At 35.5% G+C, this 72089-nt stretch overlaps 1 pseudogene; it reads right to left on the reverse strand.

Annotated features, from left to right (window-relative positions):
- Positions 1-17778: 17778 nt before the first annotated feature.
- Positions 17779-48335, reverse strand: LOC102998737 (phospholipid scramblase 1-like; annotated as a pseudogene).
- Positions 48336-72089: the final 23754 nt, after the last annotated feature.

A 72089-nucleotide genomic window follows, 5' to 3' on the forward strand; every position in this document is an offset into this window, starting at 1 on the left:
CTTCAATGCTCTGAGACCTTTTGGGAGCCTGGCATACCTTGACCCATAGGCCTAATTATCATAATTTTAAGCAACTGTTAAACTAAGAGAATTACCACTACCACTACCACCCCATTGACACATATATCTCCTTATTTAAGAAGGATTAACTATATTTGAAGCGTTTCCGTTTAAAATATCAGACACACATTTTTTGCCCACAGTCGTCCTCTACTAAGATTAAAATTAACTAAGGAAATGATATGAGAATAACAAACAGTGTTTATCCCTATGAAATTCAGAATGATGTTAATGCTGTCCCTATAGGGGTGCAGTGTTGTATAGCTGATAACGTAGACTTTATGTTGAGATGGTGCTGGGTTCAGATTTCCACTCCATCACTGCAACATTGGGAAAGTTACATAACATTTCTGCATCTCAATTCTTACATCTGTAAGTGAGGATATAGTTTCTCATTGTTTAATAGTTCAGATGAGTTGGTGAATATGGTCAGGAGGCAGCACTGGGCTTGGGGAGTTTTTATACAGTATTTCTCTGGCAGCAGTCTGATGCCTAATCTGAACTTAGAGTTCCTGTGAGTAGTCTCTGGGAGAAATATTTACATGAATCATTTTTAATTGAATTTTATTGAGATAATTGTAGACTTACATGCAGTTGTTTGAAAATAATACAGAGAAATCCCTTAAACACTTTACCTGGTTCCCCCCTAGTTACATTTTGTAAACCTAGTATAGTATCACATCCAGGGTATTGACATTGATATAATTGAATTTACTTAGGTTTTTCCAGCTTTACATATGCATGTGTGTGTATACACATATGTGTGTGGGGGGAATTTAGCTGTATGTAATTTTATCACAATTGTAGGTTTGTGTATCCAGCACCACAGTTATGATACTGAAAATTCTGTGTCACAAGGACCCATAATGCTGCCCTTGCAGAACCATGCCCACCTTCCTCCAGTTGCTCCGTACATCTTCTCCCACAGGGCTAACTCTGGAAACCAGGAATCTGACCTCCATTTCTGAAATTTGAAAAACGTTGGATAAATGGAATCATACAGTATATGACCTTTGGGGACTGGCTTTTTTCACTTGGTATAATTCTCTGGAGATCCACACAAGGTACATGTATCAATAGTTTGTTCTTTTTATTGCTAAGTAGTGCTACGTATTATGAATGTACCACAGTTAAACTATTCAGCAATTAAAGGACAGCTAGGAGCTAGGCTCTTTTCAGTTTTTGGCTGTTATGAATAAAGCTGCTATGACTTTTGTGTGAAAATACATTTCTATTTCTTTGGGATAAATGCCTGAGCTGGAAATTTCTGGGTTCTATGATAGCTGCATGTTTTGTTTTATAAGAAATTGCCAAACTTTTCCAAAGGGTCTAGTACATCATTTTACATTCCCACTAGCAGCATATGAGTGATGTGTTTTCTCTGGATTCTTGCCAACATTTTGTGTGGTAACCATTTTTATTTTAGCCATTGTGATGGATAGATAGTGATATCTCATGGTGGTTTCAATTTACATTTCCCTAATGGCTAATGATGCTGAACATCTTTTCATAAGCTTATTTGCTGTCTGTATATCTTCTGTGAAATATCTGTTCATGTCTTTTACCATTTTCTAATTGTATTTTTTTTTTACTGTTGAGTTTTGAGAGTTCTTTATCTATTCTATGGTTCTTTGTTGGATATGTAGTTTGTAAATATTTTCTCCCTGTCGGTAGCTTGTTTTTTCATACCCTTCCTTCTGCATTGGGCTTATTTTGCCTCTCTTTATCTGATTTCTTGAGGCAGAAATTTATATTATTGACTTGAGATCTTTCCTCTTTTGTAATGTACAAATGTAATGCTATAAAATTTCCCCTCAGCACTGCTTTAGCTGCATGCCACATTTTGATATATTGCATTTTTATTTTCATTCAGTTCTATGTATCCTTTTTATGTATTCTTACCCATGGATTATTTAGAAGTGTGTTATTTATTTTCTAAGTGTCTAGAGGTTTTTCTCTTGTTTTTCTATTTCTGATTTCTAGTTTGTTTCCATTATAATCGGAAACACATTCTGCAAGATTTCAACTCTTTTTAATTTGTTGAGATTTACTTATGATCAAGGATATGGTCTATCTTGGTGAAAGAACGTGTATTTTGCTGTTGATTGCTAGCGTATTCTTTATATGTCAATTACTGCCTTTTGGTTGTGTTCTTCAGGTCATCTACATCCTTGCAGATTTTCTGCATAGTAATTCTCTCAGTTGCTGAATGAAGTGTGTGCAACTCTGAGTCCTATTTAAATATTTAATGTTTAGCAGATACCATGTTTAGATTTAGCAAGCTGATCCTGGTCTATTTTGTTTGGACTGTAGTTTTAATGTCACTTTTGTGGTAGGCCAGCAGGCTAGAGGCCCAGGGAAGGGCTGATGGAATGGCACAGGCCCTGGGGCTAAAGACATATTGTTTGTTCCATTTCTCTGATTTTCACTTTGTGTTAATTATATTAAGATGAAGAACAGTTTAAGATTCATTCTGAAGACTCACAACACATTGAATATATCTCTGTTAAATGTTTCTGTGTCAATTGGTGGGGTAATTTCCTCTCCATTGCCACAATAACCATTCAAAGATAAGGTTCCTTTCCATTTAACTTCAAGGGGGCTTCAACAAAATATGAATGTTCTTGGACATAGAAAAAATATGAGAAATTTTATTGCATCTACCACAAAATTAGACTGAGTTTCTCAGCCATGACCTGACAGTATCTGATACATGGTATTTGTATTCCTTTTGAATGTTTACTTTATTCTGCAAAGTCTGACCAAGGCTTAAATGATTTGTTTGGGTAAATCGAGGTGACTGAGCTTCATGCTAGCAAGAAAATAGTGGAGAAGTATTTTAATGCTATAAAACATATGTCTTCAAAAATAATTGCAAATGAAGAACATTTTATAGGTAATTATTTAAAGGAAATATTTTGTAATAATCTTATCATTAAATTTATAAAAATGTGAATTTTTAGACTATATCTTTTGTATTCCTCATGACTTTGAATACATCAGATTAGAATATAAACTCCTTACATTCAGAAGCCAGAGGTGGTTGCATCATGATTTTCAGATCAAGAAAACTTGTGTAATCCTTCTTCCCCTCTCTCAGATCTGTTAGGCCTATATCTCAGAGCTCTGGCTGTGCTAGCATCCATGGCTGGGAGATGCTACTGTACTGTCAGTTCTATATATCCAAAAAGATGCTGTGTTAACATTTAAGGATTTCAGAGTGCTATGGTCAGTTTTACAACTGAAATATTTGTTTTATGTATATAGTCTATCTCTCAGCTAATTCCAAAAAGAATCTAAGAAATATAAAAACTCCCTGGGATATAGGCATCCTTGGTTGCCCTGCATAACAACCTGACCTTCTGTTCCCTTTCTTCAGGATAAACTGGTTGTGTGACCCAGGAACAGGCACAGTTGGACAGCTCTCCCACCACTGGGAAAGGGTTCCTGAGCCAACATGTCATTCCAAATACTGCTTGAAAGTAACAACATGGACTCTAGACCCAGACCACCTGGATTCGAACTCCAGCTTTGCAACTTACTAGTAGAAAAATGACTTTTAGGAAAACACTACATTTTCTTTTGCCTTAGTTTCTTCCACTGTAAAAAGAGGTGATATTAGTACCTATCCTAGAGATTTGTTGTAGGATTAAATATGTCAATAAATGTAAAGTGTTTGTAAGAGGATCCGGTATAGAGTAAGTAATATGTTAACTGTTATTATTGAGACGCCTACATCACCGATGATTTATCCTGGAATAGGAAGGTCAAATGCCACATCAATTCTGACCATTAGATTTGTGACCTTGGGTATTTCACTTCATTCATCTGACTATGTTTCTCACTAGTAAGATGAGTAATTCCTGTCCTTGTTATCCACAATGACTTAAATAAGAGTTATCTTACAAAGGCTTGGGGCACAGGGCACACAGCAGCAAACATCACATAATGCAGGTGGGAATTCACAGGCAGTGTCAATAGGAGCATGAGTTCTTGTTTTCGCAATTTCCTAGGGAGATGTGCTTGGACCATGGGGCTGGGTGTTGGCAGAGGCATTCTGCACCCTGCTGCTTTCTCTTTTTAACGGGGAGAGCATAACAGTGATCTTACTCCGGAAGTTAGATAATTGAAGCCGTGGTTCCAGTTTTTAATGATGTGATGAAAAAGCCAGCTCTCTAAAACCTACCTGGGGACAAAAAAGAAAGTTTCCAGGCAACCCAGAGAGAGAGGTCCACAGTCAAGAACCAGCGCTCCTGCTTTTCTGCATAAGAATGAAATACAAAATATAAGTAAATAATTTATTTTTATTCCTACTTTTTTAAAAGTTAAGGAATAGTTGGTATATAACATTATATTAGGTTCAGGTGTACAACATACCAATTGGATATTTGTATATATTGCAAAATGATCACCACAGTCTAGTGAGCATCAGTCACCATACATAGTAACAAAACTTTTTCTTCTTGTGGTGAGAACTTCTAAGATCTACTGTCTTAGCAATTTTCAAACATGCAATACAAGATTATTGACTATAGCCACCATGCTGTAGATTACGTCCCCGTGACTTATTTATTTTATATCTAAAGTTTGTAACTCTGACCCCCTTTGCCCATTTCTCCCACCCTTCAATCTCTTCTCTATATCTGTTACTTGTTTAGTTTGTTTTTTCTTCTAAATTCCACATGTAAATGAAATCATATAGTATTTGTCTTTCTCAGTCTGACTTATTTCACATAGTATAATCCCCTCAGAGACCATCCATGTTGTTGCAAATGGCAAGATTTCATTCTTCTTATGGCTCAGTAGTATTCTGTTCCATGTATTTACGACATCTTTTTTATCCATTCATCTATCAGTGGACGCTTAGGTTGTTTCCATATCTTGGCTATGGTAAATAATGTTGTGATGAACATAGGTGTGCCTGTATCTTTTTAAATTAGTGTTTTCCTGTTCCTTGGATAAATGCCCAGAAATGAAATTGCTGGATCATATGGTAGTTCTATTTTTAGTTTTTTGAGGAACCTTCATACTGTTTTCCATAGTGGCTGCATCAATTTACATTCCCACCAACAGTGCACAAGAGTTCCGTTTTCTCCACATCCTTGCCAACGCTTGTTGTTTCTTGTGTGTGTGTGTCCTTTTTTTTAATCGTAGCCATCCTAACAGGTGTGAGGTAATACCTCATTGTGGTTTTGATTCATATTTCCCTGATGATAAGTGATGTTAAGGATCTTTTCATATGCTTGTTGGCCATCTGTATGTCTTTGGAAAAATGTCTATTCAGACCGTCTGTCAATTTTTAAAATAGATTGCTTTTTTTTTAACTACTGAGTTGTATGAGTTCTTTATATATATATATATATATATATATATATATATATATATATATATATATGAAGTTCTTTATATATGTATATCTCCTTATTGCATATATGATTTGCATATGATTTGCAAATATTTTCTCTCATTCAGCATTTTCATTTTGTTGATGTTTTCTTTTTCTGTACAGAAGCTCTTTAGTTTGATATCATCCCACTTGTTGATTTTTGGTTTTGTTGTCTTTGCCTTTTGGTGTCAAATCCAAAAAATCATCACCAGGACTGATGACAAAGAGCTTATGGCTTATGTTTTCTAATAGGAGTTTTACAGTTTCAGGCCTTATATTCAAGTCCATCTTGAGTTAATTTTTGTGTGTGGTTTCAGATAGTGGTCCAGTTTCTTGCATGTAGCTGCCCAGTTTTCCCAATAGCATTTATTGAAGAGACGGTCCTTTCCCCACTGTATATCCTTGTCTTCTTTGTAAATTATTGACCATATATGTGTGGATTTATTTCTGGGCTCTCTATTCTGTTCTGTTGATTTATGAGTCTGTTTTTATGCTAAGATGCTAACCGCTTTAGTAAATGATTTTTTAAATTGTTAAACACAATGTAAATTAAATGAATTTATCTATGGATACCCCGAAGTAATGATGAAATGTTACAATGAAGAACATAATATGTGGAATACATAATGCACATGATATTATGTTCTTAAATCTAAATATATAACTTTTATTTAAATATCTAAGAATCTGATCTTAAAATGATCTTTATAGTGAATTTATGTGATTGATAACTCACAACTGAGATGAGGCATGTCATCAGTGGAAAATGAAATTTTTTAAAAAGAAATTAAAGGACTGTTTCAATTTAACATAATTATATTTGTAAAACTAACAGCAATATTGTAAAGCCACTAATTTGCACAATTTTTTTTACAATATTATTTGTAAATTCACCAGAAGAAAATTCACATGTGCATTCATATACATTATTGGAACTTGCAATGGAAGTTTTAATTTGTATGGCCACATTTCAGTGAGGAAATGGAAAACTTCATAACTTGTCCAACAGTCAGTCAGTAATATGCGATGCAGGTAGGATTCAGACCTGTATTTGCTATAGTTCAGAGATAATGATTTTCCATTCTAGACCAAATGAGAAAGATTTTTGCTTCAATATATAAAGTGATACTGCCCTCTGGTCAGGGCTGCTTTCTTGGGCCTGGGAACTGTGCAGTCATATAGAGCCCCATGCTTGGTTTGTGCTGCTATTGCCATCTTGAAAGTTTAGTGGCATTTGAACAAGTGGCACTGCATTTTTATGCAAATTAAAATGCTGGTCCTGCTTTTGGAAGATATCTCAGCAACTCTTTTAACAGTCTTCATGTTTAAAGGTGTGATAAAACCTATCCTAATCAACAACCAAAATTGTTCCTAGACAGGTTTGTGACTGATCCATTTCTTTTCATCATTAATAAAACTTTTGAACCTCTCAGATATCAGATTCTCTTCCTATGAGAATGGTACTCATTAACCCTAAATGTGCTCACTTTTGCTGAATGGCTCTGTGCCCATGGTGATGCTTCTGGGAGTGAATTCCTCTTCCTTTGGGTTGAGCAAACCTTTTAGCAAACCACAGGACTTAGAATAAAAGCGACTTCCTCTGGTTTACTGAAGGGATACTTTGGCGGTTTTTCAAATTGATCTTCAAAATGCTAAATCTAGGAGAGGGGAGAGGGAGGGAGGAAGGGGGGAATATGAGAGAGAGAGAGAGGAGAGAGAGAGGGAGGAAGAAAGAAAGGAAGGAAGAAAGAGAGGAAAGAAAGAAAGAAAGAAAGAGAAAGAAAGAAAGAAAAAGAGAGAAAGGCTATAACACTGTCAGTAGTCTTTGTTTCCTACCTAGAAAAAAGTGTATTGCTCTCTCATTGTTTCTATAGTACTTTATATAAACCTCTTTAATTGCCCTTATCAACTGGTAGAGTTATATGTAAGTTGGCTTAAATGTATTTGTCCCTTAATAGTCTCCTTAAGTAGTAGAATATAGCCTTGTTCATCTTTTTATCTTTGGACTCCTAAAATTTAGTCAAAATTTTGATGGAATGTTTGATGAAGTAAATGCCAAATTCCTCTTTTACTCAGATTTTGGCAATTACATATCTCAATTACAATTATGCATTTTTACATGAGTTATGTAAAAACTTTCCCAAACTAAAACTTAATGAATCCCAAAAATGGATGTGTAAGTGATTCATTACCTAAAAGCAGTGTTTCCAATTAGTTTCTGCCTCTGTGTTTTATTTTCCCAACGTGATTTAGCTAATGTTTTAGCTAAAGAGAAAGTGAGCCACTGATTAAACTAATGTCTTAGCATAAGGCAAAGTGAACTATTATTAGCATAAATCTTTCTTCAATAGCATTTGACAAAAAACACTGCTAATTATTTAGCCAGATACAGATGTACTTGTCAGGTAGCAGGATCACGAGGATCTTTTTGCTTTTTGCATCATTTGCTTTTCTTTTTCCTGGAATATGGCAATATGGCACTTATATTTTAAATAAGAGCTTCTTTTGAAAGACAGTGCAGTTGAAGACTTGCTCTTTGTAGAGGAAGGCAATGTTTTGCATTAAGAAAAGAAAAATTATATTTATTTCAGGAGTGATGGGATCAACATTGAGACTCATTAATTAAAACCCTGTGAGTGCTGACAAAAATTTAAAGAGGAAGTAGAAATACAAATATTGCACCAGTTCTTTCAGAGTGTAAAGCGTGATAGAACAAATTCCAACCTTTTTTTTTTTTTTTTTTAAGGTCACAATAGTGGTATGCTGGAGCCAGATTTCACAGGCTAACAAGGGACAATTGTGAGCATCTATTTCCAACTCTGTATTCAGTGACATCACATTGGTAGATTGAAATCAGCTATGACAGGAGTATGTTCACCAAGGTAAGCATCAATCACTATAAATCGAGGCCTTTTTTTCCCCCTGGAAAGCCAATGACGGCATTTATCAGCACAGCACTGGGTCAGATTAACCCTGATTCCTAAACTCAACAAGAGTATCACAAGAGGAGAAAATTACAGACTAAAATCACTCATGGACATAGATGTAAATATCTTTAACAGACTATCAACTAGTACACCCCAGCAAAAACAAACATACAAAACATTATGATTAAGTGGGATATGGAAAAATGATTGCTATTTTAGGACTGCAGGGTTAGCTAAATAGTTCAAAATCAATCGATGTAATTCACCAACTTATCAGAATAAGGAGAAAAACCATGTGACCTTATCACCAGATGCATAAAAATTAATTAAATGTAAGTTGGTAAAAATCTCAGCAATTTAGGAATAGAATTAAATTTACTCAGTCCGATTAAGAGTATCTACCAAAAACCTAGAGCTAACAACATATAGAAGGGTGAAATATCAAAAGATTTCCCCTTAAAGAAAGTTGGGAATAAAGCAAAGATATCTACTGCCAATACTTTTATTCACTGTTATAGTGGAGGTCCTAACAAGTTCAAAAAGCAAGAAAAAGAAAGAAAATAAAGATTGGAAAGTATAAATTATAATTACTTTTATTTGCAAATGATGATTGTGTGCACAAAAATCCAAAAGATTCTACAAAGAAACTATGAGAACTAATTAGTGAATTTAGCACGGTCATAGTTTGCAAGTCAATATGCACAAAATCTATTGTATTTCCATATACTAGAAACAAAAATTAGAAAATATAATTTAAAAGATGCCATGTGCACCAGCATAAAAACATCAAATATGTAGTTTAAAGTAATAATGAAAAATATGTAAGACCTCTACTCTGCTAACTTCAAAACTTAGATGATAGAAATTAAAGACCTACATAAAAGAGAGATATACTGTGTTCTCAGAGTGGATGTTTCAATATTGTTAAAATGTCAGTTCTCACAAACTGATCTATGAAGTTCTGAACAAAAATACCAGCAAGTTTGTTTGTTTGTTCTTCTGGAAAAATGGGTAAAGGGGAGTAGCCAGAGGCTTCTAAGTCTTTTATTAGTGTTTGGCTTTTTAGACTATTCACATGCTATTTATTAATAAATACAAGTTAATTAAAAAAACTTCTCCACGTACCTCTGACTTTCCTGCTAAGCTAGGTAGTTCAGAAGGGAGCCTGAGATGCAAACTTAAAGAACATCAACATTTAAGGGATGGGCGCAGGAGAAAATCTAACAGAGACTGAGAATGAGTTGAGCTTGAGAATCAACCCCAGAGAATGGCTTGTGTGGAAAGCAGTGAAAGAGAAAAGTTCAAGAAGGAGTTGTCAACGACACCAAATGCCCTAGAGAAGTCAATGAACATACGGTTTAAAAGAATCCCTTGGTCAAAGAAGGGAATGGTGGAAATTCAAGAGAAATCACAGTGAACTGGGTAGTAAATAGGAAGTGGAGAAGGAAAGTAGAGAAAAATCAAGCTTAGATATGAAAGAACAACAATAAAAATGTTAAAGCTAGTGGAAGGCATGTGACTGAAGGAAATCTGAGGAAAAATAAGAGTATCCTGAGCATGTTTAAATGCTACTAAGAAAAGTATTCTTGGGAGTGGTTCCCAAACGTTGCTACACATGCGAATCACCTGGAGAGTTTTTAAAAATTACAGGGCCTCTGTGTTTGTGGGGGTGAAGGGTATATGGGAAATCTCTGTGCTGTGAACCTAAAACTGCTCTTAAAAGAATTCTATTAAAAAAAACATTCAGTGCCCAGGCTGTACTTTAGATGAATGAAATCAAGCTCTGGGGATAGGACAAAGCATCAATAATTTTTTAAAGCTCCCAGGTGATTCCAATGTGTAGATAAGTCTGAGAACCACTGTGTTATTCTAGTACTTCCCATACTTTAGTGACAATTAAAATTACCTTGAGTTTGTTAAAACACAGATTGATGGTCCCCATCCCCAGAGTTTCTGACTAGGTAAGTCTAAGGTGGGGCCCATGAATTTGCCTTTTTAAAAAGCTCCTAGGTTATGTTAATTCTGCTAACTCGAAGAGTAATACTCTGCTTTAGGGAGAGAGGTTAGAGATGAAGATAAAGGAGCTAACTGATTGGGCAAAGTGCTTTGGGAGGAGGAAAGCATCTAGAGCACCAATGGTTTGGTTGCCTTTTTGATGGGAGGAAAGGCAGATACCTCTTCTTTTGTGATAAGGAGGAAAAAAAACCATGAATGTGAATTCAAATAAGTTTGTCAGTAGATTAGCAGGAAGTTAAGGAAGGTCTGCTTTGATGACTTCAAGCTTTTTAAACTAGTACTGGTAGTGTGGAATGGTCACATGTATCTGACATATACATAGTCATGAAGAAATAATCTGCAACAATTACTCATGTGGTGGCAAAATTAAATTCCAGACAGCTACATCTCCAGGTTACATCAATGTCCCAAGAAGTGTGTGCAGTTATAGCCATATTGTTTCTAGCATTTATTTTCTCACATAAAAACCAAGAAAGCAATGCTGTACTACCAGGGTTCCTAATATCTGTACAACAGCAAAGGTGACTCTTTTGCTTTGAAATAGGAATTATCTTTGGACATTCAGTAGACATTTGGCTTGTAAACTTATGGAATCCAGTCAAAACCAAACTAATCTAAACCCAAAGCTTCTCTAGTTTTGAATATCAGTTTGAATACTGATAATTGTCCAAAATTCTTTGACTACTGATAATTGTCCTGCAGACTTTGCATGTGGAACAGATGCCAACTGGTCCAACTGCTTGCTAGCTGCACTAGGAATGATATTTCCTACAGGATGGTTTGGTATATTTCTGAGAACACAGTTCTTCAAGGACAGAAAGGACCAGCAAAGTTGATATCCCACATGCACATTCAAAGGCAATAAATACCAAAGTTCTTGGTAGAGATGGGGAAGTTCCCAGTGTCAGTTCCTGTGAGCTGGCATAATTCTTATGATTTCATTAAATCATCATTACATTCTGTAGTAGATACCTGAAGATCTCCAACCATGTTATTTAAAGATGGGGTAATTTGGATTATTCCAGTGGTCCTCTAAAATGTTTAATAAGCCTCATGATATTTTTTGAACTTGGTTCCTTCAGAAGCTCATGGAATTCTGGATAAAATCTAGTAGTTTCTCAAAGTTGGATACCATCAGTAGTAGCAGTAGCTTCACCTGGGAACTTGTTAGAAATGCAAATTATCAGGCCCCACCTAAGAGCTACTGGGGTACAGCAATCTGTTTTAATAATACCTCCATATGACTTTGATGCATACTAAAGTTTGAGGACCACTATCTGAACGAATGGCCAGAAATTAATAACCAGGAACACTGGAGTTTCCCCCAAAATGTCAGCACCCATCTGTCAATGAATTATTTTGGTGGATGACTTGGAAAATATTTTTCGGCATGATCTACCTTTCTCTAAGAGTGGTAGGGTGTCATATTCACATACATTGTTGGTGAGACTAACGGGTAATATATTTCTATGCATAATAACATCTTATTTTGAAGTGCATTTTAAAATTCCAGTTAACTTGCTCTAAAATTCTATTGGATTGTTTCGATAAGGCAATTGAAAATCTCATTTGCACCATATCAAATGTGTTCACTGGCTGATAATTTGGGGAGCATGCGTGAATCCCACACATTCGCATATTCAGTGACAAAAAAAAATGAGGCAGCAAGGTTAATGCTACTTCTTGGAAGTTTCACATTCAGAAAACAAACACACAACAACAACAACAACAACACCCCTCATTTCATGTAGCTAAGTTATCTTCAATACCTGATAGAAATCAAATACTCTTTAGAGTGTTAATAACAACAATAACAACTTAACTCAAGTACCCACTGGCTCAATAGCTCCCTATGGGGTATTAACAGGACCTCAGTGCTCTCCCACCCACTCCTCATAATGTTACCAAGTCATACCAGAGTCTAAAAGTACTTCATGTATTTTTAAAAGTCAGTCTCTGCCTTTTAGTTCCCCACTGCATGCTGCTCCCTGCTCCTTGGGTCCTTGCTCCCACTTATCCATCTCCAATATCATCTAAAGAAACCTCATCTGTGCTATGACCTGTTGTAGGAATGTCACTTTTCATACCAAGGACACTGGGTCTAGGTGCTGTCAAAGCTTCTAGTCCTCAGGGTGCTAGAAGAGCCTCAAAATATCTGTAAATGGTAGGGCTAAACTTTGTCCCTAAAACAACTTCACCTGTGTCAAAATGCCTACATGATCTCTTCTTGATCAGTTTTACCAGCTTCTGACCCCCAATGCCCAAATCACAAAGGATGAGACTGGAAACAGACACATAGCTCATACTTCCTCTTCCTCTTCCTCTCGTAATTGTTTTATTGCATGAGGTGTATTTGATAAGTTGTGAGATGGAGACAAGTTTATTTTTTCCAACATATCTTACATAAATAGTTTAGAATGTTGTTCTGGAAAGTGTGCATTGAAATATTAATGTTTTGTGCTTAGCCTTTGGAAGCCTGACCAAAACAAAAGCAGAAAATATTCAAATTTAATAATTTAAAACAAAACTTCTTTGTCCTATAAAAATGTGTTCATATCTGTTTAAATGGAGGCAAACAAACAAGATACCAGTGTGTGAATAAGGTCCAATTTTCTTCATATACTAATGTTCCATTATGGGTACGTGAATATCTGAACTATCAACATTCAATTGGATATGGCTGTAATAATACTAATATACACTAAGCATTCAGTGTGTTCCATACACTGTGCTAAACATAATCTAATTTTATGTTCCAAACAATGCTTTAAGTAGATACTACTACCACAGACACAATTTAGCGGGGCTGAGTACCTTGCCCCAGTGACGCCGTACCCCGATTCAATCAGACCTGAATGGAGAGGGAAAAGTGAATGTGCCTTCCAGGTGTTGTAGGCAGATAAGTTTCATAGTAGGAACTGTAAATGAGACAAATAATTTGAAAATTAAATTGCTCCACAAAATTTGGGAGCAAAAAAAATCGTATTATTTTCTTCTTGAAATCAATTTGGTTCCAAGTCTCTTATCACCAGTGTGGTAAGAGATTCAATCTCATGTATGTTTTGAGGGTGTGTGTGTTGCCCTCCAACTAAAAGGTCATAAAAGACTGATAAGGAATGTTATAAACTCTGGAAAACTGGGGAGAAGTTCACAGGCCAAGGTCCTTTGGAAGGCAGGAGGCCTCACTCCCTCTGACTGGGCCAGAGAGTGGGGTTCTTTATGTGTATCTTCCAGGCCAAGCACCCAGTAAATATTTTTAGGCGTACATGTGGGTCCATTTACCTCTGGATCACTGAAAGGGAGTAGGCCACCAATCCCTACCCACTGTCAATAGCTGACTCAAGTCTACCCCTCTCTCATTAGATGAGCCACTTTTGACTCCTTCAAATTTTTTATTTCACCTTTCTAGAATGATCCAAGTCATACCCATTCCAAGGATGAACTTTTGCAAACAAAAACCTATTATTTTCGTCTGCAGACAGAAATCCTTACCACCAGGACAGGATTTATTCAGAACGTGAAATGGCAATCTTTGTATGACAAGGGCTTCTCTATCCAAACACTTTTGTAAGAAGGAAGATTAGCCTTTGTGTGGAAATATTCAGTCCTTGCTTTATTATATCTCACTGAGTCTTTATCTCTTTTGTTCCCCTTAAGACAGTGTCTGTGTAGTTCTGATGTAGAATGACCTGTTTTTTTGGATTTATCTCTTGTTGAAACCAATCATATCCAAGAATAATCATAAATAATTATCAGTCAGTTTCACAATGAGATAGAACTGAGAAATAAAATCATATATTAAAAACTATTTTATAGGTAACACTGTCTTAGTCAGTTTGGGCTGCTATAACAGAATACCATAGACTGAGTGGCTTACAAACAACAGAAATTTATTTCTCACAGTTCTGAAATCTGGGAAGTCCAAGATCAAGATGCTGGCAGATTAAGTGTCTGGTGAGGGTCCCCTTCCTGATTCATACTCAGCTGTTTTCTTGCTATAACTTCACATGGTGAAAGGGCAAGGGAGCTCTCTGAGGCCTCTTTTATATGGGCACCAATCCCATTCATGCAGGCTCCACTCTCATGAACTAATCACCTCCCAAAGGCCCCACCTCCAAATACTATTACATTGGAGATTTTGTTTCAAAATATCAATTTTGGAGGACACAAATATTCAGTCTGTAGCAAACTCAAATCAAGAAAAATTACCCGTTAAATCATGTGGTGGAGTGTGAAAAAAATGTCTACAATATTTTATAGTGCCTGCCATCAAGGAGTGGGATCTCTTTAAATGTCCCTTGAATGTGGATTTAGCCATGTGACTTGAGTTGGCCAATGGGACATTAACAAACTTGATGTAAGCAGAGGTTTGAAAAGTGCTTGTGTATAAGGATGTATTCTCTGGCTGCTTTTAGAACCCAGCTATCTTGCCTGTCCTGAAAAGAAGACTGCATGTGACTTTTTCTAATAGAGAGGGCTAAATCTGATACATGGAAAGCCATACAGTTTTTTAAGAGAGTTATACTACCATAGACTAAAAGAGGCTGAGCCAGGTTAAGATGAAAAGACTTCTGTCTCCAACTTTCCGTAGGTAGGAAGAAGTCTACAAAGCTACTTAGTTAAAAACATGGCCATTTCATTTAGAAAAGGAAAAATGTCTCAGAAGGCAGAGCCAAAATCCCAGCAGGCAGAGGCACAGAGAATGATGGACTAGAGAGCCACTGCCAGAGGGCAGAATATTCTCTGTTCCTGGAGTAAGGGGAGCTGGCAACACATGCCCATCTCAATTCTAAAATTGCTATGAGGAGTCCATTTGTTTGTTGTGGTTGTTTTGCCCTTGGCTCACTATTGTTGGGTGTTTTTAGTTTTGAAGTCTCTGAATCAAGAGGAACTGCATCCAAGTATCCTCATTTGCATTCACAAAAGATGCAGATCATGTGATACTGGACTTGAACCTGATGACATAAGGAAAGAGAGTCTTAGAAGTTCTGAGATGGTTGAGGATATTTTTCATGTGGGGAGAGTGAAATACTTATAACCAGAGGGTGGACAATGGTAGAATGGGGAGAATTTTTAAAAGCCACAATATTTTGCAGAAACTCCCATAAAGAAATTGAGTCATTTTTCCACTCCTCGAATCTGGACGTGGCTATTTGACTTGCTTTGGCCAGTGGGACATTAGTTAAGTACAATAGAAACAGAGGCTTGAAATGAGCATGAACATGTGAGCTTACTTTCTTGCTGCTTTTCTAATATAGTCATGTGTAAAAGCTTTGGCTAGCCTCCTAGATGATGAGAGCTATGTGACCTGATGCCCCTATTGCCTCAGACAACAGCCGGAAATATGAATGAAGCCATCTGGGATGTGACAGTCCCCAGCCAATCTGTTTACTGACTGCACATGCATGAGTGAGCCAGGTCTTGACCAGGAGAACTATACAGAAGAATCCTGAGCTAAATACAATGATCATTTTTTTTTTAATTGAAGTATAGTTGATTTACAACGTTGTGTTTCTGGTATACAGCAAAGTGATTCAGTTTTGTGTGTGTGTGTGTGTGTGTGTGTGTATATATATATCCCTGTGCTATAAGTAGGTCCTTGTTGGTTATCTATTTTATATATAGTAATGTATATACGTTAATCCCAAACTCCTAATTTATCCCTGCCCTCCTTTCCCCTTTGGTAACCATAAGTTTGTTTTCTATGTCTGTGGGTCTATTTCTGTTCCATAAATAAGTTCATTTGTATCTTTTTTTTTTTTTTTTTTTTTAGATTCCACATATAAGTGATATCATACGATATTTGTCTTTCTCTCTCTGGCTTACTCCACTTAGTATGATAATCTCAAAGTCCATCCATGTTGCTGCAAATGGCATTATTTCATTCTTTTTTATGGCTGAGTAGTATTCCATTGTATATATGTACCACATCTTCTTTATCCATTCATCTGTCAATGGACATTTAGGTTGCTGCCTTGTCTTAGCTATTGTAAATAGTGCTACTATGACCATTGGGGTGCATGTATCTTACCTCACACAGGTAATATAACCATCTTCAAAAAGTCTACAAATAACAAATGCTGGAGAGGGTGTGGAGAAAGGAACCCTCTTGCACTGTTGGTGGGAATGTAAATTGGTACAGCCACTATGGAGAACAGTATGGAGGTTCCTTAAAAAACTAAAAATAGAGTTACCATATGATCCAGGGATCCCACTTCTGGGGATATATCTGGAGAAAACAGTAATTCAAAAAGATACATATATATTCTTTTCCATTATGATTTATTACAGGATATTGAATTTAGTTCTCTGTACTATATGGTAGGATATTGTTGTTTATTTTATATATAGTAGTTTGTATCTGCTAACCCCATACTCCTAACTTATCCCTCCCTCACCCCCTTTCCTCTTTGGTAACCATAAGTTTGTGTTCTATGTCTGTGAGTCTGTTTATGTTTTGTAAATAAATTCATTTGTGTCGTATTTTAGATTCCACATATAAGTCATATCATGATATTTGTCTTTGTCTGGATTTCTTCACTTAGTATGATAATCTCAAGGTCCATCCATGTTGCTGCAAATAGCACTATTTCATTCTTTTTTATGGCTGAGTAGTATTCTGTTATAAATATATGCATCTTTTTTATTCATTCGTTTGTTGATGGACATTTAGGTTGCTTCCATGTCTAGGTTATTGTAAATAGTCCTGCTATGAACATTGGGGTGCATGAACCTTTTCAAATAAGAGTTTTCTCTGAAAATATGCCCAGGAGTGGCATTGCTGGATCATATGGCAATGCTATTTTTAGTTTTTTAAGGAGCCTCCATACTGTTCTCCATAGTGGCTGTACCAATTTACATTCCCCCCAACAGTGTAGGTGAGTTCCCTTTTCTCCATACCCTTTCCATTTGTCATTGTAGACTTTTTAATGACGCCATTCTGACTGGTGTGAGGTGATACCTCATTGTGGTTTTGATTTGCATTTCTCTAATAATTAGTGATGTTGAGCATCTTTTCATGTGCCTATTGGCCATCTGTATGTCTTCTTTGGAGAAATGTCTATTTAGGTCTTTTGCCCATTTTTTGATTGGGTTGTTTGCTTTTTCATTATTGAGTCATATGAGCTGATTGTATATTTTGGAAATTAAGCCCTTGTTGGTCGCATCATTTGCAAATATTTTCTCCCAGACTATAGGTTGTCTTTTCATTTTGTTTATGGTTTCCTTTGCTGTGCAAAAGCTTATAAGTTTATGTCCAATTTGTCTATTTTTGCTTTCAATGATCACTTTTAAGTTCCTAAATTTTGGTGTGGTTTTTTACGCAGAAAAATTCATACAAATAATTTTAGTGAAACAAAACTTTATTTAGATATTCTAAGTGAAATTTGTTTAATTTTGCTGAGGGCTGGCAAAACTTAATGCCAGTGATCTTGGGCATGATCTTTCAGGCTGATTCTTATGAACAGAATTCAAAATACATGTAGTCCTAGGATGAAAATGAAAAATAAATGTAATTAAGCTGGTTTAATAGTAGAAACAGTTATAGACCTTATACCTGAGAGTGAATTTTAGGTCCTGCGTTATTAAAACATGATTATAAAACATATTAAAACAGAATTCTGAAGATCAGACCTGTGAGGAACCAGTTTCTAAGGGCTTAAGAATGATAGACTACTTTTAAATACACCAAAATAATAAATTTGAATATAATATAAATTCATTTCCCTTAGAAAACAGCAACTAATTCCAACTTATTTCTCTCTATATTTTTTCATTCATATATACTCAATATATAAACATACAGGAAGAAAAAAGGGAAAAACTTATAATTTCAATCGTCTCAAGATCTACCATTAATGTTTCAGTTCAAGTTCCTTCCAGACACACAGTTGGTATCATAGTATGCTTATATCCTGCTTTTTTCACTGAGTAATATATCCTGAATATCCATGTTATTAACGTTCATTTACTGAGCATTTATTTTGAGTCTTTAACATTCTATTCTAGAGATAGCTCATAGTGTGCTTAATAAATCTCATACCTTAAGTTTTAGGTTTTAATATTTTTTTATTTATTAGAGTGAAGTTTGCAACATAGATTATACATTGCTGTTTGTGAGTACACATAATTATTTGTCTGCATCTCCTGATTTTTTGGAATAAACTAATACATATGCAAAATATCAACATTAAAATTTTTAATGGATATTTCAATTTTTTCCCCCAAAGTTGTACCTATACCTCATGAGTGTCTGATTTCTTAAATCTTCATCAGCATTGAGAGTTCATCATTATGGAAAAAAAATGAAAAGGGGTATTTCATTGCTGTTTATTCCTTTTCTTCATGTTTTTGAAAATGTTTTCATATGGTTACTGATTATCTGTGTTCCCTCTTTAATGGTTGTATAAATTACTTTTTCATATTCTTTGTCCACTTCCATTTGGAATTTGATTCTTTTTCTCATTTAAGTAAAATTTTTATTAATATAAGGATATTATTTCTTGGTCATATTTGAAGCATATATTTTAGTTTATTGTCTGATTTTGAATATTTAATATTATGATTTGTTTTGAGGCACAGAAGTTTAAGATATTCCAATTTAGCAGTCTGTTACTTTGTGACTTACTTGTTTTGAAAGTTCTTTTCCATCTAGACACCAGGTGTGGATACTGTTTGTTTATTTATCTTTGATCAATAATTCAGTATTTTTTTCCTTATGCTTCCTTTGAGTTTGTTCGTTCTTTTACTAACTTTTTAGACATAAATACCAGGTTCATTAATTTTTCACTTCTTTTCTTTTCTTCTGTAAGTATTTACAGCTATACATTTCTCTTTAACATTTGTAGTTGCATTCCAGAAGTTTTCACATTATACAATTTAATGTATTTTTAAAATTTCATTATGCATTACTTATTATCCCTGACTTATTTACGTGTTTCCATGTGTACAAAATATTTAAAAACATGTATCTTTATCAACTTCTGATTTAGTGTTACTTGCTTAGACACCAAGGTCCAAATTATAGCAATTCTTTGAAATTGGTTGACACTTGCTTCTTGGCCCACTATGAAAAAAATTTGTATGTTTCTAGGAATATAGCCATTTCCTCTAGTTTCATAGTAGTATCTCATAATCCTTTGTACTTTTTGTTATCTGTTGTAACTTCTCTCTCATGTCTGATTTTATTTATTTGAGCCCTCTCTCTTTTTTCTTGGTAAGTCTAGATAAAGGTTTGTTAATTTTGCTTATTTCTTCAAAGAACCAGCTTTTTGTTTCATTGCTCTATTCTATTGTCTTTTTAGTCTCTATTTCATTTATTATTGATCTGATCTTATTATTTCTTTCCTTCTACTAATTCTGGGCTTCATTTGTTCTTTTTCTATTTCTATTAAGTGTAAAGTTAGATTGAGTATTTGAGATTTTTTTCTTATTTTTTGAGGTAGGCCTGTTTTGCTCTGAACTTCTATCTTAGAATCAATTTTACTGCATACCATAGATTTTGGTATGTTGCATTTCCATTTTGATTTGTCTCAAGGTATTTTTTTTTTTTTTGGTTTCTTTTTGGTTTCGTGGTTGACCCATTTGTTGTTCAATAACATGTGTTTAAGCACATATTTGTGATTTTTCCAGTTTGCTTCTTGTAATTGGTTTCTAGTTTCGTACCATTGTAGTCAGAAGGATGCTTGATATAATTTCAGTCTTCTTATTTACTGAGACTTGTCTTGTGACCTAATATATGACCTAGACTGGAGAATGTTCCACGTGCACTTGAGAAGAATGAGTATTCTGCTGCTTTTGAATGGAATGTTCTGTATATATGTATTAAACCTGTCAGGTTTAATGTGTCATTTAAGGTTGGCTTTTCTTATTGATTTTGTTTAGATGATCTATTCATTGATGTAAGTGTGGTATTAAAGTCCTGTACTATTATTGTACTGCTATCAATTTCTCCTTTTAGGTCTGTTAATATTTACTTTATATATTTAGGTTCTCCTTGTTGGGTACATTAATATTTACAAATGTTATATCTTCTTGTAGGATTGACACTTTATCATTATGTAATGCCCACCTTTGTCTTATATTACAGTGTTTATTTTAAAGTCTATTTTGTCTGATATAGTTATAGCTACCCCAGCGTTCTTTTGGTTTCTATTTGCATGAAGCATATTTTGCATCCCTTCACTTTCAGTCTGTGTGTCCTTACATCTATAGTGAGTCTTTTTTTTTTAGCATTTTTATTGGAGTATAATTGCTTTACAATTGTGTGTTAGTTTCTGCTTTATAACAAAGTGAATCAGTTTTACATATACATATATCCCCATATCTCTTCCCTCTTGCGTCTCCCTCCCTCCCACCCTCCCTATCCCACCCTTCTAGCTGGTCACAAAGCACTGAGCTGATCTCCCTGTGCTATGCGTCTGCTTCCCACTAGCTATCTATTTTACATTTGGTAGTGTATATACGTCCATATATACACTAACACTCTCTCACTTTGTCCCAGCTTACCCTTCCCCCTCCCCATGTCCTCAAGTCCATTCTCTACTAGGTCTGCGTCTTTATTCCCGTCTTGCCCCTAGGTTTTTCATGACCATATTTTTTCTTTCTTTTTTTTTAGATTCCATATATATGTGTTAGCATACAGTATTTGTTTTTCTCTTTCTGACTTACTTCACTCTGTATGACAGACTCTATGTCCATCCACCTCACTACAAATAACTCAATTTCGTTTCTTTTTATGGCTGAGTAATATTCCATTGTATATATGTGCCACATCTTCTTTATCCATTCATCTGTTGATGGACATTTAGGTTGCTTCCATGTCCTGGCTATTGTAAATAGAGCTGCAGTGAACGTTGTGGTACATGACTCTTTATGAATTATGGTTTCTTCAGAGTATATGCCCAGTAGTGGGATTGCTGGGTAGTATGGTAGTTCTAGTTTTAGTTTTATAAGGAACCTTCATACTGTTCTCCATAGTGGCTGTATCAATTTACATTCCCACCAACAGTGTATGAGACTTCCCTTTTCTCCACACCCTCTCCAGCATTTATTGTTTGTAGATTTTTTGATGATGGCCATTCTGACCGGTGTGAAATGATATCTCATTGTAGTTTTGATTTGCATTTCTCTAATGATTGATGATGTTGAGCATCATTTCATGTGTTTGTTGGCAATCTGTGTATCTTCTTTGGAGAAATGTCTATTTAGGACTTCTGCCCATTTTTGGATTGCATTGTTTGTTTTTTTGATATTGAGCTGCATGAGCTGCTTGTAAATTTTGGAGATTAATCCTTTGTCAGTTGCTTCATTTGCAAATATTTTCTCCCATTCTGAGGGTTGTCTTTTGGTCTTGTTTATGGTTTCCTTTGCTGTGCAAAAGCTTTTAAGTTTCATTAGGTCCCATTTGTTTATTTTTGTTTTTATTTCCATTTCTCTAGGAGGTGCGTCAAAAAGGATCTTGCTGTGATTTATGTCATAGAGTGTTCTGCCTATGTTTTCCTCTAAGGGTTTCATAGTGTCTGGCCTTACATTTAGGTCTTTAATCCATTTTGAGTTTATTTTTGTGTATGGTGTTATGGAGTGTTCTAAATTCATTCCCTTACATGTAGCTGTCCAGTTTTCCCAGCCCCACTTATTGAAGAGGCTGTCTTTTCTCCATTGTATATTCTTGCCTTTATCAATGATAAGGTGACCATATGTGCGTGGTTTATCTCTGGGCTTTCTATCCTGTTCCATTGATCTATATTTCTGTTTTTGTGCCAGTACCATACTGTCTTGATTACTGTAGCTTTGTAGTATAGCCTGAAATCTGGTAGCCTAATTCTTCCAGCTCCGTTTTTCTTTCTCAAGATTGCTTTGGCTATTTGGGGTCTTTTGTGTTTCCATACAAATTGTGAAATTTCTTGTTCTAGTTCTGTGAAAAATGCCATTGGTAATTTGATAGGGATTGCATTGAATCTGTAGATTGCTTTGGGTAGTATAGTCATTTTCACAATGTTGATTCTTCCAATCCAAGAACATGATATATCTCTCCATCTATTTGTATCATCTTTAATTTCTTTTATCAGTGTCTTATAATTTTCTGCATACAGGTCTTTTGTCTCCTTAGGTAGGTTTATTCCTAGATATTTTATTCTTTTTGTTGCAATGGTAAATAGGAGTGTTTTCTTAATTTCACTTTCAGATTTTTCATCATTAGTGAATAGGGATGCAAGAGATTTCTGTGCATTAATTTTGTATCATGCTACTTTACCAAATTCATTGATTAGCTCTAGTAGTTTTCTGGTAGCATCTTTAGGATTCTCTATGTATGGTATCATGTCATCTGTAAACAGTGACAGCTTTACTTCTTCTTTTGCGATTTGGATTACTTTTATTTCTTTTTCTTCTCTGCTTGGTGTGGCTAAAACTTCCAAAACTATGTTGAATAATAGTGGTGAGAGTGGGCAACCTTCTCTTGTTACTGATCTTAGTGGAAATGGTTTCAGGTTTTCACCATTGAGGATGATGTTGGCTGTGGGTTTTTCATATATGGCCTTTATTATGTTGAGGTAGGTTCCCTCTATGCCTGCTTTCTGGAGGTTTTTTTATCATAAATGGGTGTTGAATTTTGTCGAAAGCTTTCTCTGCATCTATTGAGATGATCATATGGTTTTTCTCCTTCAATTTGTTAATATGGTGTGTCACATTGATTGATTTGCATATATTGAAGAATCCTTGCATTCCTGGGGTAAACGCCACTTGATCATGGTGTATGATGCTTTTAATGTGCTGTTGGATTCTGTTTGCTAGTATTTTGTTGAGAATTTTTGCATCTATGTTCATCAGCGATATTGGCCTGTAGTTTTCTTTCTTTGTGACATCTTTGTCTGGTTTTGGTATCAGGGTGATGGTGGCCTCGTAGAATGAGTTTGGGAGTGCTCCTCCCTCTGGTATATTTTGGAGGAGTTTGAGAAGGATAGGTGTTAGCTCTTCTCTAAATGTTGATAGAATTTGCCTGTGAAGCCATCTGGTCCTGGGCTTTTGTTTGTTGGAAGATTTTTAATCACAGTTTTAATTTCAGTGCTTGTGATTGGTCTGTTTATATTTTCTATTTCTTCCTGGTTCAGTCTTGGAACGTTGTGCATTTCTAAGAATTTGTCCATTTCCTCCAGGTTGTCCATTTTATTGGCATAGAGTTCCTTGCAGTAATCACTCATGATCCTTTGTATTTCTACAGTGTCAGTTGTTACTTCTCCTTTTTCATTTCTAATTCTATTGATTTCAGGTTCTCCCTTTTTTTCTTGATGAGTCTGGCTAATGGTTTATCAATTTTGTTTATCTTCTCAAAGAACCAGCTTTTAGTTTTATTGATCTTTGCTATCATTGTCTTCATTTCTTTTTCATTTATTTCTGATCTGATCTTTATGATTTCTTCTGCTAACTTTGGGGTTTTTTTGTTCTTCTTTCTCTAATTGCTTTATGTGTAAAGTTATGTTGTTTATTTGAGATGTTTCTTGTTTCTTAAGGTAGGATTGTATTGCTATAAACTTCCCTCTTAGAACTGCTTTTGCTGTATCCCATAGGTTGTGGGTCGTCATGTTTTCATTGTCATTTGTTTCTAGGTATTTTTTGATTTCCTCTTTGATTTCTTCAGTGATCTCTTGGTTATCAAGTAGTGTATTGTTTAGCCTCCATGTGTTTGTGTTTTTTACAGACTTTTTCCTATAATTGATATCTAGTATCATAGTGTTGTGGTCAGAAAAGGTACTTGATACAATTTCAATTTTCTTAAATTTACAGAGGCTTGGTTTGTGACCCAATATAAGATCTATCCTGGAGAATGTTCCATGAGCACTTGAGAAGAAAGTGTATTCTGTTGTTTTTGATGGAATGTCCTATAAATATCAATTAAGTCCCTCTTGTTTGATATATCCTTTAAAGTTTGTGTTTCCTTATTTATTTTCATTTTGGATGATCTATCCATTGGTGAAAGTGGGATGTTAAAGTCCCCTACTATGATTGTGTTACTATTGAGTTCCCCTATTATGGCTGTTAGTGTTTGCCTTATGTATTGAGGTGCTCCTATGTTGGGTACACAAGTATTTACAATTTTTGTATCTTCTTCTTGGATTGATCCCTTGATCATTATGGAGTGTCCTTCTTTGTCTCTTGTAATAGTCTTTATTTTAAAGTGTATTTTGTCTGATATGAGAATTGCTACTCCAGTTTTCTTTTGATTTACATTTGCATGGAATATCTTTTTTCATCCCCTCACTTTCAGTCTGTATGTGTCCCTAGGTCTGAAGTGGGTCTCTTGTAGACAGCATATATATGGGTCTTGTTTTTGTATCCATTCAGCCAGTCTATGTCTTTTGGTTGGAGCATTTAATCCATTTACATTTAAGGGAATTATTGATATGTATGTTCCTATTACCATTTTCTTAATTGTTTTGAGTTTGTTATTGTAGTTGCTTTCCTTCTCTTGTGTTTCCTGCCTAGAGAAGTTCCTTTAGCATTTGTTGTAAAGCTGGTTTGGTGGTGCTGAGTTCTCTTAGCTTTTGCTTGTCTATAAATGTTTTAAGTTTTCTGTCAAATCTGAATGAGATCCTTGCTGGGCAGAGTAATCTTGGTTGTAGGTTTTTCCCTTTCATCACTTTAAATATGTCCTGCCACTCCCTTCTGGCTTGCAGAGTTTCTACTGAAAGATCAGCTGTTAACCTTATGGGGATTCCCTTGTATGTTATTTGTTGTTTTTCCCTTGCTACTTTTAATATTTTTTCTTTGTATTTAATTTTTGACAGTTTGATTAATATGTGTCTTGGTGTGTTCCTCCTTGGGTTTATCCTGTATGGGACTCTCTGTGCTTCCTGGACTTGATTAACTATTTCCTTTCTCATTTTAGGGAAATTTTCAACTATAATCTCCTCAAATATTTTCTCAGTCCCTTTCTTTTTCTCTTGTTCTTCTGGGACCCCTATAATTCGAATGTTGGTGCATTTAATATTGTCCCAGAGGTCTCTGAGATTGACCTCAATTCTTTGCATTCTTTTTTCTTTATTCTGCTCTACAGTAGTTATTTTCACTATTTTATCTTCCGGGTCACTTCTCCGTTTTTCTGCCTCAGTTATTCTGCTATTGATCCCTTCTAGAGAATTTTTGATTTCATTTATTGTGTTGTTCATGATTGTTTGTTTGCTCTTTAGTTCTTCTACATCCTTGTTAAACCTTTCTTGTATTTTCTCCATTCTATTTCCAAGATTTTGAATCATCTTTACTATCATTATTCTGAATTCTTTTTCAGGTAGACTGCCTATTTCCTCTTCATTTGTTAGGTCTGGTGGGTTTTTACCTTGCTCCTTCATCTGCTGTGTGTTTCTCTGTCTTCTCATTTTGCTTGACTTACTGTGTTTGGGGTCTCCTTCTCGCAGGCTGCAGGTTCGTAGTTCCCGTTGTTTTTGGTGTCTGCCCCCAGTGGCTAAGGTTGGTTCAGTGGGTTGTGTAGCCTTCCTGGTGGAGGGAACTAGTGCCTGTGTTCTGGTGGATGAGGCTTGATCTTGTCTTTCTGGGTGGCAGGTCCACGTCTGGTGGTGTGTTTTGGGGTGTCTGTGGCCTTATTATGATTTTAGGCAGCCTGTCTGCTAATGGGTGGGGTTGTGTTCCTGTCTTGTTAGTTGTTTGGCATAGGGTGTCCTGCACTGTAGCTTGCTGGTCATTGAGTGGAGCTGGGTCTTGGTGTTGAGATGGAGATCTCTGGGAGATTTTTGCCATTTGATATTACATTGAGCTGGGAGGTCTCTGGTGGACCAATGTCCTGAACTTGGCTCTCCCACCTCAGAGGCACAGCCCTGACGCCTGGCTGGAGCACCAAGATCCTGTCATCCACACAGCTCAGAATAAAAGGGAGAAAGAAAGAAAGAAAGAAAGAAAGAAAGAAAAATATAAAATAAAATTAAGTTAAAAAGTTATTAAAATAAAAAACAAATAATAATTATTTAAAAAAATTTTTTAAGTAATTAAAAAGAAAGAAAGAAAGAAAGAAGAGAACAACCCAACCAAAAAACAAATCCATCAACAATAACAAGCAATGAAAACTATACTAAAAAAAAAGAAAAATATATGGACAGACAGAACCCTACGACAAATGGTAAAAGCAAAGCTGTACAGACAAAATCACACACAAGCATAAGCATACACACAAAAAGTGAAAAGGAAAAATGTATATATATCGTTGCTCCCAAAGTCCACCTCCTCAATTTGGGATGATTCATTGTCTATTCAGGTGTTCCACAGATGCAGGGTACATAAAGTTGATTGTGGAGTTTTAATCCGCTGCTTCTGAGGCTGGTGGGAGAGATTTCCCTTTCTCTTCTTTGTTTGCACAGCTCCCAGGGTTCAGCTTTGGATTTGGCCCTGCTTCTGCGTGTAGGTCACCTGAGGGCATCTGTTCTTTGCTCACACAGGACGGGGTTAAAGGAGCAGCTGATTCGGGGGCTCTGGCTCCATCAGGCCGGGGGGAGGGAGGGGTACAGAATGCGGCATGAGCCTGCGGCGGCAGAGACCAGCATGACGTTGCACGAGCCTGAGGTGCTCCTTGCGTTCTCCCGGGGAAGTTGTCCCTGGATCACGGGACCCTGGCAGTGGCGGGCTGCACAGGCTCCTGGGAGGGGAGGTGTGGAGAGTGACCTGTGCTTGCACACAGGCTTCTTGGTGGCGGCAGCAGCAGCCTTAGCGTCTCATGCCCGTCTCTGGGGCCCATGCTGATAGCTGCGGCTCGCGCCCGTCTCTGGAGCTCCTTTAAGCAGAGCTCTGAATCCCCTCTCCTCGCACACCAGGAAACAAAGAGGGAAGAAAAAGTCTCTTGCCTCTTCGGCAGCTCCAGACTTTCCCGGACTTCCTCCTGGCTAGCTGTGGCACACTAGCCCCTTCAGGCTGTGTTCACGCAGCCAACCCCAGTCCTCTCCCTGCGATCTGACAGAAGCCCGAGCCTCAGCTCCCAGCCCCCGCCCGCACCGGCGGGTGAGCAGACAAGCCTCTCGGGCTGGTGAGTGCTGGTCGGCACTGATCCTATGTGCAGGAATCTCTCCGCTTTGCCCTCTGCACTCCTGTTGCTGCACTCTTCTCTGTGTCTCTGAAGCTCCCCCCCTCTGCCACCCGCAGTCGCCCCCTGCGAAGGGGCTTCCTAGTGTGTGGAAACCTTTCCTCCTTCACAGCTCCCTCCCAGTGGTGCAGGTCCTGTCCCTATTCTTTTGTCTCTGTTTTTTCTTTTTTCTTTTGCCCTACCCAGGTACGTGGGGAGTTTCTTGCCTTTTGGGAGGTCTGACGTCTTCTGCCAGCATTCAGTAGGTGTTCTGTAGGAGTTGTTCCACATGTAGATGTACTTTTGATGTATTTGTGGGGAGGAAGGTGATCTCCACGTCTTACTCGTCCAACATCTTGAAGCTCCTCCTCCTATAGTGAGTCTTTTGTAGGCAGCATATAGATGGATCTTGTTTTTTATTCGGCCAGCCTATGTTTTTTAATTGGAGAATTTAGTCTGTTTACTTTTAAATGGTATGTGTTTACTGTCATTTTGATAATTGTTTTCTGGCTGTCTTGTAGTTCCTCTCTTGTTCCTGTCTTCTTCTCTTGTTCTCTTCCCTTGTGTTTTGATGACTTTCTTTAGTGTTATCCTTAAATTCCTTTTAAAATTATCTTTTGAGTGTCTACTATAGGCTTTGCTTATCTGGAAAATTCTCCTTCAGTTCTGAATGATAATCTTGCCAGGTAGAATATTCTTGACTGGAAGTTTTTCATTTCAGCACTTTGAATGTGTCATGCTACTCCCTTCTGGCCTGCAAAGTTTCTACTGAGACATTTGCTGATAGACTCATGTGGGTTCCCTTTTAAGTAGCAAGTTTTTCTCTTGCTGCTTTTAAGATTCTCTATCTTTCAACATTTTAAGTATAATGTGTTTGATGTGGATCTCTTTGGGTTCCTCTTATTTGAAACTTTCTGGGAATCCTTGATTTGGATGTCTTTTTCCTTCCCCAGGTTAGGGAAGTTTTCAGCCATTATCTTTGAATATGTTTTCTGCTCCTCCTCTCTCTCCTCTTCTTTTGGGATCCCTAAATGAGAATATTGTTTGACTTGATGTTGTCCCATAGGTCCCTTAAGCCATATATATGCATATAATTTTCCCCCCCCTCAGTTTGAGTGAGTTCCACTGTTTCTGTCTTCGAGATCACTGTTGTTTTCTTGTGCTTCATCTAGTCTGTTGTTAAACCTTTCTAATGTATTTTTCAGTTCAGTTATTGTATTCTTCAGTTCTATTACTTCTGTTTGGTACTTTCTTATATTTTCTATCTCTTTACTAAAATTCTCACTGTGTTCATCCACTCCTGAGTTTAGTGACCATCTCTATGACCATTACTTTGAACTCTTAATTAGGTAAATTACTTATCTCCATTTCATTAAGTTTTTTTTTTCTTTTTTGGTGTTTTATCTTGTTCTTTCATTTGGTGCATATTTTTGTTTCTTTATTTTGCTTGACTCTCTGTGTTTGTCTTTACATTAAGCAAAGCAGCTACCTTTCCTAGTCTTGAAGGAATGGCCTTGTATAGGAGATGAATCTTATCATTTAACCTTGCCCTTGCTCTTGCTTATGTCTCAAACTTTTGTGATTACCTAAGCACCCAGATTTATTCTTGATAGGTCCCAGTTGTTGAGGTTTTTCCAAGGTTTGTCAGTGTCCAAAAGGAGAGATCTCAGTCAGTACCTAGTTTCAGGCTCACTGGAAGCCAGATTCTTAAGCAGCAGCTTTTAAGGTATGCAAATATATACAGTCCTATGGGATTTCAGTCATAAACCCTGCTGGACTCCAGACCAAGTAATTTGGAGGCATCCCTTTGGTGATATTTGCAGAATTTGGGACTCTAGATGAATGTATAAGCTCCTTCCTGATAGGTACCACTGAGCTGAAGCAAGACCAAGAGAAAGTGCAAAAATGGCATTCCCCCAGCCTATGTTCCCTGAGGAAAATTTGAAGCCTCTAGACGTGCGGTAAACCTAAAACCTGCCCCTCAACCTGAGGTTTCAGCACAAGTAGATAAGCCTTTTTCACAGGAAGACTAGGGGTGTGTTCCAGTCTGCTGTCTATGCCATGGTCTGGGGGGTGGTAGCCTGCTAAGAACTCTCTCTCTCATTGTATCAGTCACATGGGGCCCAGAAACACAAGCACCTCTGGCCACCAGAGCCAGGTGATCAAGAGGTATCCCCTGTGTGGACTGTACACACCTATTGGCTTTAGCAGGGCCACAGGTGAGCTTGGGGCCATGGCATGACTGCTGGCTTTAGCAAGACTACAGGCAGAGTATGACCGTCAGCACTAGCAAGGTAACAGAAGTACAAAAATGGCACCTGTCAATGCTGGCCCTTACAAGGTAGAATGAGAGCATGAAAATGGTGCATACCAGCATCTCTGTCCCCAGAGTCCCAACAGGCCCCTGCCCCTCTAGCAGATGCTTTAAGATTAGCTAGTGAATCTCCTTCATGAGCTAATATCATCTAGATGTTTTTCAAACTGCTGCTTGTATGCTGTCTTGTGGTGATTCTGCATATGAGCCCTTTAAGAGTAGAATCTCTGTTCTCTACAGCACTTTGAATCTCTTGAACATTAGTCCTATTGTTTACCAAAGCCAGATGTTTTGGGGGTTGTCTTTCAGTGCAGGTCCCAAGGGTTGGGGTGCCTGAAGTGGGGCATGAACACCTTGCTTCTCAGGGAGAAGATCTGTATTTGTGAGACCCCTCCCGATTGTGGGTCACTCTACCAAGTGTGGGTTTTTGGGTGAGAACACATCTCTGCCTCTCCATCCTGTCTTGATGTGGTCTTTTTATCCTTCATTGTTGAAGAGCTATTTAGCTAGTTTTCAGGCTTTTTTCAGAGGGAATTATTCCATGTGTAGCGGTAAATTTGGTGTGTCCATGGGAGGAGGTGAGTTCAGGCTCTTCTTATGCTGCCATCTTGAACCACTTCTGCTATTGATTTATTTTTAAAAACATGTTTACATTCACAAATATAGTTAGCATTTTATTTTCTCATAAATATTATTGAACTTCAGATGATTCTTCTCAGATTATGTTCCTTCCTCCTGATTTATCCCCTTTAAAAATGGTCTGTATGTGTAAAACTGTGTTTTTTTAAAAACTAATTTATTTATTTTCCTCTTCTCCTTGAGATATGTATTCTTGAAGAAAATAGAATTTGAGAGTTAAGATCGTTTTTTTAATCAATACTTTGAAGATATTATTCTACTCTCTGGCTTCCACTCTTTCTGTTGAGAAGGCAGTTGTCAGTCTAATTGCTTGTGGGAGATTTATCTTTTCTTTCTGGTTACTTATTTTTCTTTGCTGTTTTGCTGCTTCACTGTGATTTATATAGATGTTTCTTTTTAACTATATTACTTAGGATATATTATCCTTTCTGAATCACTGGATTCATGTTTCTTCTGGAAATTTTTTAGCAGTTATTCTCTATCCTATCTTACTTACTTAGAACTCTTGACTTCATGTTTCCTTGTCTCTGTAGTTCATTTTGAATAATTTCCTCAACTATATCTCTCAGTTCACTAATTTTTTTCCTCAGCTACATTTGATCTGCTATCTAATCTGTTCATTTTTCTCTTTCTCCAAATTTCTTAATACTGTATGATTCATCCATGCGTACCACTTCTGCCATTTCCTGTCATTTCATAATATTTGGAGAATTAAGGTAGTTGCTTATGTTTATTTTCCCCCTAAGACCCAACTGAAATCACAAATGATATTTTCTTTTTAAATATTTCTACATATCGGTGCTCTGTGATAACTTAGATGGGTGGGATGGTGGGGGGTGGGAGGGAGGTCAAAGAAGGAGGGGATGTAGGTATACATACAGCTGATTCACTTTCTTGTACAGCAGAAACTAACACAACATTGTAGAGCAATTATACTCCAATAAAAAAAGAAAATTATGTGTAGCCACAAAGCAAAAAATATATATATTTCTACATATCTGTGGTTTCAAATTAACAATGATTACTTTTTAAATGAAATGTTAAAAAAGGTACTTATTATAAAATTTGAAATTGTTGGAAATAACAGTAAATTACATTGAATGAGACATTGTGTTCTTATTTTCAGTGACTTAGTCTTGTTTTTCATTAAGGCAAAGGAATTCAACTTTAATGATCACATTTCCAGGACACTCGTTTTTATTTCCTTTGCAATGTGAACACTCAATCCATGATGTAATTTGGGGACCTAGGACTAGGCCAGAAGCACAGATTGCAATTGATCTCAGTGATTTGAGGAGAAATATTAGCAAAAGTATAGTGATAATCTCAGAAAATTAATGTGCAGCTAGATAGAATAAAAATAGACTCACAATGAGGAAACTTGCTCCGAGCATCACTGCTTTTATTTTGACATCAAGATCAAAAGGAAACTGGATCCCAAATTTATCAGCATTGGTAAAACGTTCCCTCATAAATCCAGTCCACTGATTGGAAATCTTACCAATAACCATTTCTTCATCCAGGGACAAAAACTAAAATAAAAAATATTTTTAATCTTAGATAAAATCTCTGAAATAAAAACAATAGGCATTCCCACATCAATTTTAATAATTAAATATGACCCATATGAATTATAATCATATGTGAGTTATAATATAATCTGAAGTAAAAAGAATATGCAATATGGACACAAAGTAGCCTATGAAAACATCTACAGACAATTTCTACCTAAAAGAAAAATTTCAAATTGATTGGATACAAGTGATCTTATTTATATGTATGTGTATACATACATATATTATGTTTTATATACAATGCATATTATATATAAAATTATATTAATGTATATAATTTGCTTAAATTTGATCAGAGAATTTAATTAGAAAATGAAAACCACTAGCTTTTCAGCTCTTTTACACAGTTAACTCTTTCCTAAGAGTCCTGATTTTCTGAATCTCTCTACCTTTACCTCATCCCCTTTTCTTCTTTACTCATCTGGACTCCCTGGAGCACCAGTTCTTGTACCAAGTAATATTCATTTCTCAACCTAAGAGATACTCATGTAAATGTAAAACAATAAATCTGTGATAAATGCTACTGCTTATTTTGTGATGAATGCCAGAAAGGAAAAGGTAGCGTGATATGATGGAGTATAATAGGGAGATAATAGGCAGACTAAAAGAATTGGGGGGATGGTTTTAGAGAAAAAAAGGGAAAATGCCATTTAAGCTGAGATTTGGAGGATCAGCAGGAATTAGTGAATAGGAATAGAGGAATTAGGAATAGGAATTAGAGGAATAGGGAAAGTGAGCGCTTCCTAGAGAGAGTCAGCTACATGTGAAAAGGCTCTTGTTTAGGAATGAACATAGCTGGAGCGAAATGAGTGAGGGGGATAGTGGTAGAAAGTAAGAAAAGAGAGGTATGCATGGCTAGATCATACATAGCCTTGTAAGTAATGTTAAGGAATTTGGGGAGAGAAATATGGAAGAGTTTTACATAACTGTGTCAAACTTTTCCAGTTTTTCCAGAACTCTGAACACATCGTTCCCCCTCACCCTCAACAATACAGCTTATATTTTCCACTGAAGAGAAAATAGAAGCAACTGGACAGGAACTTACTGGACTCCCAGACGCCAGTCTAGAAAGTTATTATATCTGTACCAACACTTCCTGCTTCCTTCCTGGTGTGATTAATGGGCCATCTCTATGCCTGTTCGAGGCCAGTTCCCTACATGCCTTAGGTCCCATACCAAGAGACAGGGTTCATCAGATATTCAATTTCTGTTGTTTCTCCACACTTTTCCTCCGATTTGGCTTCTTTCCTTTAAAATCAAAGCATGCTAAGGACATACCTTTCATAAAAATACCTCCCTGTCCACTCTGTGCCCCCATCCAGCCAGGAGCAAGATTATGGTAAGGCAGGGAGACAAGTCATGCAGAGTCAGTTTCTGTCTTAACTTAAATTTTTGGTATTTGTTCCAAATAGATTTTTTGCATTAATTTTGATGTTTAAAATATAATCAAATATCATTTATCTTAATTACTAGGCTTTTTGGTGTCCCTTTTAATTTTGTACCTGAGATAAATATCTTATTTGCCTCACCCTAGTCCTGTCCTATAGTAGTCCTAGCTACTCCTTTACCTCTCTCCTGTTTTCCATAGCCAAAAGTATTAAAAGGTTTGTCCATATTCATGCAAAAGATGCACATTCTCACAGAATCATTACCTCATTTCTTGTCCCTTGCTCTTGGAGGTTACCTATAAGTGCCAGCTTTAAAATGGCTTTGCTTCAAACGTAGAAGAAATAGGAAATATTCTATATACCTTAACAATAGTTCTTAAGACACTAGAATAAAGTAGGATTTATTGTACCATAATGTGAGATACAAGACAATGATGTTATTAAAAATGAGGCAAGGTAGCTTTGGCTTCCAGGGTTTTATGCACAGACCACTCTGTTGCATTGGTTTCCAACTTGAAACAGAGAAGAATAGAGTCTTGTGTGCTCATTTTATTAAATTTTTCTAAACTAAACTTATTATTATAATTAATTTTTAAGTATGTCTTAATCAGTACATGTAAGTATCACTAAACTGAATTGACATAATTCTAAAGAAGGAAAAAAATCAGGCAGTATTTTACCTAGGCTGTGTCCAGATTTCTGACTAGACATTTCAGATATTAAAACAAGCAAACATGTCCTTGATGAAAGACTGAAAAGCAGTCTTTTTTCAAATTGAATATCTTATCAAACCAAGACAGTATTCTTTGTTGCTTAGGAATCTTCAGATTTAACCAAGTGTAGTGGGATGTTTATTAACTATATTTAGTAGTTAACTTCCTAAATTATTATCTGAATGTTGGCCATAATCTGAGAAATAAATCAGTAAGCACATAAAAATTTAACAAAATTGTATCATGCCAGTTTCAGAGTTTTATAAAAATTAGCATTAATCTCTTATCTATAATTAATGCTGGATTATGTCATTGTCCACTGCAATAAAGTTAATTTTCTCTTTCAACGTTCCTTGAAATATTAAATATAAAACTTGTTGTTTGATAACTATACACTTAAAATATAGATTAAAAATGTGCCTTATAAGCTTCACAAACTGTAGGTCTTAATTAAGCAAAGAAACTATGAATTAGAAATTCAATTTAAAAATTAAGCAAATAGTTAAAGTAATTGTAATATGTTTTTATTTTCTTTTAATCACATTAATTAACTATGTACATTAGAAAATTATCAAATTATTAACTAATTTGAGCATGATAATTTAAAACATAATGAATTACTCACTTTAAAATTTAGATCTTTGAGACAGCTAGAAACCACACATGGCCCTCTGATTTTCATTAAATCCTCCTTATTCTCATTTTTTATTTTAAATATTGGCAAAAACGGGTGATAGTGTTGATAAACATATCCAATTATTTCTCCAGGAGGAGCCTCAACTTTTAGCTACAAAATATTAAAAAATGTAATATTAATCATGTGAGATATGTTTGATTTGTAAGCAACACTGTATTTACTTATATGCTACCTTTTACTTAGCTTTTTGTATATGTGGACAGAACTTTGTGAGTTTAAAGCATGACCTATATTTGGGAATGGACATGGAAGTAAAAAAGGATTTAGTTGTTGAAATCCCTGAGTTGAGATCTGATGCTGCTGCTCACTAACCACATGATATATGGACAAGTCACTCACCTCTCTGAAATTAATTTTCCATTCGCAAAAGAGGGATAATAATAATCTTCAGGTGCTTATGAGGATCACTTTTTAAATTTCCATGCCCAATAGATATGCCTTAAAAACTCCAATCACACCAAAACTGTTTATTATCCAACATGCCAAGGACTTTTGTACCTCTATGCCAATGCAAATAAGAATTCATTGAAATTCTTCATGTTCATTGTGATTTAAAGCCCAGTTCATCAGAATCAATAGAGACTGATTCAATAAATTATGGTATATCATCCATACAATGGGTTATTATGCAGCCATTTATGAGAATGAGAAAGCTCTATACATACTGATATAATCTTCAAGTTAAAAAATTGTAGAAGAATATCTGCCAATTGTGTACCAAACACATCACACACATACACACACATATATATATGTGTATATGTATACATATATATAGCATAAATATGCATCTGTTATATAAATATTCATAGAATAATTCTGGAAGAATACCTTAACTCATAATAGCAGTTGCCTCTGAAGAAGAATACAGCAGACATAGGAAATAAGTGTTTGAGAGACATTGTTTTAGCTGAATAACTTTCTTTGCTAACTGACTTTCTTTCCCTTTCTTTCTTTCTCTCCCTTTCTTCCTTCCTTCCTTCTTTATATATATATAAGTATTACTCTTTCAAAAAATAAATGGAGACTGTTAAGTCAAGATAGTGGAAATGGTGATGTAGTTTTTGAATCTTCTCAAAACCCTCATAAAAAGGAAAGAACAAGTATGATAGGTAAACAAAACCAAAGCACTGTCAAATTATTTATCAAAGTAGATGGAAAAATTATAGACTCACATCTTAAAATACAAGTAGATGTAGTGAAACAAGTGACGGCAGCAAGATATTCCTGAGATCCAAGGAATCCAGACACCACTAACAAGTACTCATCACAAAAAGAAAGGGATCCCACTCAGAATAAAAGCTCAAAGGACCAGTCTGAGAAACATAGCTGAAAATGGGATGGAACTTCATAGCTCCTAATTTGTAGGCAGTATAAGAAGACTGTGGGAAGATTGACTGGGGCTGAAGTTGTCTAGGCATAAGAACTTTTTACAAAATCATCCATTCAAGATTCCCTTTCATAACAAAGTTTTACACTGACAAGAAATTGCTGGCAGTAGAATAAAAACTGAGTAAGACAGGAAGATCTGGGATTAAAGGAAGAGAATTTCAGGTAAATGTGGAGGAGGTGTACAGAGAAGGTAAATCTGAAAAAGAACCAAGAAGCTATATTCCTAACATTACACAATGAAGCAGAAGGGAAATCCCTAGAACTCTACTATGAGAATCTCTTAAAATGATTCTGAAGATAAAAACTGGACGTGAATCTACATTTGGAAAAGGGAATGGCACTGGTTGAGTTCCTTGATTTTTGTGGCTTCTTATTTGAGGTCTGGCCCTGGTCAGTGCTGCACAGGGTTGTGAAAAGTTTTTAATAACAGTTTCTACTTTAAGGAGGTAGGACAAATTATAGAAGTAAGAAATAATAAAAGATTAGAAGAAAAAAAAAATCAAAGCAATAGGAAATGGACCAAAAAATAGAGAATAAGTAAAACAAAGCTGATTCTTTGAAAGGATCAATAAAATTCCCTAAGCTAAGCATGAAAAAAGAAAAAACACAAATCACTACTGTCAGAAATGAAAAGGGGGCTATTACTACATAATATGCAAACTTAATAGGACAATAAAGGAATATATTAACAAATTTATGCCAATTAATTCAATAACTTAGGTTAGGCAAATTCTTTGAAAGACACAAATTATAAAAATGAACTTAAGGAGAAAAAGAATACCTGACTACCCCTATATATATTAAAGAAGTTTTGAATTTAAACCTAAAATCCTTCACACACCCCCTATTACAGGCTAAAATAGCTTCACTGTTGAATATAATCAAATATTTAAGTAAGATATGATACTAATCCTACTCAAACTCTTTCAGAAAAGAATAAGGAACATTTCCAACTTCCCTTATGAAACCATTATCCTAATTCCAAAGCCACACAAAAACTTAAAAGAATAATACAGACCTATATATCATACACATAAACACAAATTCTTAGCAAAATGAATATATAAAAAGAATAAGAAATATATCCAAGTGGGATTTACCTCAAGAATGTAAGGTTGATTTAACATTTAAAAAAATCAATTGATGCAGTTCACATATTCACAGATTAAAAGAGAAAAGTCATATAATCAAATGAATAGATACAGAAAAATACTTGACAAAATACAAAGTTTATTTATGGTATAAACTCAGAAAACTAGGAATAAAAGGGATCCTCTGCAACCTAAGAAAGTATATCTTAAAAAAAACTACAGATAACCTCATACTTAAAGATTAAATCTTTTCTTCAAAATCAGTAGAAAAGGCAAGACTATCCTTTCTTACTTCTGTTCAATATTATAATAGCGTTCTTAACCAGAACAAAATGGCAATAAATAAATATGACATTTATACATATACACATATAAATAAAAAGCATACAGATAGCAAAAGAAGAAGTAAAACTTTATTTTCATATTATATAATTGAAGAAAACTTTAAGGAATCTGTAAAAATCTGCTAGAATTCATAAGTGATTTTTGGCAGTCAAAAGGTAAAGGATCAATAATCAAGGGTCAATTGTTTTTCTATATATGAACAACAAAAATGGAATGTTTAACTTGAAGATATTTTCAATTGTATCTAAAAACATGAAATACTTAAATTTAGTCCTAATAGAATATTTGTAAGACTAAGCACTGCAAACAACTACTGGGAGTTAATAATGAAGACCTAAATCTAAGGAGAAATGTACCATAGTCATTGAGCGGAAGACACAGTATTAGTTAGAAATCAATTCTTCCCAAAATTAATAAATAGGTTCAATGCCATCCAAATCACTATCTCAGCAGGAATCTTCAAGTAATACAAAAGATTCTTCTAAAACTTACATGAAAATTGCAAAGTACTTAACAGAGTCAAACAGTTTTTAAAAAGCAAACCAAAATTGGAAGGCTCATACTGGCTAGTATTAAGACTTACTCTAAAGTTAGGTAGTCAAGACAATGTAGTATTGGCATAGGGTACATATCTATGTATAGCTATATCTATAGATCAGTGGAAAAGTGGAAGAGAGTAGATTCTAGAAATAGGTATACACATATATTGGCAATTTATTTTCAAAGATATAAAAAGACAGTTATATGGAAAAGGGTAGTCTTTTTCAAAACATGGTGTTCAAACAACTCGATATCAAATTGAAAAAAAAAAATCTCAAATCTTTCCTCACACGTACACAAAAATTAACTCCAAATGGAACTAGACCTAAATATAAAATTTCTGGAAGAAATATAAGACACAGTCTTTGCTATTTTGTAATAGGCAAAGATTTCTTAGATAAGTTCTTAAAAGCATGGACCATAAAAGAATATACATGATAAATTAGATTTTATCAAAATTGAAACCTTCTTTTTTTCTAAGGATAGTAAAATGAAAATCTAAGCCATAAACCTGGACACAATATTGGCAGTACACATATCTGACAAAAGGCTTATATCCAGACTATCTAAAGAACTCTTATAATTCAATAAGACATATTAGTTCATTTTTAAATGGGCAAAAGATTTAAACACTACATAAAAGATATTCAATAGCTAATAAGCACATGCAGGGAAATGCAAGTAAAAATCACAATGATACTTTAGAATAAAAAACTTTTAAAAATCTAAATTTCTTGTGACTTTCATTGCCTGAAAAATATTTACAGTGTTATGCATGAGTCTCATCCTGAAGGTATGTGATATGAATATATTTATAATTCTTTCTCTGACATATTTCATTCCAGAGTATTCTTTGTAGCCAAACCCAACGTTTTAATTTTAATATACTGCCCTGTGTTGAGGCTTTTCTGAAGGAACTCAAATACATTCTAAATCACATTGTAGAAATAATATTTACTGACCTTTTGTAGGCAGCAGTTACTCCAGCAATAGCTCCATCTTAGAGCTTTATGCATAGTAATAACATCGCATCCTACATTATCATAAATTGTCATGGTAAAAGGCCTTGAAGGTCCACAGAAGTGTCTGAGGAAACAATTACTTTTCTCTTCTGCAAAATAAATTATCTGTCCTTTATTATTCATGACATCATATGTTTTGTTAGTTTCAAAAGGACCGAGGACTAAAGAATGAAACAATATGGTGATTTATTAATAAAACTGATGTGACTTGTATAAATTGCATATCAAATTACGTTCAAATTTGAGTAAGTTGGGTAATGTTGGGTAAGAAACCCCTTGCTTTTAAGCAACTTTCTTCACTAGTATCTTAGTTTCCCCATACAGAAAAATAAAAGAGATGGTAGCTATCCTCTGGTTCCTTTTACTACTAAAATTCCATGCATAGCTTTTTTGTATCATTTTTGAAATTCAGAGAAATTAACCTATAACTATTATGTTTTGAGTTACTTTAAAAATTACTCCTCTTCATCTTTTCCTTCCTATAGGGCATGAAAATGACTTTATTAGGTCTTCAGTCTGGCTAATAGAAACCAAGAAAAAATATCTCACTTATGCTAAATTAGGGGAGACAGTGAGCACTTTCATATATCATCCACATAAGATAATCAATTCACCATTTTTTGCAAGAAAATGGAAATATTATCTTTTGTCCTAATAATTTTACTTCTGTGATCAGGCAAACAAATAATCCTAAAATTTAAAAATCTGCTTTCTGCACCAAATAGTCACTACTACACAACTTAGAAAAAATAAAATAAAATGGAAGCAAAGTAAATATTTAACAACAAAAGGCAATATGTATTATCCCTTCTTTAGAATTATTGGGTAGCTATTTACAATGTGGGGTTTCACCATGGTAACCACAAAACAACAATCTATAATAGACATACACACGTGCACACACAAAAAAGAATACAAACACAACACTAAAAATAGTTATCAAATCACAAGAGAAGAGAACAAAAGAGAAAAGGAAGAAAAAGACCTATAAATCCAAAACAATTAACAAAATGGCAATAGGAACATACATATCAATAACTGCCTTAATTGTAATTGGATTAAATGCTCCAACCAAAAGACACAGACTGGCTGAATGGATACAAAAACAAGACCCATATATTTGCTGCCTACAAGAGACTCACTTCAGATGTAGAGACACATACAGAATGAAAGTGAGGTGATGGAAAATGGTATTCTATGCAAGTGAAAATCAAAAGAAAGCTGGAGTAGCAATACTTAGGTCAGACAAAATAGACTTTAAAGCACTGTTACATGAGACAAAGAAGGACACTACATAATGACCAAAGGATCAATCCAAGAAGAAGATATAACAATTGTAAATATATATGCACCCAACATAGGAGCACCTCAATATATAAGGCAGATATTAATGACATAAAAGGAGAAATGGACAGTAACATAATAATAGTGGAGGACTTTAACACCCCACTTACATCAATGGACAGATCATGTAGACAGAAAATCAATTTAAAAACCCCACAGGCCTTAAATGACACACTAAACCAAACACACTTAATGGATATTATAGAGCACTCTATCTGAAAGCAGCAGAATATACATTCTTTTCAAGTGCACATAGAGCATTCTCCAGGATAGATCACATGCAGGGCCACAAAGCAAGGCTTGGTAAATTTGAGAAAATTGAAATCATATCAAGCATCTTTTCTGACCACAACACTATGAGGCTAGAAATTAACTGCAAGGAAAAAAAAAAACTGCAAAAAACACAAACCCATGGAGGCTAAACAATATGCTACTAAACAACCAATGGATCACTGAAGAAAACAAAGAGGAAATCAAAAAATACCTAGAGATAAAAGAAAATGAAAACAAAATGATCCAAAATCTATGGGATGTAGCAAAATCGGTTCTAAGAGGCAAGCATATAATGATACAATCTTACCTCAGGAAACAAAAATCTCTAATAAACAACCTAACATAATTCCTAAAGCCACTAGAGAAAGAAGAACAAACAAAACCCTAAGTTCATAGAAGGAAAGAAATCATAAAGATCATAAAGTCAGAAATGAAAAAGGAGAAGTTACAACCTAAACCACAGAAATACAAAGGATCAGAAAAGACAATTATGAGCAACAATTATGTTCAATAAAATGGACAACCTAGAGGAAATGGACAAATTCTTAGAAAGGTACAATCTCCCAAGACTGAAGCAGGAAGAAATAGAAAATATGAACAGACCAATTATCAGTACTGAAATTGAATCAGTAATTTAAAAACTCCCAACAAGCAAAATTCAGGACCAGATGTCTTCAAAGGTGAATTTTACCAACATTTAGAGAAGATTTAACTAATTCTGAAACTAATCCAAAAAACTGCAAAGAAAGGAACACTTCTGAAATCATTCTATGAGGCCACCATCACCCTGATACCAAAACCAGACAAAGATATCACAAAAAAGAAAATTACAGGCTAATATTACTGATGAACATAGATACAAAATCCTCAACAAAATACTAGCAAACCGATTCCAACAATACATTAAAAGGATCATACACCATGATCAAGTGGGATTTATCCCAGGGATGGAAGGATTTTTCAATATCACCAACTCAATCAATGTAATACACCACATTAACAAATTGAAGAATAAAAATCACATGATCGTCTCAGTAGAGGCAGAAAAAGCTTTTGATAAAATTCAATATCCATTTATGATAAAAACTTCCAGAAAGTGGGCATAGAGGGAACATACCTCAAGGTTAATAAATGTCATATACGACAAACCCACAGCTAACATCATACTCAATGGTGAAAAGGTGAAAGCATTTCCTCTAAAATTAGGAAGAAGACAAGGATATCAACTCTTGCCACTTTTATTCAACATAGTTTTGGAAGTCCTAGCCACAGCAATCAGTGAAGAAAAAGAAATAAAAGGAATCCAAATACGAAAAAGAAGTAAAACTGGCCCTGTTTGTAGATGACATGATGCTATACATAGACAATTCTAAGAAGGCTACCAGAAAACTACTAGAGCTAATCAATGAATTTGGTAAAGTTGCAGGATACAAAATTAATATACAGAAATCTATTGCATTTCTATACACTAACAACAAAAGATCAGAAAGAGAATTTAAGGAAATAATCCCATTTACCATCGCATCAAAAAGAATAAAATACCTAGGAATATACCTACCTAAGGAGACAAAAGAGCTGTACTCTGAAAACTATAAGATGCTGATGAAAAAAATTGAAGATGACACAAACAGATGGAAATATATAACATGTTCTTGGGTTGGAAGAATCAATATTGTTAAAATGACCATACTACCCAAGGCAATTCAATGCAATTCCTATCAAATTATCAATGGCATTTTTTCACAGAACTAGAACAAAAATTCTAAAATTTGTATGAAAACACAGATCACCCTGAATAGCCAAAACAATCTTGAGAAAGAAGAATGGAGCTGGAGGAATCAAGCTCCCTGACTTCAGAGTATACTGCAAAGCTACAGTATTCAAAACAGTATGGCACTGGCACAAAAACAGACATATAGATCAATGCAGCAGGATAGAAAGCCCAGAAATAAACTCACACACTTGTGGTCAGTTAATGTACAATGAAGAAGGCAAGAATATACATGGAAAAAAGACAGTATCTTCAATAAGTGGTATTGGTAGAACTGAACAGTTACGTGTAAAGGAATGAAATTAGAATATTCTCTAACACCGTATACAAAAATAAACTCCAAATAGGTTAAAGACCTAAATGTAAGATCAGATACTATAAAAACCCTAGAGGAAAACATAGGCTGAACACTCTTTGCCATAAATCGCAGCAAGATTTTTTTTGGATCTGCCTCCTAGAGTAATAGAAATAAAAACAAAAATAAACATATGGGACCTAATTAAACTTATAAGCTTTTACACAGCAAAGGAAACCATAAGCAAAATGGAAAGACAACTTAAGGACTGGGAGAAAATATTTGCAAATAATGCTACTGACAAGGGATTAATTTCCAAAATATACAAACAGCTCATACAGCTAAATATCAAAAAAAGAACAACTCAATTAAAAAATGGGCAGAAGATCTAAATAGTCATTTCTCCAAAAAAGACATACAAATGGCCAAAAGGCACATGAAAAGATGTTCAATATCACTAATAATGAGAGAAATGCAAATCAAAACTACAATGAGGTATCACCTCACACCTGTCAAATGGCCATCTTTAAAATGTCTACAAATGCTAAATGCTGGAGAGGGTGTGGAGAAGAAAGAACCCTCCTACACTGTTGGTAGAATGTAAATTGCTACAGCCACTATGGAGAACATTATGGAGGTTCCTTACAAAACTAAAAATAGAATTACCATATGATCCTGTAATCCCACTCATGGGCATATATCCGTAGAAAACTCAGCATCACTAATTATTAGAGAAATGCAAATCAAAACCACAATGGGGTATCACCTCAAACCAGTTAGAATGGCTATCATTAAAAAGTATACAATGACAAATGGAGAGGGTGTGGAGAAAAGTGAACCCTCCTACACTGTTGGTGGGAATGTAAATTGGTAGAGCCACTTTAAGAGCTCCTTAAAAAACTAAAAATACCGTTGTCATATGATCCCACAATGCCACTCCTGGGCATATATTTGGAGAAAGCTCCAATTCAAAAAGATACATGTGCCCCAGTGTTCATAGCAGCACTATTTACAATAGCCAAGACATGGAGGCTACCTAAATGTCTATCAAGGGATGAATGAATAAAGAAGATGTGGTGTGTATATACAATGAATACTACTCAGCCATAAAAAGAATGAAATAATGCCATTTGCAGCAACATGGATGAACATAGAGATTATCATATTAAGTGAAGTAAGTCAGACAAAGACAAATAACATATGCTATCACTTATATGTGGAATCTAAAAAAATGATACAAATGAATTTATTTACAAAACAGAAATAGAGATTCACAGACATAGAAAACAAACTTGTGGTTACCAGTGGGGATGGTGGGGCAGGGATGTGGAGAGAGATAAATTAGGAGTTTGGGATTAACACATACACACTACAATACATAAAATAGGTAAACAACAAGGTCCTACTGTATAGTACAGGGAACGATACTCAATATCTTATAATAACCTATAATGGAAAAGAATCTGAAAAAAATATATATATATAGATGTGTGTAATGAATCACTTTTCTGTACACTTAAAACTAACACAACATTGTAAATTAACTATACTTCAATTAAAAATGTTTTTAATGTTGGGTTTTAAGATAAAAATAAAAATATTAACATTAAGTGAATAAATATATAAAATTCATGGACAATGATTAAAAGTGATTTCAAAAAACTTCATCAAAGGAATACTTTTAAAAAGCTTTCAGAAAAAATTTATCAGTAGTTGTACATGGATGATTATCTCCCACTTTTCTTAATTTTAAATGTTCTTTAGTGAGTATATGTTTAATGAGTATATATTTCTCTAATATACATTTAACATTTTATTTTGTTAACGTTTGAAACTAATAGTTACAGAATTTCCTCACTTTTTAATGATTAATGTGCAAATGAGCATAATTATGTTTTCATATTATACCAACATATTTGAAAGGTATTCATTTTGATGTAATTTTCACAGAAAAATCATGATTCAAAATTTATGAAAAAAATCTTCTGACCGCCTTTTAAATTTAATTTCTTTTTATTATTAGGAATTATATATGCATGGCACAAATTTAAAAATGCAAAGAGAGTATAAAATTAAAAATAATTCTTCCTTCCAGGCTTATTCTATTTCTTCTTCTTTCTCCAATTTCATATGCATTCTTCTAGAGATATCTCAAACATATGCAAAGCCTAAATATATTTTGCACACACACACACGTACTCACACGCTAACATATGCACTACTTTGTAATTGCTTTTTATACTTAGCAATATATCTTGGAAATATTCCTGACAATTTTGTAGAGCTGTCTCATTCTTTTAAATAACTGTGCAGTGTTAGATTATGTGAACATATCATTTAGAGCAGTAGTTCTCAAATTTTAGCCTGCCTCAGAACCATCTGGAGGGCTTGATAAAGCACAGACCCCATCTCTTGATTTGGTTATTTAGTGGGTCTATGATAAAGCCTGGGAATTTGATAGTTCTAACATGTTCCCAGAAGATGTTGATGCTGCTGGTCTGGTGACCATACTCTGAGAATCACTAGTTTGGAGAACTAGTTTCCCATAACGTAGATGGTTAGATTTTTCTCAATATTTTTGCTATTTTTTGTCGCTACTGAAATTATAAGTAACTGTAACTGTTTCTGTCCTATGAGTTCCCACAATTGGTTGCTACCTATCTTATGACTTTTATTACTTCATACTGTGATTTTATTTAAGTATATTAACTCTCACATTTTAGGGCAAGCCCTTCAGGGCAAAGCCAGGTCTGACTCATCTTTGATCCTTTCAAAATGGTAACACATGGCTTGTTTATTATAGGTACACAGTGGGGATTCTGAAATAAATTGTCTTACATAAAAAAAAGCATTTCGTGTAAGGTAGCAAGAAACATACCCACCCCCAGCATTCATTTATAATATACCTAAATTGGAATGCTTTTGTGAATTAAATAAAACCCTAAATGCTTATTTTAGTCTTAGATCCTCTAATGTCAATGAGAAAGGTCATCAGTGGTGATAATACTATTTTTTTAAACTGAACATTCAATTTCATTTTATTTACATGTACTACAGCATCATCTACATGAAAGAAATATTTGTACTAAGTTGAGATAAAGGTAAACAGTTGAATTCTTATGTTTTTAAAAAATATTTATGCAATTTTCTTTTTCTTATCCCTCTTCTTTTTTTTATTTATTTATTTTATTTGTGGCTGCCTTGGGTCTTCACTGCTGCGTGCAGGCCCTCTCCAGATGCGGCGAGCGGGGGATACTCTTCGTTGCAGTGCACAGGCTTCTCACTGCGGTGGCTTCTCTTGTCGCAGAGCACGGGCTCCAGGTGCACGGGCTCCAGGCGCACGGGCTTCAGTAGTTGTGGCTCGCGGGCTCTAGAGCGCAGGCTCAGTAGCTGTGGCGCACCAGCTTAGTTGCTCCGCGGCATGTGGGATCTTCCTGGACCATGGCTTGAACCCATGTCCCCTGAATTGGCAGGCGGATTCCTAACCACTGCGCCAGCAGGGAAGCCCCTAAACAGTTGAATTCTAATGGACAGTTTAACTTCTCAGACTAGGGAGTGGAATTGGACTGCCCATTACTTTACCTGCATTCTGCTTCTACTAGCAGAACTGCTGAAAAATTTGGAATCATTGCTTCTCTGAAATACCTGTATTTAAGGAATTCAGGATGGGCAAAACCTTTCAGGAAATAGACCTACTGCTTAGTAAGACTAACACAGACTAGAATTTTCAGGTGTAATCTGGAGCCAATGTCTTTCTCCCTCCCTTCCCATGAGAAGACTATGATCACATTCACGTTTTCATCATCTAAAGACCTTCTATATAATCGCTTCATATATCAAGGTTTAGCTATCCTCAGACATAAGAAGCACTTTAAGGGAATTCCCTGGCGGTCCAGTAGTTAGGACTCTATGCCTTCACAGCAGGGGGCCTGGATTCAATCCCTGGTGGGGGAACTAAGATCTCACAAGCCGCGCGGTGCAGCCAAAAAAAAAAAAAAAAAAAACACTTTAATTTATAGGAGTTGGTAAAACTATAGCAAAACAAGGTACATATTCAAGAATTAATATATCAGTGCATTTGGTACATACCTTCCAGAAGATCAAAACGTTGACACACACGTAAGTGATTTATCTATTACAGTAGAAAGTAAACACAGGTGGTATGAGGTACTCAAACTAAATTTAAAGCACATAAAAATACATATATACATTAATACTTCCATTTAGGATATTTAAAGTAATTGATTCATTATCAACATCTCTCATTTTTTCTGTCAAATGTCATAACATTATATTAGGCTAAGTGTGAAGTTTAAAAATTTTTTACCATAGAAAAAGGAAATGAAAAAAATATTATCAAATAGTCTCTAAAGTGTATTCGTTTTGCTCCATTGTTAATGTACTCAATATTTTTGTTCACAAAAAATTTTTAAAGACTTTTATTAAAAATATTTTTGAAATTCAGAGAGAAATATCTATACTGTAATTTGAAGTAAAAAGTTTAATGTAGTTTTTACCCATATTCAAAAATGACTTATTAGATTTATATTATTGTTTGCAACAAGTTTATAATTAAGCATTGAAAATATAAACAACCTTTTTAAGAAGGAACATGCATACTGTTTCATTTTTAAAGAATTAAAAAATAAGATGTGGGCAATAATTAGTATTGTGAAATGCCAAAGTTAATTAACTATTCAAAGACAGCACTACAGGAAATTAAATCAGAATTGATAGCATAAACAAAAATAGTAATTCCGTGTCATTAAATTAGGTAGCGAACAGAGATGTTTTCCTAATATTAGTGTTCATATTTTACATTTGCATACCAGGCTTCTACTGTCTAAGCAGTTAGATGAACTGAAGAGCCCTTAAGTCATTTTTACTTATATTCCCCAAATCCAGTTTCCGATTTTAAAAAGGAGGTATTTATTTTTAAATAGGTTTCCCAGGAAGTACATTTATAAATAACAATGTTATATTGCTGCTGGCCCTGGAATGACATAGTTGAACTGCTAGGGTCTGCTTATATGTGGATTTTTTTTTTGAGTAACTGTACAGACATCACTCCATACTCCTGTTTCTGCCTCCACAAATCCAACCAACCTCATATCCAGAGGGCAGACTCTGGGACTTGAGCACCCTCCAGTCTTGGTATCTGCCAGGCTGGTCCTGAAACCAATCCCCCAGTGGATACTGAGGGACAACTGTATTTAAATTATAAGTTTACTACCTCAATCAGAAATTAAAATTAAATAAAATGTAAAATTTTTAATGTTACAGGTATAGTATTTTAATCTATAGTCAAAATATTTTCCAGTAACACAAATTATATTTTGAAGCTATCTAAATTCATGTTATTTTCCATCAACTAAATTAAGAAACATATTATCATACCTGAGTCAAATATTCAATCCAGGTGGACAATTGGGTATTGACCCTGGTGTTTGCATCCATTGTATTGTGGGTTGTATATTACAAAAATCCATAATCTAGATTATATAAATGCTTGAGACTGTGACAGATTGGAGAGATCCCTCCTTTTGTCTTCAAAATCTAACATTACAGAAAAATAACATTGTTAGAGACAGGAATCAACTTCAACTTCAGGTTTAGTTTTTCTTCATTTAATGGTAAACATTAAATTAAATGGTGAACATCATCCATACTTTATTTTTTAAAGTGTTCTCAACTGAAATATTTATGGTTTTATTTACAGAGTCTATCTCTCAACAAAAACCATAAAGGAACCTCAGGAATACAAGAAGCCCCAGCTAATATAAGAGTAGTAAACTCTGTAAATTGTTACACACATTCCCATGTGGCCTTGATCTATTTAAATAGCATTAAATCTTTAGGTTCAGAATCATTTGACAATGACTGTCTGAACTTTTTTCCTCCAAGGTTGAAGGATGTGTTATGGTGGACATGAAAACATTTTATCCTGCGTAAAAAAACAGATAAAATTTTAAAAATGAGACTTGGGGAGCTATCTAACTCTAGTGCCGTGATCCTAACAAACTTAGAACAAATACATATGGAGTCAAAATTTTCTAATTGGCCCTGATTAAATTCTCATTATTCTCTGTATTTTCCTCAGCTTGCATCAGGATTAAATTTATGAAATAAATTTACAAACCCGTGCTTCCAGCTCAAAGTCTAAGAAGATGATTCTAACAGTGACTATAAATACATTGAAAGTATTAAAGGATTTACTTACTTTGTTTTGGGGCAAATATTGTAAGTTTTACTCTCATTCAGATACATTAAAAGAAGCAAACAAGACATCACAACATTAATGCAAGACATGAATATCAGTCTTGATAAGAGAAAGATATACTTTGGAAAAATATTTATTACTGAAAACAAGAGTGAGTTTTCAATAATAGCTTGCATTACCAAGAATCAGGCTATGAAATGAAAGTTGAGGTAAAGAGAAGTGAAGAAAGGATCCTAGCGAAAGAGAGGAAAATGCAACCTTAAGAGCTATTTTCTTATGTTTTTTTCTTTCTTCTGTTTTTTACTTTAACATGGTAACTGTATGTTTAATTTTGGAGGTGACTACAAAATATTTTCCAGAGTGGCTAATCCATTCCTACTAGCAAAGTATGAGAGTTCTTATTTCTCTGCATCCTTGTCAGCACTTGTTACTGTCTGTCTTTTTTATTATAGCCATCCTAGTAGGTCTGAAGTCATATCTCATTGTGGTTTTGATTTACATTATCCTAACAACTAATGTTCATGAGCAACTTTTCATGTGTTATTGGCCACTTGTATATCTTCTTTGGAGAACTCTCTCTTCAAATTGTTGTGTATTTTTTGCTTATGTTATTTGTATTTTTATTGTTGAATTGTGAGAGTTTTTATACATTTTGGATTAAATCCCATTATAAAATATAAGATTTGCAAATATTTTCTCCCATTGTGTGGGTTGTCTTTTCACTTTCTTGATGTCCATTAAAGCATAGAAGTTTATAACTTTGATGTAGTACAATTTATCTTTTTTTGTTGTCATTTTTTGCTTGTACTTTATGTGTCATATCTAAGAAATCACTTTATAATCCAAAATCACAATGATTTATTCCTCTGATTTTTCTAATAGGGTTAATGTTTTAGCTCTTACATTTGGGTCTTTAATCCCTTTAGAGTTAAATTTTGTGTACACTGTGAGGTAGAACTCCAACTTTTTCTTGTGCATACGAGTATCTAGTGGTTCCAGCACTATTTGTTGAAGAGACTGTTTTTTCCCATTGAAGTATTTTGGCATCCTTGTTGAAAATCAATTGGCCATAAACATAACGGTGTATTTCTGGACTCTCATTCTGTTCCACTGATATATATGCCTATCTTATGTCAGTACTGCAGTGTCTTTTTTTTTTTAATTTAATCTTAATCTTTTTATATGAACTTGATTTGTTGTGGTGCCTATATATATATTTTTTACAGTGCTGTACTGTATTTTTCTTTTTTTAATTTAATTTAATTAATTTTTTTATACAGCAGATTCTTATTAGTTATCCATTTTATACATATTAGTGTATACATGTCAATTCCAATCTCCCAATTCATCACACCACCCCCCTCCCCCCGCCACTTTCCCCCCTTGGTGTCCATACGTTTGTTCTCTACATCTGTGTCTCTATTTCTGCAGTGTCTTAATTACTTTAGTTTGTAGTTAAGTTTAGAAATGTAGAAGAATGGTTCCTTCAACTTTGTTCTTTTTCAAGATTGCTTTGGGTATTCTGGATCCCTTGAGTTTCCACATAAATTTTAGGGTTACTTTGTTAAAATATTTCCAAATATTTTAAATGTTTAAATGAGAAATATACTTATTTTTAAAATTGCTATTACCAATATATTAATTTACTATTTTAATAAATCTATTATTGTTTTATATATTGTATATAGATGTTTTTATATGTGTATTTTTAATGTTTCTTAATAAGTATAACTGTACTGATCTTTATAGACATATCACCAGAGAAAAAATAAAACAGCTGGATAAGTTGGTGGTCTTCCAATTGTTTTCTTAAAGAATCTCACTTTGAATATTTTCCCTGGTCATGATTATTTCTAGTTTGATAAAGCAAGGTATAGCTGCCAGTGGACCTAAAATACAAACACTGTTTTTAAACACTCCCACAACATAAATGTTTCCTATATCACAGGTGTTCAATAACAGTAATAACTATCCAATTATATAAAATGGAAATTCTTCTGAGTTTTTAGAGAGAATGTAAATCTTGTATTTCGCTTCAAGCAAATATTATAGCTTTTTAATTCTGGAGATAATTTTGGACATTACTCCATGACATCAAACATCTTTTTTTCTAGGAGAATTGTAGTTGGTTCAGTGTGGGAACTAACGTATCATTTCTAGCTCAACCCTCATACTAGTTTTTTCCTTTTTTCTTTTTCTAACATTATTGACATATTATTCACATATAACATTATGTAAGTTTGTTATACAGCATAATGATTTGTATTTCATATGTAATGCAAAATGATTACCACAATAAGATTTGTTAACACAGCCACCACCTCACATAATTACCTTTTTTGTGTGTGATGAGAACATGTAAGATTTACTCTCTTAGCAAAATTCAACTATATGATACAATATTGTTAACTATAGCCACCATGCTGTACATTACATCCCCAGAACTTATTAATCTTATAACTGCAAGTTTGTACTCTTTAAATGATATCTCCCCACTTCTACCACCCTCCTGCCCCTAGCAACCACCATTCTACTCTATTAGTATGAGTTTGGCTTTTTTAGATTCCACATATAGGTGAGATAATACAGTATATATCTTTCCCTGTCTGACTTATTTCATTTAGCATAATGCCATCGAGGTTCATGTATGTTGTTGCAAAAGTTAGGATTTCCTTCTTTTTTATGGCTGAATAATATCTTATTGTGTGTGTTTGTATATATATATATATATATATATATATATGGCATATTTTCTTTCTTTTTTTTAATTGAAATGTAGTTAGGTTTCTGGTGTAAAACAAAGTGATTCATACATAAATATTCATTTTCAGATTCTTTTCCATTATAGGTTATTATAAGATATTGAATATAGTTTCCTGTGCTATAGAGTAGGTCACTGATGTTTATCTGTTTTATATGTAGTATATAGTAGTGTGTATCTGTTAATCCCAAACCCCTAATTTATCCCTCCTCCCCCTTTCTCCTTTGATATTTGTCTTTCTCTGTCTGACTTCACTTAGTATGATAATCTCTAGGTCCATTCATGCTGCTGCAAATGGAAATATTTCTTTTTTATATATACCACATCTTCTTTATCCATTCATCTGTCATTGGACACTTAGGTTGCTTCCGTGTCTTGGCTTTTGTAAGTAGTGCTGCTATGAACAATGGGGTGCATGTATCTTTTCTAATTAGAGTTTTTGTCTTTTCTGGATATATGCCTAGAAGTGAAATTGCTGGATCATATGGTAACTCTATTTTGAGTTTTTTAAGGAACTTCCATACTGTTCTCCATAATGGCTGCACCAATTTACATTCCCACCAACAGTGTAGGAGGGTTCCCATTTCTCTACACCCTCTCCAGCATTTATAACATTATTTTCTTTATCCATCCATCTGACAATGGACACTTAGGTTGTTTCTATATCTTGGATACTGTTAATAATACTGCAATGAAAATGGTGGTGCAATAAAATATTTTCCAAGATGGGTCACAAAACATGTCTTAGCAAATTTAAGAAGATTTAAATCATACCAAGTATCTCTTCCAACCACAATGGTATGAAAGTAGAAATTAATATCTGGAAAAGAGCTGAAAAATTCATAAATATATGGAGATTAAACATGCTCCTGAACAACCAATAGGTCAAAGAAGAAATCAATAGAGAAATAAAAAAAAATCTTAAGATGTATGAAAATGGAAATACAACATACAAAAACTTATGGGATGCTACAAAAGCAGTTCTAAGAGGGAAATTTATAGCCATAAATACCTACATTAAAAACTAGAAAAGTTTCAAATAAACATCTTCACTTTGAACCTCAAGGAACTAGAAAAAAGAACTGAGCCTAAAGTTCACAGGAGGAAGGAAATAACCAAGAGCAGAAATGAAAGAGATCAAAAAAAAGAAAAAAGAAAAAAGAAAAATCAATGAAACTAAGAGCTGGTTCTTTGAAAAGATGAACAAAATTGACAAACCTTTAGCTTAGTTAACTAAGAAAAGGGAAAGGAATTAAATAAAGTCAGAAATGAAAGAGGAAACATTACGACTGATACCACAGAAATACAAAGGATTATGAGAGACTACAATGAAAAACTGTATGCCAAAAAAACTGGATAACCTAGAAGAAATGGATAAATTCCTAGAAACATACAATCTACCAAGACTGAATCATGAAGAAATAGAAAATGTAAACAATAAAGTATAAGGGGATAGAATCAATCATCAAAAACCTCTAATATAGGGCCAGATGGTTTCACTGGTGACTTACACCAAACATTCAAGTAGAATTAATGCCAATCTTTTTCACACTCTTTCAGAAAACTGAAGAGCAAGGGATACTCCCAAACTCATTTTATGAAGCCAGGGTTACTCTGGTATCAAAGCCAAAGATACTACAAAAAAAGAAAATTACAGGCCATTATTCCTGTTGAATATAGATGTAAAAATTCTCAATAAAATATTAGCATACCAAATTCAATAGCACAGTAAATGATCATTCACCATGATCAAGTGGATTTTGTCTCTGGAATATAAGGATGGTTCAACATATGCAAGATAATAAATGTGACACACCACATTAATAGAATGAAAGATAAAAATTATATGATCATCTCAATAGATGCAGAAGAATAATTTGAAAAAATACATCTTTTAAAAATAAGAACACAGTAAATTGGGTATAGAAGGAATGTACTGTAACATAAAAAAGGCCATACAGGGCAGGAATGAAGATGCAGATGTAGAGAATGGACTTGAGGACATGGGGGGGAGGACACAGCTGGGATGAAGTGAGAGAGTAGCATTGACATGTGTATACTACCAAATATAAAATGGATGGCTAGTGGGAAGCTGCTGCATAGCACAGGGAGACCAGCTCGGTGCCTTGTGATGACCTAGAGGAGTGCGATAGGGAGGGTGGGAGGGAGGCTCAAGAGGGAGGGGATATGGAGATATATGTATACATATAGCTGCTTCACTTTGTTGTACAGCAGAAGATAACACAATATTGTAAAGCAATTATACTCCAATAAAGATATAAAATAAATAAAATAAAATAAAATAAAAAAGGCCGTATACAACAGCCCACAGCTAACATCATATGCAACAGTGAATGGCTGAAAGCTTTTTCTCCAAGATCAGAAAGATGACAAGGATGCCCACTCTCACCAGTCCTATTTAACATAGTACTGGAACTAGTAGCTAAGCAGTTAGGCAAGAAAAGCAATAAAAAGCATCCATGTTGGAAATGAAGAAACAAAATTATCTGTTTATAGATGACATGATCTTACATATAGAAAACACTATACTCTACAAACTATTATAACCAGTAAATGAATTTAGTAAAGTTGCAGGATACAAAATTGACATACAGAAATCAGTTACATTTATATACACTAACAACAAACTCTCTGAAAGAGCTATTAAGAAACAATCCCATTTACAATAATAAAATATTTAGGAATAAATTTGACCAAGATGAGTACCCTGAAAACTGCAAGACATTGATGACACAAATTGAACAAGACACAAATAAATGGAAAAATATTCCATGTCCATGAATTGGAAGAATCGATAGTGTTAAAATGTCCATACTACCTAGAGCAATCTATAGATTCAATACAATCCTGCTAAAAATTCCCATGGCATTTCTCACAGAAGTTGAAAAAACAATCCTAAAATTTTCATGGAACTACAAAAGACCCTGAATAGCCAAAACATTCTTGAGAAAGAAGAACAAAGTTGGAAGCATCATGCCTCCTGATTTTAAGCTATATTAAAAAGCCATAATAATTAAAACAGTATGGTATTGGCATACAAGCAGGCAGGCTGCCAATATCACACAGTGGAAAAGGAAAGTCTCATCAATAAATGGTGTTGGGAAAACTAGATATCCACATGCCAAAAATAAAACTGAATGCTTATCTTACACCAATCATAAAAATTAACTCAAAATGAATCAAAGGTATAAACGTTAAGACCTGAAATTATAAAACTGCTAGAAGAAAAAAATAGGGGAAAATATTCTTGATATTGGTTTGGCAATGATTTCTTGGATAAGCTACAAAAGCACAGGCAACAAAAACTAAAATAAACAAGTGGGACTACATTAAACTAAAGAGCTTATGCATAGCAAAGGAAATAATAAATTGAAAAGGCAACTAACAGAATGGGAGAAAATATTCATAAACCATATATCTGATAAGGGACTAATATCCAAAATATATACAGAACTCATAAAATTCAATATCGAAAAAGCAAATAACCCAATTTAAAAATGGACAAAGGACCTGAATAGACATTTTTCCAAAGAAGACATACAAATGGCCAACAGGTATATGAAAAGGTGCTCAATATCACTAATCATCAAGGAAATGCAAATTAAAACCACAATGAAATATCACCTCACATCTCTTAGGATGGTTTTTTATCAAAAACACAAGAGATAACAAATTTTGGCAAGACTATGGAGAAGATGGAAAACTTATACACTGTTGGTGGGAATGTAAATTCATACAGCCTTATGAAAAACAGTATGAAGCTTCCTCAAAAAATTTTTAAAAAAATGAACTACCATATGATAAAGCAATTCCAATCCTGGGTACATATCCAAAGAAATTGAAATCAGTATCTCAAAGAGATCTGCACACCTATGTTCAATGCAGCATTATTCACAATAGCCAAGATATGGAAACAACATAAGTGTCCATCAATGAATACATGGATAAAGAAGATGTGAGTTATCTATATAGATATTTTTATCCTATACAATGGAATATTATTCAGCCATGAGAAAAAAGGAAATCCTGCCATTTGTAACAACATGGATATATCTTGAGGCCATTATGCTAAGTGAGATAATTCAGACAGAGAAAGACAAGTACTGTATGATATCACTTATATGTGGAATCTAAAAAACCGAACTTGTAAAAAACCAGAGAGTAGAATGGAAGTTATTGGGGGTAGGGAGTTGGAGAACTGGGGAGATGTTGTTTATAGGTACAATCTTGCAACTAGTAGATAAATAAGTTCTGGAGACTAATGCACAATATATAGTGATTATAGTGAACAATACTGTAGTGTAAACTTCAAAATTGCTAACAGAGTAAATCAATTATTCTCAAAACAAAAGGAAATGATAATTATATGATTTAACATAATTTAGTCTTTACTGACCTTTTTCTGGAGAGAAATATCTTCTGACAGCCCTATTAGGGATTCTGAGGCTTTCTCAGACCTTTCTATGAACATGTCCGCTCCACACTTCTTGTTCCCTGTTGGGGGTAATTCTTAAGATTTTATGCCTTCTCTTTATCCTGCAAAGCCAGGCCAGGTATTGGCCAGGTATTGTTTGCTTTCCCTAGGCTGGTGTTGAATGCTCAAGTTTGTGTGATTTTTTTTTTTCCAGACTTGTATTGTCAGGCTTCCTTTCTGTGTGTACTCACTAGCCATCTCCAAATATTCACTCTTGCCACCTTTGGCGGCATGCACAGGAGCTGGCCATAGGGTAGGGATGTGAGTAGGTGAGGCACATGAAGTATTTGGGGTGCCTGTGGGCCAGTTTGGTGGAATCTGCAGGTGAGGTGTCCCCAAGGGCTAGTGGGTGGGCTACCTGATGGAGTCTGTGATGCAGTTTATAGGATCCGTGCCCTTTTGCTGTCCTCCAAGAGCTCCAGCTACAATTCTCCCAGCTGCCCCCTCTTTGTTCGACATACCTCAGTATTCTGGATAGGTTTTTCTCTTTGGCAGCTTCCTGCACATCTGGGAAAGCTAGGTACTCCCTCTCATGCCCAACTTTGCTCAGTGGGAAAAATCATAGCCAAGAATGTCTCCCTTGGTACTGAGTTTTGCTGCCTTGGGCAACGGGTGATGTGGGTAAAGTGAAATCCTTCCTCTTACCCTCTTCAGTGTGCCCAATCTCTGATATATATATATATTTTTTGCTCCAACAGTGTGCTGGAATATCTCTGCTTAACTGCTGGGCTTTCACAAAGGCATTCTCATTCATGGGTGACTGTCAAAATCAGTCTTCTATGGGTGGAATATGTTAGAAAACTGTGATTTTGCCACTTCAATAACGTCATTCTCCTCTCATCCCAGTTTTAAAGATCAAAAAGTATGCGCCTCGGAGATGTTTTGTTGTCATTTAGATTTATAAATAGGCAAGCTAGAGATAACACCCAGGTATCCTGAAGAAGAGGAAGAGCAGGAGTCATTGTGATGGACCACAAAATGGGGGCAGGGAGTGTGGATGGAGTAACTGTATCAGGACAGGAGAGAAGAGGCTCACGTAGGGGCAGAAGTATTTTATATATGTGGCTACTTATAATTCAGAAATAAGATGAGGCTGCAGATTTGTTACTCATGAGTTATGATAGCTGTTTTTCTGTTCTCCAGATATAAATATAAATCTCTGCTTCCAACTTTTGATATTGAACACTTGAGTGGGAATCTCAGAGACTTGTCCTAAACCCAGGAAAGTGGGCATTGTCTCCAGAAAGGGAGCAAGATTTTCACTTATATCAGAACATCAGCAATGAACCATTGGCCAAGTTATAGATCCTTTTGCCTGAAGACTACCATTTCCTAATGTAAGTGATAAAATCTTCAGTAGGTCATGAATAGGACCACAGACTTAAAGAAAGGGCAGACATCAGTTATGGTGACCAACAGTTGGAACACATTAGTCCCTGGAAAAATTCCACATGAAATGGCTACCTGAGAGATGAGTTTGAGGAGGCTTGATCCTCTGTCTGGCCCACATCAACAGCCTCTCAAAGCTACTGTGAGGAAGAGTCTAAGATGGGACATCCAAACAGCCATAACAATAAACATTCCATTCAGAACTTTGAAGCTACTTAGTTCTGTGAATACTCACATGTGTACTAGGATGTAAAGCTGATGATTTGCCTGCAGTTCTGGGATGGCAGTGGAGGGACAGAGTGGAGTGCCAAGCACTACACACACTTAATTTGAATAACTGACCAAGTTGGGGCCACTTCCTCGTGGGTTTATTGGTAGTTAAAGGCCCTGCAACTCTATGTTGAACAATGATCATAGAATTTTAAAAATTATATTACAGTCCATAAAATGGTTTAAGAGTATTGCATGTAGTCTTCTGTTGCACTGATTTCCCTTTTTTGCATCTGTGCAGGGGGATGTTCTTGAGAAGCCCCTCTTCAAATATATATGAAAGGGAGAAAGACTAAGTGGAATGTGAATTAGGACATCACATTTGGTATCAGGCTTAGGGTAAGGGAAAAGGTAAAGACTTTGGTATCTCAAAACAGGAGTGAAATGTATTCAAAATGGAAGAGAGAGAGAGCAACTTGACTGCATGAGGACCTGAAGCAGAGTGATAGGGATACTATGGTGAGCTTCTCTCGTGCATGAGCCTATTTGCTAACCTTAGCTATGGTCAACACAACACACTCGTAAACCCCCTTGAACCAAGGGATGGGGCTTGTTAAGTGGATGTGAGCATGAACCTTGTCTCCGCCCATGATGTCAGTGAAGCACTGGTGGGGGTATTCCCTGAAAATAGGGGCAGAGGTTTAGCAGTTCTCACTCTAGCTATTCAGGAGAGACAGACAAGTGCCCACTGCCCGCTACAAGGGGAAAAGACTGTGATAAAAGCTGCCACTCAGTAAAAGATGAAACTAGTCCAAAAGGAACTATGCTCCTCAGGTGGCTAACTTCTCCTGGAGGAAGATGAGAAAGGCTAATCAGGTACAGACCAAAAGCAACTCATAAGCCCTCAGCCAGATTAAAACATTGAAAACCTTTCCTTTTTCTGGACCCAGAAAGATCAAATGAGCATCCCAGAACTGTACCCTTTTGGCCCCAGTAACCTGCATCACAGGTTTCAGAGAACTGACATGAATAAGTAATTAAAGGAAGTATAGAGACACTATGGCTTACTCAAAATCTAGTAAATTTCTACACAAAAATGCATCACAAATAAAGTAAAAGAAAACCCACAATCTGGGAGAAGATATTTGCAATGCATATAACTTATAAAAGATTGGTAACCTAAAAAAGAACTTGAAATCAATAAGAAAAAGATAAGCAAACCAATAGAAAAAAAGATTTAAATATGTAAAATGGTGATTCATATTAGAGGAAATATGGACATCCAACAAACAAATGAAACTATGCTCAACTTCACTAGAAATCTCAGAAATGCAAATTCAAACAACAATGAGATTCCTTATTAAAAATGCCAGTTGACAAAAACTGACAATATCAAGATGTGGTGGGTATGTAAAGCAAGAGCAATGCTGTTAAGACAATAAATTGGGATAACCGGCTTGGAGAGCAATATTACAATATCTCATGATAATGACGATGTTCATACCCTTCAAACCAGCAGCTCCAATAATAGGAATAGCCCCAGAGAACTTCTTCCATATGCATACAGGGAAACATGTACAGAAATACCCACTGAAATATTGATTATAGAGAAAGTTATTGTATTAGGGTTCTCCAGAGAAACAGAATGAGGGAGAGTACAGGGTGAAGGGGAGGGGGAGAGGGAGATTTTAAGGAATTGGCTCACATGATTGTGGAAGCTGGCAAGTCCACAATCTGCAGGGTAGGCCAACAGACTGGAGATCTGGTGAAGAGTGGATCCTGCAGTCTGAGTCCAAAAGCAGTATGTTGGTCTCTCTTTGAGGAAGATCAGTCATTTTATTGAGGCCTTCAGCTGATGGATGAGGCCCCCCCATATCATGGAGGGTAATCCGCTTTACTCAAAGTCTACTGATTTAAATGCTACTCTCATTTAAAAAACACCTTCAAAGAGTCATGTAGAATAACGTTTGACCAAATATCTGGGTACTTTGGCCTAAAAGTGTTAACACAAAAGTAACCATCATAGTTGGCAATCACCAAAATGCTCATCAAACACTGAACAGTTAAATACATTTTGTTATATTCATAAAACAGAGTACTGTCTAACCATAAAGGTATGCAAACCAGAGCTACAAATATCAATGTGGACAAGCTACAAAAATATTAAATGAAAAATTCCAGTTGCAGAAGAAGATGTATATTGTACGATGCCATTTATTTCCTATTAAAACACATAAAAACTAATACTATCTTTCATTTATGGATATATATATATCAGAGAGAGAGAGACATTGTTTAAAATATTTCATTCACGGGGCTTCTCTGGTGATGCAGTGATTAAGAATCCGCCTGCCAATGCAGGGGACATGGGTTCATGCCCAGGTCTGGGAAGATCCCACATGCCATGGAGCAAATAAGCCCCTGTACCACAGCTGCTGAGCCTGCACTCTGGAGCCCGTGGGCCACAACTCCTGAGCCCATGTGCCACAACTACTGAGGCCTGCACACCTAGAGCCCATGCTCCAACAAGAGAAGCCACAGCAATGAGAAGCCCATGCACCACAGCCCCCACTCGCTGCAACTAAAGAAAGCCCACGCAGCAACAAAGACCCAATGCAGCCAAAAAAAATAAATAAAGTTCCCTTAAAAAAAATCGTTTAAAAAAATATTTCTTCATGAAAGAGCCATGAATAGTATTATTCACTGAATAGAAAAAAGAATTGACAGAAGTGTCTTGCCAGTTATATTTGTTTTTCTTAAATAGAAGCTTTATGGTTTTATTTACGTCCGTATGTATAGTTACTCTGTTTATGGGTGTTTTCAGTTACCTGAATGTCAGGGGTAATGGCATAATCAAAGTGGTTATTTTTCAATTTACAAAAGAACTAATCTCAATACATTTTCAAACTGGCTGAAGAGAACTCAGGTTTGTTTTTTTTTTAAATTTATTTATTTATTTTTGGCTGTGTTGGGTCTTCGTTTCTGTGTGAGGGCTTTCTCTGGTTGCGTCAAGCGGGGGCCACTCTTCATCGCGGTGCGCGGGCCTCTCACTGTCGCGGCCTCTCCCGTTGCGGAGCACAGGCTCCAGACGCGCAGGCTCAGTAGTTGTGGCTCACGGGCCTAGTTGCTCCGCGGCATGTGGGATCTTCCCAGACCAGGGCTCGAACCCGTGTCTCCTGCATTGGCAGGCAGATTCTTAACCACTGCGCCACCAGGGAAGCCCAGAGAACTCAGTTATTTTTGAAAGCATTCCTAGGTGAGTGTGTGATTGAGTTCCTATGAAGAATAATGGCCCTGCAAAGATGTCCACATCCTTAACCCAATGATATGTTACATAGCAAGGGTGAATTTAACTGTGGGTGGAATTAACGTTACTAATCGAGTAAACTTAAAATAGAAACATTATTTCTGATTATCCAGATGGGCTCAAGGTACTCCCCAGGGTCCTTTAAATGTGGGAGAGGGAGACAGAAGAATTGTAGTTAGAGATGGAGATGTTACAGTGAAGGCATTTGCTGGTTTTGAAGATGTAAAGAGGCCATAAATCAAGGGATGTAGGTGACCTTTAAAGATGGAAAAGGCAAGGAAAAGGACACTATCTTAGTGCCTTCAGAAAGAATGAAAGTCTTCTAATACCTTGATTTTAATCTGGTGTATTCGTCTGTTTGGGATGCCATAACTAAATACCACAGATTGAAAGGCTTAAACACAGAAATATATTTTCTCACAGTTTTTGAGGCTGGAAGTCTGAGGTGAAGGTGCCAGCATGGTGGACTTCTGGTGAGGGCTCTCTTCCTGGCTTGTAGAAGGCCACCTTTTCACTATGTCCTCACAAGGCCTTTCCTTAGTGTGTGTGTATGGATTGAGAGAAAGAGAGAGAGAGAGAAATCCTAGTCTCCTTTGAGGACATTAATCCTACAAGATCAAGACCCCATTCATTTATCCTCATTTAACCCTAATTAGTTCCTTAGAGCCTCATCTCTAAATACTGTACAGTCACTTTGGGGTTAGGGCTTCAACATATGAATTTTGAGGGGGACACAAACATACCATGATACACAGTAACTCATTTCAGACTTCTGACCTCCAGAACTATAAGATAATACATTTGTGTTGTGGTAAAGACACTAAGTTTGTGGTGGTTTGTTATAGCTGTGATTAAAACTAATAGAGATTTTGGTATCTGGAAGTGGGGTGCTACTATAACAAGTACCTAAACATGTAAAACTAGTTTTGGGGTTTGAAAATGGTTAGAGGCTGGAAGAATTTTGAGTATGATTGAAAAAGCCAAGATGGTCTTAAATAGACTGTTCATAGAAATACAGACATTAATGTCTCTGCTGGTCAGTACTCAGAAGGAAGTGAGGAGCATGGTAGAGAAGATGTGTACAGTCTTAGGGAATGCCTAAATCATCATGAACAGACTGATTGTGGAAATATGTATTTAAAGGTGCTGCAGCTGAGGGCCCAGATGAAAATGAAGAGCAATGAAAACTAGAGGAAAGAGGATCTTTGTTATATAATGTCAGAAAGCTTAGCTAAATTGTGTTCTGTAGTAACTGTATAATAATTAATATATTCTACTCTATTTCTTAATAAGTATATTTTATGGAGCCATTTTGAGAAAATATAAATATATTGTTTCTTCTCAAACTTTTAGAACTGGTTTTAGCAGCCATTAATGTTTTCCTCCTGGAATCAAAATTATTAGGATGATAACTGTCAAATGGTGATTTATTTTCTAATTCCATAATTTCTTCTACAATTTTTCATTGGCTTCTACTGCAAAAGAGAACTTTCTCCCCTCCCTCCCTCCCTCCCTTCCTTCCTTCCTCCCTTTTCACTTTCCTTTCTTTTCTTTTCTGGAGCAGGAATGTTCTTAGAGAGCCTTGAAACATATTTAAGAATGTCTCATTATTCTAGCTACTGGATTAATGGTGGCTGTGTTTTCATTGTCATAAAATAATCATTAGAGAAAGTCATGATAATCATGATAAGTGATCTTTACTTACCCAACTCACTGGGTTGACATTCCTTATTCTCTCTGTAAAACCTACCCACAAAGCCCAAATTATGATGAATACATGTGATGAGCACATTAAGAGGATTATTAGTTCTGTAGTTTCTTGGGTACATCTGCTCTGACAAGTTGAGTTCTATTAAAAGTGATTTGTGTTTGTTCTTAAACAAATTTATACAAAATATATCTATCATCATAATTACAGAAAGTTAATAAATATTATTTACTACCTTGCTTAAATAGTTATAAAAAGAAATTGTTTCTAAGTTTCTGGAAACTAAGCTGAATTCGTGAAAATGCTTATTAATCTGGTGCTTAAAGTTGACTGCCACTGAGTTAGTTACAGTTGAGACAAATATGAATGAAATTGGTAGTAGAAATCTGGTATTCTTCACTAAGATAACTTTTCAAGTATCTTAAAATTTTGACTCTAAACAAAAGTAAAATGCATGTCTTTATGCAAGAAAGATAAGCAGAAGCGCAAGGTCATACTCAGCCTTTATCTCTATCAAAAGATTGGCAAATGAATGGATGATATAATAATAATAATAATATTTAACTTTATTTTTAAAAAAATGCATGCATCTTTTTTGAAAATCAGTTTCCTCACCTTTCTGTTGACACTGTTGTTTAAACAACTAAATGCTGGTCCCACCCAATCTCTTGAGATAAATAGATTTTGGCTATTTTGAGAACTTTCAGGACTTGCAACGTGAATCCATTCACCCTATACATTTGAAAGACAGGTAATTCAACAATTTAAGCCATGTACCATGCATCTAGTTTTTGGTGATGAGGGAAACATCAAACCACTATAAGATACTGTTCATTTACACAGAGAACATTTCTTAGAGAATATGTGGTTTAAGTACAGTGCTAGAGAAAATAGTGCAATTTCAGAGCAACCATCATCAGGGTGTCCTGGAGACTGAGAGAAAGTTACATCAAGCAGAGGGGACTTGAACTATGCCTTCAGCTACATGCATCTGGAAGCTCCAGGAAAGGCAGTCCAGTCAAGAGGAACAGCATGGATAAGAGAGGAGTAAGAATGAACATGATGCATTTATAAAGAGAGAAAACAAGATTGCTTGAGTATTCATTTTGGAGAGAAATGGGAAATAAAGCTAAATGAGCGATTATAGTACCAGGTTATAGTGAACGCTGCAGTTTACTTAAAGGCCTATGAATTGTGATAAAGGAGGTTTTTGTTGGTTCTCAAACAGGAGTCCTTATGAAAACTCTTCATAAGAGTCATGTTGTGAACTCCCTTATCCTCATAGAGCATGAAAACCTCTATTGTTAATATCACAGCTTCGATCCTAATGCAGGAGACCTTTGGCCTCTCCAGCAGGTGGTATTACATGCCCCTCCTTAAAACTCTCCAGTTTTATTCCCCTTCTGAAAACCTTCCATTGTTGCTTTCAGGATACAACCTGCAATTCTTCATGTGGCTAGCAAGGCACTGCATAATCTAGTCCTCCTCTTAATACCAGGACTGGAAAGAGTAGCTGACCAGATGCTAGGAGCCCAGACGTGATTTTCTGGCCATTTTAACTGCCTCTGCCTGGAGCATCCCTTCTCCCCCAGCAGCTACTCTACTTTAGTTCTTCCCTCTTTCCCCCCACCCTGAAAGGGTCTCTGTCCAGGTACTTGATACTTTAGCCAGACCACTCACCCAAGATTGAAAACACAGCTCCATTCCCCTGCCTCTGCACCTTCTTCCCACGCTTACCTCTTAGTCGGGGACAAAAGATGACTCAAGATTCACTGTCAACCCACCCTACAGTGTCCTGGTTCCTAGATCCAAGGCATGACTCCTAAACTTCCCCTCTCCTGGGCCTCAGGCACTTCCAGAGCAGGATGAGAAACTTCTAACCCTTTGTATTCCCTCTCAAGGAATCTTGGAGTGTGGGGCAGGAAGAATAACAGGATGAAGGGGTAGGAGTGCTGAAGTCACTTCCCTGTCCTAGGATAATAGTAGACTCAATACTCTATGTGGTTTTGCCCCCACCAAGCCACATGGGACATGTGGCCCCAGAAGGAGTGGCCTCACTTCACTTTCCTTAACTTTTCCACTCTGGCCTGTTCCTAACTGGAATCATTACGTTTGTCTACATGTTGAATCTCTTGAGACTGAAAGATGCTGTCAATCCTCCTCCTTCACACACTGTCACCCATCAGCTCCCCTCATATATACACACTCAGACACCACTCAGATTTCTAACTAGTCCTGAGCTCTGTGAACACCTTTTGAGTGATGACATGATCAAAGAGATAAATTGGTCAAATCCCCACAGTTTGACTTCAAAACTATCTTGAAATGGGGTGTGGCATCAGGAGCTGTACAGTGCCTGCTTAAGACTGACACATATCAAATATCAGAAAATACTCTGTCTCCCATTCCACAGCCCCAGGCTAACAAGCACTGAGTAAAAGAAAAGTGAATTGCAGGTGGGAAGGTTGCAAGAGAGATTCTCTCTGAGGAGACATTCAGTAAAACTCTCCAGTAAAGTAACCCACACCCTGAACACAATTTATCACTAGACTTTGAAGCCTGGAGTGCACCAAGGGTAACCATAACAACCCACTGCAAACTAAGCCCAACTCCTCACTAAATAAACACAAGTTACTGGATGAAAGGCAGACCGCAAGGGAAGGGAAGCTCATCCAACATTAAAAAAAATTAATTCAAGGATGTCAGGTCCAAGCTGATGACATAGGAGGCTCTAGAACTCACATCCTCCCAAAGACACACAGAACCTACAGCCATACATGGAATACTTCTCTCTAAAAGAAATCCAGAAGCTAGCTAAGCAACTTCTTTGCATTGGGCAAATGAGAAAAAAAACTTACATTGAAAACAGTAGGAATGGCTGTGATAAACAGTCCCTATAAACCCTACCCCTAGCACATTGCCATACAATTGGGAGGGAAATCACAACTCCCAGAATCTCTCTAAGGAGCAAAATATTTGAACCAACATCAGGCATTCCAATTCCTAAGACTTCCACCTGAGCTTTGGGCCCCCAAAATACCTAGTTCTAAAAGTGATCAGACCTTGCATCCATAAGACCCCCTGGACTACAGTAAATAAGAGCTTCCCAAAGACTTTCTGTGGCTATCCCCACAGAGCTCAGCATAGAGGCAGCAGACAGAAACACCCATCTGTAAGTCATTACCTGAAAGATGCCTATTTGCATAATTGAAAAGCTACAGCCTGAGGGTCATGCTTCCAATTCAACACAACCTAGGGCCGACTGTACTCCTCTCTAGAAATTGAGAAGGCCAATGGATGCCATCATCACATTCTCTGTCAGCCCTGCCCCAGGTCACTGGTGTATTCATGGAAAGAGCTTATACATATGTTTGGTGCCCCAGCTTTTGTGATTGCCACCCAGGGAATGCTCTCCTTGCTCTTTAAGCTGAAACAAAAGAACACTAATAGTAACAGGAAAACATATGACAGTGGAAATATAACTGGAAAAGGTAAATATATAGTTAAATTCAGAATAATCTAAAGTTGTAATGGTGGTGGATTAGTCACTTATAAATCAAGTATGAAGGGTAAAAGACAAAAGTAGTAAAAAGCACAAAGGAAATGACAAGAAGAAGAAGAAAGGAGTTACAAAACACCCAAAAAACAATGAACAAAATGGCAATAGTAAGTGCATACCTATCAATAATTACTTTAAATGTAAAAGGACTAAATTCTCCAAGTAGAAGACAGAATGGCTGAATGAATAAAACACCAAGACCCAACTATATGCTGCCTATAAGAGACTCACTTCAGCTTAAGGATACACATTGATGGAAAGTGAAGGGATATAAAAGATATTCCATGAAAATAAATATCAAAAGAAAACAAGGGGTAACTGTACTTATATCAGACAAAATAGACTATAAGACAAAGAGTATAGTAAGAGACAAAGAATGTCATTATGTAATGTCAAAGCAGTCAATTCAACAAGAGGATATAACATTTGTCAATATTTGTGCACCCAACATAGAACACCTAAATATTTAAAGCAAATATTAATACCTAAAGGGAGAAATAGACAGCAATACAATAATAGCACAGGATTTCAATACCCCACTTTCATCAATGAATAGACAATCTAGATACAAAATCAATAAGGAAACATTGAATTTAACACATTATACCAGATGGACATAACAGATATTTACAGAATGTTCCATTTAAAAGCAGCAGAATACAAATTCTTTTCAAATGTACATGCAGTATTCTCCAGGATAGATCATATATTATGCCCAAAACAGGTCTTAATGAATTTAAGAAGACTGAAATCATATCAAGCATCTTTTCAGAACACAATGGTATGAAAATAGAAATAAATTACAAGAAGAAAATTGGAAAATTGACAAATATGTGGAAATTAAACATGTCACAAAACAACTAAATGGTCAATAAATAAAGGAGAAATTTAAAAATATCTTGAGGCAAATTAAAATGAAAATATTACAACCAAAACTTATGGGATGCAGCAAAAGCAATTCTATGAGGGAGTTTCATATGAATAAATACCACATAAAAATGTAAGAAAGATCTCTGTTACTGAACCAGGTTCATTTGCCTAATGCACAGCATACCAAAATGCTGAGATGCTGAGGCTTGCAGCGAAGAAAGGGTTTATTCACAAGGCAGCAAAGTGAGGAGATAGGAGAAGAAGTGTCTCCAAAGGAAAGGGGCTCAAGATATTTATGGGATAAAGAATAAAAAACCAGGGTGGTCTGAGGCATGGAGAGTGTGGGGAAAGGTGATTGGAAAAAGGTGCAGTAATCGTTCTGTTCAGGTGTAACTAGGCTACAGGTCTCTGCAAGTTAAAAAAAAAAAAAGCACTCAGAATGAGATGAGGGTGGAGTTTTTGGCCCTCTGACATCAGAAGGTCACAGAGTGGACAGTCATACATGCCCAGTTGGAGGGTCAGTGGTCCTATCCAGTCTTAACCAGCTCACCTCAAATTAGCCACAGCTGAATCTTGGCTCAGCTTGGACTAGACACAGCTGACTCCACATTTCTGGAAAACAACTTGAACAAACATCTTATTGTTTAGGCTGTGTGCCTCTCAGAGGACATGCAAGACTTTTGTAGCAACAATTAAAATGACTTTGATTAGTGAAGGCAGGTTACATATGAAATGGATTTAACTAATGATTACCCATGGTTTGCTATCTAATAAACTCACTAACTTTACACCTGAAGGTACTTGAAAGAAGAACAAACTAAGTCCAAAATTGGTAGAATGAAGGATAACAAAAATCAGACCAGAAATAAAATATAGAATAAAAACAAGAGAAAAGATAAATGGAACTAAGAGCTGTTTTTTAAAAAACAAACAAAATAGACAAACCTTATCTAGACTCACCAAGGAAGAAGAGAGAGGACTCAAATAAATAAATTTAAAAATGAATGTCATGTTACAAGTGATAACACAGAGATACCAAGGATTATAAGAGACTACAATGAACAACTATACACCAACAAATTGGACTACCTAAAAGAAATAAATTCCTAGAAAATAAGCATCAAAGACTGAATCATCAGCAAATAGAAAATCTGAGCAGACCAATCTCCTAGTAGTAAGGAGATTCAATCAGTAATCAAAAACCTCACAACAAATAAAAGTCTAGGGCAAGATGGCTTCACTGGTGAATTTTACCAAACATTTAAAGAAGGATGAATACCTGTCCTTCCCAAATTCTTTCAAAAAAAGAAGAAAGAGGATCTCATTTTAAGATGGCAGCCTTACTCTGATATGAAAATTAGACAAGTATGCTACAGGAAAAGAAAATTACAGGCCAATATCCTTGATGAGTATAGGTGCAAAAATTCTCAACAGAACATTAGAAAAACAAATTCAACAATATATTCAAATAATCATACACCACGATCAAGTGGGATGTTTTCCAGGGATGCAAAGATGATCCAAAATGCACAAATCAATCTGTGTGACACACTACTTAATACAGTGAAGAATAAAAAGTTATATCATCATCTCAATACATGCAAAAAAGCATTTGACAAAATTCAACAACCATTCATGTTAAAAACTCTCAACAAACTGGGTATAGAGGGAACAAAATTCAACATAATAAAGGCCATTTATGACAAGCCAACAGCTAACATCATACTCAACGGTGAAAAGCAGAAAGCTTTTCTATTAAGATCAGGAACAGGAAAAGAATGCCCACTCTTGCCAATTTTATTCAACATAGTACTGGAAGTTAGCCAGAACAATTAGGTGAGAAAAAGAAACAAAAGGCATACAAATCAGTCAGAGGTAAAACTGTCTCTTTTCACAGATGACATGATATTATATATAGAAAACCCCAAACTCCAACAGTAAACTATTAGAACTAATCAATGTATTGTTAAAGATGTGGAATACAGAAACAATATACAAAAATTAGTTGCATTTCTATACATTAACTATGAACTATCCAAAAGGGAAATTATGGAAACAATCCCTTTTACAATTGCATCAAAGAAAATAAAATATATAGGAATAAATTTCACCAAGGTTATGAAAACTATGTACACTGGAAAGCTATAAGACATTGATGAAAGAAATTTAAGAGACAAATCAATGGATAGATAGTCTGTGATGGTGGATTGGAAGAATTAACATTGTTCAAATAGCCATACTAACCAAAGAAATCTGTAAATTCAATTCAATCCCTATCAAAATTCCAATGGTAGTTTTCACTGAAAGAGGAAAAAAACCTAAAATGTGCATGGAACCACAAAAACCATGAATAGCCAAAGGAATCATGAGAAAGAAGAACAAAACTGGAGGCATCACTCATTTCAAACTATATTACTAATCTACAGTTATCAAAACAGTATGGAGGGACTTCCCTGGTGGCACAGTGGTTAAGAATCTGCCTGCCAATGCAGGGGACATGGGTTCGAGCCCTGGTCCAGGAAGATTCCACATGCCACGGAGCAGCTAAGCCTGTGCACCACAACTGCTGAGCCTGTGCTCTGGAGCCCACAAGACATAATTCTTGAGCCCGGGTGCTACAAAAAAAAAAAAACCAGTATGGAATTGACATAAAAAAGACATAGATCAGTGGAACAATACAGAGTCCAGAAATAAACCCACACATATGTTGCCATTTCATTTATGTCAAAGGATCTACAAATATAATGGGAAGAGAATAGTCTCTTTAATAAATGGTGCTAGGAACACTGGATATCCACATGCAAAATATTGAAACTGGAGCATTATTTTACACCATACACAAAAAACAATTCAAAATGAATAAAGACTTGAATATAAGACCTGAAAACATAAAACTCCTAGAAGAAAAGATAGAGGGTAATATCCTTGATATTGGTCTTGGCATGATATTTTAAATTTGACACCAAAAGCACAAAGGCAACAAAGGCAAAAATCAACAGGTGGGACTACATCAAACTAAAACACTTTTGCACAGCAAAAGAAACTCTCAATAAAATGAAAAAGGAGCCTTCAGAAAGAGAAAATATTTGCTAATCACATATTTTGTAAGGGATTAATATATAAAATATTAAGTAACTCACACAGTTCAAAAGCAAAAAAAAAAAATCTAATTAAAAACTAGGCAGAGGATCTGAATAAATGTTTTTTCAAAGAAGACATACAAATGGCCAACAGATACACTAAAAGGTGCTCAACATCACTCATCATCAGAGAGATGCAAATCAAAACCACAGTGAGGTATTACTTCACACTGATTAGAATGCCTATTTTCAGAAAGGCAAGAAATAACAAGTGTTGTCAAGGATGTGGAGAAAAGGGAACTCATGCACTTTTGGTGGAAATGTAAATTGGTGCAGCTACTATGGAAAACAGTATGGAGATTCCTCAAAAAATTAGAAATATCATATGATCCAGCAATTCCACCTCTGGGTATTTAATCAAAGAAAACGAAATCATCTCAAAAAGATACCTGCACTCATATGTTCATTGTAGCATTATTTACATTAGCCAGGACATGAAAACGACCTAAGTGTTCATCCACAGAAGAATGGATAACAAAACTATGGTATATGTACACAATGGAATATTATTCAGCCATAAAAAGAAGGAATTCCTGCTATTTGCAACAACGTGGATAGACCTTGAGGGCATTATGCTAAATGATATATAGCAGATAGAGAAAGACAAATACTATGTGATTTCACCTATATGTGGAACATATTAAAAACTGAACTCATAGACAGAGAGTAGAGGGGGTGGTTGTCAGTGGTGGGGAGTTGGGGGGTTGGCAAAATGAGTAAAGGTTGTGAAAAGGCACAAACTTTAGGTTATAAGATAAATTAGTCCTGGGGATGTAATGTGCAGCATGGTGATTATAGTTGACAATACTGTGTCACATATTTGAAAGTTGCTAAGAGAGAAAATCTTTTTTTTTAACCAACAAACAAAAAATATTAATGATTTTATAAGATGTTAACATAGGAAAGAAATAGTATCTTAGAGAACCATTGTTAATGTATTTTTTAAACAATTTTAAAATAATTGTTGTGATTTCACTACACTACTAACAATTATCTATAGTCATTGGGAAATGTGAGTCAAAGCAGAACAAATACATTCATACAGACATTATTACTGAGCTATAAACCTTTGGAGGATAATGACCTTACATTGCTCTGTGTGTGTATGCGTGTATGTGTGTGTGTGTGTGTGTGTGTGTGTGTGTGTGTGTGTGACAGGGACTTATGCATTGAAGGCTACAAAGTACCCAAAATATTTGTTCTTTTGTTTTTTATTACAACATGAGTTAGAGATGCATGATAAATAAAAAACCCAGCAAATAATTGCCTTTTGAAGTGTGTGAGCAGATCCTCTGCTGTTTGGGAATTATTGTTAAAAGACTATAAAATATTACTTTCAGGAAACTTGTCATCTAGGTAATATCTGCATTTATTTACAAAGAGATTCTCTCTCTGTGAAGTCATCATTATCAAATTTTGACAATTTCACAGTGTGTCCATATATGCATTAGGGTGTTTCTTATTTCTTTCTGTTTCAGGTACTATGTCTATATCTTCCTGGAAATAAAAGTTGGCCAGACCATCTGGGGTTAGAAAGAGAGCAAAAAATTCTTTAACCTGGGGACACTACCGGAAATGTTTCTT

This window comes from Balaenoptera acutorostrata, chromosome 4 (assembly GCF_949987535.1).
Source record: "Balaenoptera acutorostrata chromosome 4, mBalAcu1.1, whole genome shotgun sequence".
NCBI lineage: Eukaryota > Metazoa > Chordata > Mammalia > Artiodactyla > Balaenopteridae > Balaenoptera > Balaenoptera acutorostrata.